General features: G+C 50.9%; 2 protein-coding genes across 2 annotated transcripts; both read right to left on the minus strand.

Moving 5' to 3' along the window:
* Positions 1-5883: 5883 nt before the first annotated feature.
* Positions 5884-25771, minus strand: LOC134424499 (hydrocephalus-inducing protein homolog; the record flags this gene model as incomplete). Its single annotated transcript, XM_063168317.1, has 23 exons — positions 25703-25771; positions 24484-24609; positions 24112-24231; positions 23843-23977; positions 23454-23653; positions 21524-21648; positions 20753-20954; positions 20159-20342; positions 19703-19802; positions 19094-19212; positions 17832-18055; positions 17034-17101; positions 16075-16310; positions 15236-15336; positions 13333-13468; positions 12722-12886; positions 11149-11349; positions 9150-9388; positions 8556-8811; positions 7421-7564; positions 7110-7253; positions 6309-6622; positions 5884-6124 (listed from the first exon to the last, which is right to left on the minus strand). Coding segments are annotated over exons 1-23 (3849 nt in total), but the record flags the coding sequence as incomplete, so codon positions are not given.
* A 6372-nt stretch (positions 25772-32143) lies between these two features.
* On the minus strand, positions 32144-57818 carry LOC134424500 (hydrocephalus-inducing protein homolog). Its single transcript, XM_063168318.1, has 27 exons — positions 57741-57818; positions 54623-54748; positions 54251-54370; positions 53982-54116; positions 53592-53791; positions 51667-51791; positions 50895-51096; positions 50301-50484; positions 49845-49944; positions 49236-49354; positions 47974-48197; positions 47170-47237; positions 46213-46448; positions 45290-45474; positions 43442-43577; positions 42831-42995; positions 41263-41415; positions 39264-39502; positions 38670-38925; positions 37535-37678; positions 37224-37367; positions 36423-36736; positions 35875-36238; positions 34748-34846; positions 33848-34057; positions 32461-32636; positions 32144-32171 (listed from the first exon to the last, which is right to left on the minus strand). The coding sequence occupies exons 1-27, from the start codon at positions 57816-57818 to the stop codon at positions 32144-32146; spliced, it is 4530 nt and encodes a 1509-aa protein (XP_063024388.1).
* Between the last annotated feature and the right edge of the window lie 3302 nt (positions 57819-61120).

The following is a 61120-nucleotide window of genomic DNA, read 5'->3' on the forward strand; positions in this document are numbered from 1 at the left end:
GTTCCAGTCTGTACACCTGCAGGTTTCTAGCCAAAGCTGCTCATGTCATATTAGACCTGCTTATATTTTATACTGCACTGACAATATGTAGATACTGTATTGGCAATAAGTTCAGTCCTAATGACCCACATGATCAGTGCCATACATCTCACACCTGACCAAGAGTGTTCTCTCTGAGCCTGCCACAATCCCCAGGGTTATCTGGGCCCAAGTACCCCAAGGTAACGTGGCTGCTCTCAGACTGTCATCCATGACCATGCTAAGGGTGTCACTGCCTTCATGACAGGGGTTTAGAGCATTAGCTCTCCAATTCCAGGGGCAAGGGACATGTGGGACTTCAAGTAGTGGTTAAGGGTGGCTATAAAAGCTCCAGGTGCTTCCCAGAGGGGGAAAGGATCCAGTTCTCTGTCCTGAAAAGCTTCACTGGGAGAAGAGGAAGACAGTGCAGGATCTCATGGAGTTTGCACCATGCCTGGGCAGGGCTCAGCCTTCACAGATTTCTTCCCATAAGAGATTCCTTTCTCTGCTTTATTGGTAAACAAGATGTGCCAATGCCAATCCTCGAGGTTCTTATGGCTCTGTAGGTTCTTCAAAGAGCTTCCCAGTTTCCCTTGGTCTTCTCAAGGTTTGTCTTCTGAAGAATATTTGGATGATTCTGTTTCTTTATCCTCAGCTGAAATCTCAAGGTTGGCAGTATCACTGGAGAAGAAACCACATCATTCCCATCATACAGGTGCAGAAATTGCCTTTTAAAAAAAAATATTTTTTCCCCTTAACCTCTGTATTCCAGAACAGGAGAGAAATGTTTTGTAGAATCATACACCAATAAAAAATGAGGGCTATCATGAATAAGGCCATTTGGAGATCACAAAGTTCACCAGTTCAGTTGCCCTTCTTGCCATTTACACAGCTAATGAAGAAGAGTTTGTTGGTTCTTGGCCCTTCACTGACTCTGAATATTCTGCTCACTTTCTAGGTATAAACACTTGAATACAAACATTTCTCTCAGTCACAAAAGAGAACACAGCACAAGCTCTCCAAATGCAGCAAGTGGCCCAGAAATCTGGCAATCTGATTGTGGCAGTGCCTATCTGAGAGCTCCAAGTATGGAGGATGGGCTGGCCACAAGCAAAGGCAGCTTTGGGAGGGAGCACAGCTGCCACTCCTCCAATTTCCCAAGTGGGAATAACCCTCCCACCTGTTCCACCAGACCCAGTGTGCTGCTGGGGGAGCCCCTCAGCTGAAGGGCCCTGGGGAGATGTTGGACACTAGCCTGTTGTTCAGGTGTGACAATCAGTGACCCATCAGTGACTCCATCAGTGACTCCGTCATCACAGATGGTCACAGATGATTCATCCTTTTCCTTTTCTTCTTCCTCTGGGTTTTTTCCTTCCTCTTGCAGTATCTCCTCTTCTGAAGGAAAGAATTATCCATAAATAGAAGACAAGGCACATTGCCAATCCCACTGAAGCTGAGAAGTCCCACTTCCCCAACAGTGGCCTGTCCCAGAAACAATGGATGCTGCTGCTACTCTCTGAATCCTCATGTTCATTCTCACTCACAGGGGATCATCTCATCCCCTGCAATGCCACGCACATCCAACCCTGCCAAAAGCCCTGCCAGCCTCTCTCACAGCTTTCCCAAGCTTTTCTGCCTGGCCATCATCTTTCCAGGACTACAACAATGTGCTGGCAAGATCCTGGGAAAAGGATCCTGGGAAAAAGCCTAAACGGACTCAACTGCTCAAAACTCAGGAAGCAGCCAGAGAGGCCAAAGTGTTGGTCTGGCAGCCCTGCAACTTCCAGGCTTGTGGAGATGGGTGTGAGCTGCCTGATGTGTGATGGCAGGGGAAACCAGGGGATCTTCCTGGGAGCCAACACAGTGCTCACCTTTCAGCTTCCTGGGCCGGTACTTGGTAACCCCAGGGAAGGTCCCCCTTCCCTTCAGGGTGATTTCTGCCGGTTCCAGATGAGCCACTTTGACCTGGAAAGTCTTGTGGAAGGCTCCCAGCTGTCCTGGCAGATAATAGACCTTCAACACTTGCTTCTGGCCAGGTGCAAGGGAACCCTGCAGGGACAGGAGAGGAGGAAGGGACTGCATCAGGGCTTTGCTGTGGGATGGCTCAGGGGACAGACAGGCTGAGGGGACAGGTTCTCATCCAGAAGAAACCATCAGACCACATCACTTTCTACCTTCCTTGTGCTCAAAACCCTGGGGTGCAGTGTGTGCTCTCGAGCTCTCGCAGGGCTGCAGCTCCAGCACAGCTTGGGGTTTCCCCCCACTTTTTTCCCTCTTTTCCCCCCACTTTTTTCCCTCTTTTCCCCCCCTTTTTTCCTTTAATTCTCTCCTGGGCTGCCTGACAGAGGGCCAGAGGCAATGACTTGTGCTACTCACTGTGGTGGGCACGACCACGGGCACTCCAGGCAGAGGCTTTGCTGCAGTGCCAGTGCTGCAGTTTGGCACCACGAAGGTGAATTCCATGACCCCGGTGTTGCGCAGGGTCACCTCTGCTTTGAGGACTTTGTTCAACCTCTGCAGAGAGGACAGAGCAGGGAGAAGTTACAGACACAGGCCTGATGCTGGCAACCTCCTGCCTCTTTGATGGCACTGAAAGCACACAGCCACAGTGCAACCACACAGCTACAGAGAGGTGGTAAAACCTTGGAAAGGCCAGAAAGAAATGAACCAGGGGACCAGGTCCTCTGCACTCTGAGGGGCCACCAACAGCCAGGAGAAACAGAGGAGGTGGCACTGAGATGTGTGAGATGAAGCCAAAAGCTTATGGAGTTAAAGAATGGAAGTTGTTGGTTCTGCATGTTGCTGTTTGTGGTTTGGATTTGTTCAGGTTGGTTTGTTGGGTGTTGCTGTGAGCTGGCAGAGGGACGGGGTTGACAACCTGACCTGACCAAAAGGAAAGAGGATGAGAGGGGAGGGGACAGAAAAGTTGTTGGTCAGAGAGAATGGAAGTTCCTGAGTGCCCCTCCAAGGGGAAAGGGGCCAGGGACTGTCCCAAAGGGGATACAAAGATTGCCCTTTTGTTGGAGATGTGTTTGCTCCTCTCCGGGGACAGGGAGACACACACCCACCTCGGCTGAATTATTACTAATGAACAGTTTTGTTTTGCTTTGACAACTTTGTCCCCATTGAATTGTATCTAAAAGTCAGTGCATTTCTGAGAGGCATTCCAGGAGAAAAGGCACCTGCATGCAAATATTGGCAAGAAACAGACAGGTGACAAGAGAGACACGCAGGACAACACAGGCAGTGCCAGCAGCTGGAGGTATCTGTGGACTTTAAAGTGAAAAGAAGTAAAGTGGTGATTATTGTGGGACATTGTTTTCAGGTACTGAAGTGACTGAAAGCCCAAGTTCCTCCCTGGATGATTTTGTGGATCAAGCCAGAGCATTTGACAAGAGCATCTCCTTGGAGCTCAAGGTTTAGGAGCAGATCAGTGGAGGGATATCCCAGGGACAGGTCCCTGTGGACATCTTCCCTGGGAGCCTTGTGCTCCCCAGGCGGCAGGGTCAGGTGCCTTGGAGAGGACAGTGTCCTGTCCCTCAGCCAGGGGAAGGGAGGGAGGGGTGGGGATGGCCATTCCAAACCAGCTGGCATGCTGGACTTTCTCTCACAGGTGGTGTTCCAAGCCCCAGAGCCGGCAGAGGGGCTGAGAGGGGGAGAGAGCCTGGGATGGAGGTGGCCACGATGGCAGCCAAGGAGCTGTGGCAGGAGCAGCCTGTGGTACCTGCAGCCCCCAGTCGATCTCCTGCAGGTCCAGCTGGTAGCTGGGGCACGAGGCCTCCCCGGTCAGCACCACCTCGTAGCTGGGGCCTCCCTGCACGTGGCACAGCGCCCGCACACGCGCCACCACGTTGGCGTGCCCAAAGAAGGTGAAGGTGACCTGCTCGCTCTCTCCCGGCTGCAGCTCACCCCACAGCGGCCGCACGTCAAAAACCTGCAGGGAGGGGAGGAGATGGTGAGAGTGGAAATGGATGCAGAAGAGCAGCTGTGTCCTGAAATAAAGCAGAGTCACAGCTGGAGGGGCCTATTCCCCAAACACAGCCAGAATCACCCTGATCTCACCCTGTGTCCGTGCCACTGACCAGTGGAGGGACCATGGGGAAAATCTTCTCCCATAATCACTTATCCATGAGTATAGACTACATTAGAGTCAACTGGAATGTCTCCTGGCAGCAAGAAATTCTCTCTGCTGCAGAACTTGTCTTTGGAAACACTTCTCACTGTCTTCAGAAAACCAGGAGACTTGGAGGTGGGAGCCCTTGGAGCTGGGGGAAGGCTCATGTGACTTCTGAGGCCTTTCTCCCTCTCTCTGACTTACGTGCTGTTCTCTCAAGCTGCTACAGCCAAAGTTCCTACAAAAATGTGCTGAAAACCACCTGATGAGGTAAATGGGAGCAATGCCCTCCCCAGGGGCTGCACAGGGAGCATCCTGGGGCAGCCCTACAAAACATCCCACATGGCCTCTCCAGTGAGCACTGGCTTCAGCAGGGCTTTGTGATGGACTGGGAGGGATGTGAGGCCCCTCTGTGAGCAGTGCTGAGGGCCACCAGTGGCACCGGGGCTACAGAACCACCTCCCACACTGGAAACATGGACGTGAGACAAATTCCCACTTACCTCCTGCATTCCCACCTTGGGGTGCTCCATCTCTGAGAACCAGCTCAGTCCCCTCATCCTCAGCGGCCTCTGAGACGCCCCAGGAGTGGATGACAGCCCCTGGAAAAAGCACCACGGGCTGCAGTGAGCTGGCTGCTCTGAGCAAGATCACGCTGCTGCTGCAGGCTCCAGCACCTCCCACACCAGGAGCAGCTGGAAAGGGGCCTGGGCACAAACCAAGGGTGACAATGTCCAGGCCATCAGTCGAGGGTGGGTCCAAGCCCAGCCACAGATCAGACCTGGGCTCCATCTGCACCTCCTACATCAAACCTGCCTGAGGGAACTGGGTGCCCCCAGCACTCAGGCAGGGAGGGTTGGAACTACATAATCTCTGAAAGTCCCTTCCAAGCCAAGCCATTCCAGGATTGCAGGATGGCCACCTGAATTTCCCTGGTTTACTTGTGCATACATAGCAACAATCAGGAAATAAAGATGATTTTGTGCTTCTATTTGAAAACATTCAGCCACACTGTTCATATAGGGCTTTGTTTCTCCTGATTCAGAAAAACTGTGCAGTGTAGAAACAACTGGTATTTGTGTGTGAGCAGGTACAACCCTTCTCCATAAACTTAATGCCAACACTGGGCTTTTGAGAAACTCTCTGCTTCCTTACATATTTTTTTTTTTTTTTACTGCATAATAATAAGTGACTTTTTATTGCTCCATAATAAGTGACTTTGCAAAGTCTTGCTCTGGAGCTGTCAATGCAATACTAGTTTTTGGGAGAAGGCAGAGATGTGAGTGCTCTAGCTGGGTTGGGAAGGGGCTACGTGGAGATCAGGACTCTTCATGGACTGACACACATGGGAAGCTGGAGGCCTTCTCATCATGATGCAGATAAAGACCTCATTTTACATTGTAAAGAAAATATGCCAAAAAGTCCCAAATTCAGCATAGGTGTGTAGGATCTGAGTGAGCTTCTCTGAGCAAAACTTTCCTATTTCTACCTCCCCAGACACCCCATGCCCAACTGCCACTTTCAGGGCACAGGACGGAAGGGCAGCAAAAAGGGAGGCTGGCACAAGTATGACTTTTTGGTGGCAAGTTGAGGAGGCAAAGCAAGTGGTAGGTGCACAAGAAAATCCACCTCTGATTCCAGGGAATGCTCTGCATCTGCTGGCTCCTGGTCAGAGTCCTCCTGAGCAGAATCCTCCTGATCAGAGTCCTCCTGAGCAGGATCTTCCTGGGCAGGACCCTCCTGGGCAGGACCCTCCTGGGCATGATCTTCCTGAGCAGAATCCTGCTCGTCAGAATCCTCCAGGGCAGAATCCTCCAGGAGAGAATCCTCCAGGGCAGAATCTTCCTGGGCAGAATCTTCCTGGGCAGAATCCTGCGTTGTTTCTGGGGTTTCAGTTGGCTCCTCCACACTTTCAGTCCTGGAGTATCTCCGTAGAAACACTCTCCTCTTGTTTAATGACCGTGGCTTGAATTTAGGTGGTGAAGGGATGAACCTGGAAAATAACATAACTGTGATGGTGGACCTGTAGTCGGGGAGAGAGGTGCCTGCAAGAGCAGCTCCTCACTGCACTGCAGCCCCTGGCTGGGTGCTGGTGTGCTGAGCTCAGTGACAGCCACTCAGAGCCAGGCTGGAGCAGCTCCATGCTCGCAGCAGCATGGGGATGATGATGCTCATACCTGATGGTGTTCACCTGGCTGTCTGTCAGGAATGACCAGTGGTAGTTGACAGGGAGTGGGCTGCAGTTGGTCATCTCCATCTTCAACTCTTGTTCAGTGTCATTTATGATGCAGCCAAAGTCCACGGCCTTGGTGGGGAGGTGGAGATTTGGGAAGCAGACTTCCCCCCGAAGAGGGATCTTCTCCACATGAGGATGCTCCATGAAGCTCACCCTGAGAACCTTCTTTACCACCCAGCTGATCAGACTGTTCTTATAAGCTGGGTTAAAGCAGATGCAGAGATGAAGTTCCTTCCCTACACCCACTCTCACAGGCTGCAAGGAGATGAGCAGTAATTAATCACCTGTGGGATGATGTCCCAAGGCCTGACAGCAGCAAACAGTAAATGCTCCAAGCGAGCCCAGCATGGGCTCCTCAGTTCATGGTTCATCTCTCTACAGCAGGGGTCTGACTGCAGGCACCACAGTCCAGCCCAGGATCGCTCAGGCTCCCGTTGCTGTGCTCAGCCCCAATCCAAGGGGGTGGCTGCTGGAGAGCTGGCATGCTTTCCAGGAGACACCTTTACTGCATGGCTTGCCTCAATCTGCTTTCCTGCTCCCCTCTCCTCACGTTTTAGAGCCAGCATGGATGTTACCAATTCAGATAAGATTTTGATTCCTTCAGCAGCTCTGCTGATTCAGCTCAGGCCAATCCACTGCTGACACTACAGAATGAGCTTCTCAACTTGAGGAGCTCCCAGCAGAAGTGCAGCACCACATCCCTCCTCCTCAAACCCCACTGCACAAGCCCACAGAGGCTCACCTTGCAATTTGCAGGGAGGGGCTTCCGGTTCACATTGCAGACCAGGAAGGGCTGCTCCAAGTCCAGCACCACGCTGAATGGCAGGGAGCTGGTGTTTTTTAATGTCAGCGGCTGGTACTGCAGTGTCAGGACATCACTGGGTTTCTACAGAAACAGGAGACAAGGGAAAACAACCTCAAGTGCCATAGACCTCCTTCCCCTTCTAATGCACTTCACACTTTTCAGCCCCAGAAGTGCATATATTTCTATTTACTTCCAGCCAAGTTAAGAGTTACACCTTTAAATGCCAGGATGCAATCTGGTGACTTTACCTTTTCCACACGGAAAGCGATGGCTCTGGGGGACATTTGCACTGCAGGGCAGATGAAGTTGCAGATGACATCTGTTTGCAGGATCTGTTTCTTTGCTGTCTCTTTCCCCACCACAGCGTGGCACAGCAGCCGCTCCTTCACCTCCTGCACACAAGATTCCCTTGTGTCCCAGTGTGTGCTGGCAGGCCCAACACCCCACACTGCCTTGCCACCCACCCATGGGCCCCATTCCTGTCACTTGTTATTAGGGACTGTAATTAGTCTCTGCTCTCCTCAATAGCTTTCTTTTCTTTCTGTGCTGCCACCTATGTATTCTAAATATCTGTGCCCAGGGCTCCTGGAGCCAGGGAATGCATACCAGACTTAGCTGGCAGCTTCTCTGCAGAGTTTCATTTCCCCTGGAAAGAAAGGTCCAGGTAGGAGAAGACTCCCAGACTCTGCTAAAATCTCCCCCTCTGAGCTGCTCTCCAGGGGTGCTGCAGAACCTGGCTGTCCCTGGGACACCAGGGGTGGCTGAGACACTGGGGCAAGCAGTGATAGAAAAGTTGACCAAAGTCAAACTGTCAATTCTGACGATGTCTGGGAACAGTTTCCTGCCTGGATGGACATTGCACTGATCATCAGAGCTGGCACACTGTGTTTTCCCCCTCCAGGACTCATAGCAAGAGCAGCCCTGTGCCCACATTTGTCTTCAGAGGAAAAGCAATGCTGCTCCCAGACGCTCCTGCCATTCCCAGGGCATTTGTTTTACTGCCTGGGTAAAGGGTTTTTCCCTCAGAAAAAGCACTTGACAGTAGTTTAATTTGCTTCCTGCCTGGGCTTCTAGCCTAAGTGCAACTTCTTTTCTCTGCTCTCCCTTTCTGCCTCAGCACATGACACAGGTAAGCCCTGTTTGCCCAAAGGAGCAGTACTTCCTTCAGTCTGTATTTTGGGATCAGCAAGTTGGGTTTATGGTAGCTAGGGAAACACAAAAGAGCCTTGGCAACTGATGGTGGCCAGCAAGGAAAGCAACTGGCTTTGAAACAGTTTCTTGAAGTCACTTGCTCCTTGTGCCAGGCCAGTGTCAAGGGGCTGCAGAAGAAGCTGCAGTGGAGGGGATCTGATGGGGAAGGCTCAGCCCTGGGCAGGGCCTCACCTGGACAGTGCTGGAGCAGCCTTCCAGCACCATGTCCACAGTCTGGCCCGGCCTCAGGTCCACCTGCGCTGGGCACAGCTTGAACACGGGGCTGCCAGGCCTGGGCATGGGGGGAGCCCCTTTGCCCGGGGGGCCCGCGGGGGCCGGGGCCCGCGCGCTGCGGCGGAAGGTGCGGAACCCTTCCGTGCTCCAGTAGAGCCGCTGCGTGCGGCGGCCTCTGTTCGTCAGCTGGAAGTGGTAAAAGCAGCGACTGAAGCTGCAAGAGAAGAGAGATGGAAAATGTCACGGGAGCTGTTATTTCCCTGGCATCACTCAGCTTCAGCTTCACCCCGATGGCATTCCCTGACTGCGCACTCTGCAATAAAACCTCTGCCCAAAAGGCTGCCCATGCTCAAAGCTTCAGCCCTGCCAGGTCTTCCAGCTTTTCCATTTCTGTGGCTTTCCAGGATATTTGACATATTTCTCAATGAATTCCTGTGGTTTCATGGAAACAGAGCTGGGACCTTGAGTACTGAAGATCTAGCCTGAAGGGCTATGGAAAAATTGTTCCTTGCTGAACACACAGGAGATGTGGAAGTTTCTAGAGTCTCCTACCTGAAGCAGGACTTCAAGTCGAGCTTCGGAACAAGAGGTTTGTCCGAGACAACTGTGGTGCCAATGCCCACAGCCTGGAGAGGGATGATGGTCACAGGGTTGTTCTCAATGAACACCTTCAGCTTCTCCTGGAATTTCACTGTGTCATTCAGGTTAGCTATGACAGCCACGGACACCTCAGAACTGGGGGGGACCACTCCTTTACTGGGCTCAATCCTCCAGCAGGAACGTTCCACAGCCTGTAGGAAAAGCCAAACACAAAATTAGATGGAAGCCATGGACCCTGCTCTGCTGTGAGGTGCAGAAAACGGGAAGGCTAAAGAGATGAGTATAAAAACCATAAACGTTTAATTTCCCTAAATGTAAGCTATGGTGTCCAGCACAGCAACTCCCCAAGAGCTTATACAACCTGTATTTTACCTTCCTTTAACAGACTCGGGTCATTAGCCCTGCTTTGCTCAACCCAAGGGAAGCTCCTCCTCAGGAGAAGGTAATTCCCCCTGCTGGCTCTCTTTGGAGCCCTTGCCAAGGGAAGCTGTTTACTCCCTGCTGGCTTCCTGGCAGCGGAGCTGGGTGTGCACAAAGGCTCATGGCTGGAGGAAGGCAGGACTGCTCAAATCCCAGCCCAGCAGGCACACAGCTGGAGGACACTGCTGAGAGCCTGAAGGATAACTCTGCAAAGCCAGCTGAGCAAAATCCCAAATCTCCTTTCCCAAGGGGCCATCAGTGCTTCTCAACACCCCCTGAAGGACTGAAGCCCTCACTCCCCACCAATCATCAGCTGTAGAGAGGTGCCCCAGGGTCCTCTGCTTTGGAAAAGTCACCTCTAAATGCTTAGAGCAGAGCAGGAAAGCAGGAAGCAGAAAGAAAACTGGACAACATGTGCTCTGTGGGCATGGCCCACTCTTCCCAAGAACTCTTGTCATCTGCTTTCTCATGGACTTCATGGACTGAGCAAGGGAGCTGGAAGGTGCCCAAAGGAGGGGGAAAGGCCTTGCACCAGCACAGCTGTACAGACACAGCTCTGCAGGTCTGGCCCTGGCAGGAGCATGTGAAAGCCAACCTTTACACACCATGAGCACCCAGCCAAGGTGCACTGCTCCCTGCAGAGGCTGGAAGCAGAACTCCATTGTGGAGTCAGGAAAAACTGCCCTGCCAGTCCTCCACTTTGGGATAACATTTATCCCCCAAACAGCTGGAAAAGCAGCAAGAGGAAAATTCACGCCCCTCCTCCTTGGCCCAGGAGGCTGAGCCTGAACTCTCACACAACACCTGATGATTTATCCACAAATACAAACAAGTCCACTTGATCAGGGTTGGCTTTAACCAGCTCCAGAAGTTGAACCCACCCAATATACAGAAGATCTCTTTTCAAAGCTTTTTTCAAGCTGTAGCTCCAGCCCTGTGGCTTGTCCCCCTCTGTAACCTCCAGGAATGAAACAACCTTCCTCTGCAGGTGATCTCCAGAGCCATTCTGCAATGCTACAGAGACCACAGGCTCTGGGGGTGCACAGCCCTCACAGGTGCATTTGTTTGCAACAGCACCACTGGTTTGACCCACAGGAGTTGTGAAATTTGCCTCCCCATGAGCAGTTTGAGGGCAGATCTCACACCCTGCTTTCTGCCATTAACACAAGTCTGGCACAAACAAATGCAGATGGAATGGGGAGTCCATGGGGAAATCCATGCCCTCTTAGGAGCAAAGGGCCACAGCTTCTCTTGATCTCAGAGCTCCGAAAACAGGACTTGCACAGCTAAGTATCTTCCATAAAATAAAGAGAGAACTTGCAAACATGATCCAGACTCATTTCTGCTCCAATCTCTCTGCAAACTATTTCACAGAGGCGTGCCTGAGATCCTGGCTCCTCTTGCTTGCCCTTGGATGGAATATCTTGCTTCCACTCACACAGAACAGTACAGAAACGTTGCATACAAAAACAAGTCAAGGGCTGCTGGTAACCAGCACCTGTCCCTGGAAAACAGCCCCACAGACACTTACCATCTCCACCTGGAAGGCTGCAGGAATCTTACACTGATTGGCGAGGTGGAGAGTTTTGGAACAATCCTCTAGGACTGGGATAGAGCCGAAGTTTATCTCCCTGGGATGGACATAGACAACGGGGCCCTGGCCAACGCACTCTAAACGGATTTCCTGTTCCAGGAAGAAGGTAGCAAAGGTCAAAAGACGCAACAAAGGCAGCTTTAAAAACACAGCCAGCTCCAAGAGCATTCCTAGACTGGGGACAATGATGGCCCTTGGAAGTTGTCAGTGGTGCAGACTGAAACAGAAGGCCTGGAGCAAGTGTGGGGTCTGCAGTGATCCCACCTGAAAGCCACAAGCTCCCATTATCAGAGCACAAAGCACTGCTGTTTGCCATGCTTGCTTCTTTACACCTCTTCCACATGGCTCTTTCCTTTACCTCCTGCCTGCTTCATTCAAATGCTCCACCTTGGCCCAAAGCACCTTCCCAGCCTTTGCTGCTGCACAGCCATCCTTGAACACTAAGTTCTTTACAATTCAAAAAGCTGCTCTGGTGAAAAGAGCACGAGCCAGAAGCAAGGCAGGCTCTTCAGAGTGGAGATGAGGCAAGTTAGCTGCCATCAGTTTGTGCTGATGTGTAATCTTCATATATATGAGTAAGGGGCATCAATTAGTAGTTGCATCATTCAAGCAGTATTTTTTCCTTAAAAAAAAGTCTGAACTGACTTAATGGTCGGAAACTCAAAAGGATTGTTCTTGCAGAAATGGCACAGATGATGGGACAAGGAACATGGAATTCTTTGCTAAACTATGTCCACATGCTGCAGCACTGCTGCCTTTGTGGGGTGCTCATGGCACAAAGCAGACTATGGAGGGATGAAGAGCATCCATGTCTGGCAGACTGGGCCTGTATTTTGTAGCCACTTGCTGTTATGATATGTGCCTCTTTTAGGAGCTCTTTTAGAATCTTCTTTACAGTCCTTGGAATCTTCTTCAGAATCTTCAGAGTCCTCTTTTAGGAGGCTTTGGTTCAGGAAATTGCTTGCCTTATCCATTTCCAAACTTGGTGGAAAGAACAAGCAAAGCCTGTGCTCCAGATGCAAGTTGTGTGGACATTCATTTTGTTTTGGGTGGGCTTTTCTTGAGGAGATATGATGGGTATTTCTCAGACCTGAGGGACCTGGCTTTCAGAGAAGCCTCAGTCCAGCTCTGCACAAAACATTCCTTTAGCAAACAGTGCTTGCTTTAGCAGGATTCAGGGATGTGATGCTGAACAGCTGTAATGAAGCAGCACTTGTGTTCATCTGATAACATGGCAGAGTATGAGACCCAGGGACTGGTTTGTGTTTCAGCCTGGGCTTGTTATCCCATCTCCCAGATTTGTAACTCTATGCTGGGTCAGGCACTCAGATTGCCACCTGTGAGGCTTCCACTCTTCCTCTTTCCTAGGCACGAGCTGCTGCTTGTGCCACCAGTCCCTTCTGTCCTTGTCCACACCAGCCATAAATCACAAGCTCCTGGAAGAATCCCTGTGCAGTTTACACCCCACTGGGAGGAGTTGCTCAAGGCACACGAGTCCCCTTGCTCTCACCAGTGGGGATCCTGGTCTCCCCAACACGGCCAGCTTGGCAGTGATGCTGCACTGTCCCAGCAACTGGGCCTGGAGTGTAATTGGGATCTGCACCGAGCTGTGAGCCTCGATAATCCCAGAGGGTGCAAGGCTGGAGTACCACGCAGCAGCCTCCTCCTTGTGTTCCTGGCAGGGACAGAATCAAAGGCATCTTCAGAACGGAGGAAACTTTAAACTCCTTAACCTCTACCACAAGAGCAACTCCCACACGCTTGTAAAAATTCTCAGGAGAAAGCAAGAAAGCAAAAACCAAGATGCAAGGTGTAGGTGCTCAGCATCCCCAGGGGTCCAAAAGTTGCTGCATCAGAGACACCCACTTGGGTGCTGACAGCTTCCTTGCATCGGATTTTCACTGCCCTCGAAGCTCTGCCACGTGAAAACAAGTCAAGGACTAGACTCTAAACATCTTCCTCAAGATGTTAAACTTCTTCCTAAAGTTTGTATTTAGGTTCCTGTTCTCAGAAAACCTTTAGCTTTGAATAGAAACCAGCAAGGTCTTATCCAAACCCTTTTATTCCCCTAATAACTCCCCCAGTAAAATCTGAGGGGAGGAGATGGATGCAAGGCCAAACCTGAGGGAGAAGACAGTAGCACCCTGGGAAGTCACTGTCATTCACCAGGGTCACCTTCTCATCATAGAGCACCTTCAAGCAGCAGTGCCCCAGTTCCACGACAGGGTTGAGCACTCGCAGAGTAGGAACGATGCACCTGGGCGAAGAAATGACCCCAGGGGAATGAGAGACACTGGGAGCATGGAGAACTTTTGTCCTCCAAGAGCATGCAATGGAGGATATCTGCAAATCTAACAGAGTAGAGTAGTAGAGCAGTCCTACAGTAGTCCAGAGCTGTCTTAGCAGTGTTGCCCCTTCTCTGCCCAAGGACACTTGCAAGGACTCCCGTAACAGTGCCAGTGGTCCCTGAGCTCTGGGGGAGCCTTTCCAGCGAGGACCAGTGCCCACCAAGGCTCAAGGAACACAAGACTCCAGTGTATCAGTGAAAATGACTCCCTTTTCTCCTCCAGCACTGTTGTCCTGCCTGAAAAGTGAATCCTCTCTTCCAGCAGTGAAGGGCACAAGGCCCACAGTGCAGGTGATCAACTTCTTCCAGTTCCTAGAACTCCCTCAATTCTTTCCCCCATGGGTCTCTACACTGACTGTCCCCATTTGTGCTTGCTTTACAAAATGGCAGCCCAGGCACTGACTGGATGGCTCTGCCTGGGAGAGGGAACAGCACCAGGGAACTGCATCCCTCTTGGCACTAAACTGACACCCACAGCAGCACAGCAGGATGGAATTCTGCTGCAGCAAGAATGACTTTTGGTCTCAGCTCTGAGAACATGACTCAACAGAGCCAGAGGGAAGCAGCGAAAGCTGAGCTGACCTTCTGACCGGTCCGGCCTTTTGTCTCTGCCCGGTCACGCACAGCATCCTATGCCTTGGGACAGCCCGTGCTCCAAAGGATGAGTGCACTCTTCATATTTTTCGGTCTTCAGTGTTGTTCATTATTTCTTATCTACAAAATTTTCTTCCAGCCCGACAGAGGTCTGACCAGCAAGGCAGCCAAGGGCACACTGACCTCCCACTGGGCGGTCGTCTATTTTTATACTAAAAACTACGTACAATATATTTACCTTTACTTTCCAATACCTTTTACCCATACTAACAAGTGCACATTCAACATGAACCAATCCCAAAGTGCCAACATCACCACAGAAGATGGACGACAAGAAGAAGAAAGAAGAAGGGCAAGACACGCCCCGATTCCTCCATCTTGTCTCCTACAACCTCCCTGCACCAAAATCCTAAAACCTGTATTTCCACCCTGTGAATAATTAATTCTTACACCACTTATCCCCAAGTGATTCTCTTGTCCTCATACACATCCCCTGCAGGGTCAAAATCCAACCACCAAGCACTTCTGGCAACATTCCAGGATTTCCGAGCCCCCCAAGGGTTATCTCGGCAACTCTGGACATCAGGAGTGATATGCTGAGTTCCCACAACCTTCCACATCAAGGACTACAGTCCTCTTTGTAAGACCTTTTGCTCTCCCCACTCCTGCCTGGAGCCTCTTCCCCACTGCACACGCACTGCTGAAGGGACCCAGACCCCAGCTCTCAGCAGGCTGCTCACTGTGTTCCAAACCACTGCTGCAGGGTGGTCACAAGCAGCATAAGTTCACCACTTGCAGGAAGAAGGGCAGGCAAGCCTTTGGAAATTTGTTCCAGCTCAAGCACCAAAGCCCAGGCCAACAATTCATGTTATTCCTGCTCCCTTTAGAAAAAGGGCTAGGGCCATGGCTGGCTGTGAGCAGGGGGGTATCTCACTAAGGGCTGCTTTCCTGGCACTGTTCTCATGTCTAGATGGGCAGATGCAGCTCATGAAGCAGCACTTCTCCTTTGGAGCTGCAGCCAGGCAGTGTGCTGGTGCTGGATGCACGAGCAAAGACAAGCAGGTGCAGGAAAGGTGTTGGTACCTGGCTGTGAGGGGCAGTGCAAACACCTTCCTGCCAACATCTTCCACGTCCAGCACCAGCTCCAGATTGTAGTCCCCAACAGTGTTGGGACACAGAGTGACCTGGCAGAAAAGAAATGAAGTGCAGCAAGTATTTGCTAACTCCCAAAATTCTCATTACCCATGTGTGCTGTCCTCCAACTCCTGTTCCATGGTAGACAAAGGGAGGATTTGCTTTAATTTTTCTGCTGGTCCCTAAGTAGAGCAACAGTCTTTGAGAGTAAAAAAAGCCCTCTGGCAATATGAGATTTGCTAAAGGGACTAATTTTTCACCTGACTACAATGACATAAATGCAGAAGAAGTCTGTTGTCTCCAATGGAACAAGTCCAGCCTTACAGCGGGAAGCTGAGGGCAGAGTGTGGCCCAGCACATGCTGGGCAGTTTGTGGCTGCAGAGTATTTTCTGTCCCCACTGAAGATTCCTGCAGTGAATACAACTCATCTGCTGCCCAGGAGATGAGAAACAAGACCAGGAAGAGAAGAAAACTGCTTTCCACAATGATATCTCTCTCTTTAACAGCAACTTGCTGTTTTCATCCTTCCTCTGCCCACTTGCAATCAAATAAATTGTTCTCAAAAACACAAGAATGGCTTCAGGACTTGACCATACGGTATTGATCTCAGTGTATGATTTTGGAAACAAAACAGTGCTCCTGAGGAACATCCCAGGTAAGCCAGCTAGCAGAGGCCTCCCAGCAGTGCAGATCTCTCACTCCCAGGATGCTCCAAGCTGGCACCAGAGCTGAAGCCCTCCCACACTGCAGTGAAGCCTCAGCCCCAGCAGCTGGACTCTTCCCATACCTTGATATCCTGGGATCCCAGGGCACGGACGGTCCCGCTGTGGGGGTTTATGGTAAATTCCTGTAATCTCCTCAGAACTCGAACTTCCTTCCTCCACAACTGGCTGCTGGGTTTGCCTATCTGAGTAGTGCTGCTAACACTGGGCACTCCCAAGCCATCCCCAGGAATGTAGAGGGAGAAGCCCATGGGTGTCAGGGAGGTGTTAAACAGGCAACACTTCAAGGTGTGAGGAAAACCTAAGAAAATGACACAAATCCCCATTTAGGCATCAATACCTCGTGATTGCTGGTGTGAATATCCTGCTGGTAGTATAAAACTGTGCTTGGATTTTACTTCTTTGTTATCTGAACTACAGCTCATTGCAGTGGATCTACAGCTTGGCTGGCCAGCTATGTGTGGAGCAGACATCTCCCAGCCTGCTTACCAAGAGTCATTTAAACCCAGATGGGGAGGAAAAACCAACTGCAGGCACAGCCCAGGGCTTCTCCATGCCCATCAACAGTGACTGCAGCAGGGAGGCAGGAGAGGCACAAAAAGGACGTCACGCTCTCAAATGCCACTGAGGTAACACATGCAGACAACATTCAGCAGCACAGTTTAAAGAAACAAAGATTAAAGAGCTGCCCCCAGCTGAAGAAACCTTAGGAATGAAATCAGATTAAGCAGGATGAATCTGCTATTACAGAACCATATTCCTGCCCGGTGCCTTTCTTTATTGTGCCACTTACTAAAAGGGAAACAAGAAGTGGCCAAACAGTGATGCTGACTTTTTATTCCTTTGGTCCTGTTTGATCTCATGATCAAACAAAAGGGTACCTGAGGCACCAGCAGCCCTGAATGAACACCCTGAAGAGGCTGTGGTGGAGGAACACGAGTGACGAATGCTCTTATGTTCAAGGGCTCCATTTCAGCACCACAGCAAGCTCTGACACTGCGGTGCCAGCCCAGGGCACACTCACCAAAGGCGATGTCACCGAAGTGCAGGGCGGGCACATCAAAATGGAAAGTGGGTCCCATCACAGAGCCCCTGCAGGGACAAAGGCAGGGAGGCAGTGCCTCTGTTAAAGGGAATCACAAAGGGTTTGGGTGTCCTTAGGGAAAGGGTGGATAAATGCTGCTGTCAGAGCCACCCTGGGTTTCAAATCAGCCCAGCACCCTGTGCTCAGCACAGCACCCACGGGGGCAGGAGGCAGCCAAAGCAAAGTGCTCAGCAGCTGACAGGTGCCCCAGTCCTTGGCACAGTTGCTGCTGCACAGCTCCTGACTCCCACATCAGCCCTTTGCTGGCTGTGCAAAGGAGGCACCAGAGCCCTCTGTGCACAGGAGCTGGGAGCACAGCTTGTCCCCACAGCATGGCTGGGAGAGGGGAGCTGAGGCTGCTGCTGCCCATCTGGCAGGGATTATTCACAGGAGTTTTTACAAACACTGCTGCTGCTGCAGAATCACCCAGGCTGGCCCATCTCCAAGCCCTGGGGGCCTTGCTGGGTGTTCAGGTGGGACATCCCAGAGCAGCTGCTGCCCAAAGCTGATCCATCCCACTGTCTGCAACAGCCTAAGCAGGAGACATCCCTGCAGGGAGGAGTCATTGCAGCTCCTGGGTACCCACACAGGGCAGCAGGCACCCCACACTAAAGGGGTGCCAGAGCCACCTCAGGCAACACCTTTTTTCTCTGCTACACCACAAAATGAGGCAGATGGAAGATGATTACCCAGAGACAGCTACAGATGTGCCCAACAAGCTCCCAAAGCCCTCCTCACCTGACAGTGAAGATCACAGGCTTAGGGGATTCAGCCACATGGAAATAGAATTGTTCCTCAAACTCCCCCCGGATGGTGGGACAGAAGGAGACCCGGATGGCCTGGAGCTTCTCTGGTGCCACGATGCCCTCCTGGGGCAGGAAGGTGAAGCAGGAGCCCATGGCTGTGGTTGGAGGGATGAGTTTGAAGGGAGCCTCAATAGGCCCCTTGTTGATCAGGTATGCCTGCAGCAGCAGAAAGGCAAAGTGGAAATACATGAGGAATGTTCCTTTCCTACAGAAGTCTGAGTCACTTTCAAATTAAACTATTAACAGCAGTAAAAGACAGAAGATGCCTTGTGCTGCTGCATGGCAGAAGCCAAAAATACAACATTGAAATACAGCTTTGTATAGCTTTGGGGTTTTCATGCAAAGCAGTGATAACTTCATCTAACCAGAGGCACTCTGGCGTTTTCCCACTGGCAGAGACAGTCCAGTTTGACCTGCAGCACAGAGGGGCTGCTCAGCATCACCCAGTTCATTCACACCTGGCCCTTAGAGCAGCACTGGGCATCACAGCATTACCAGTGACATCACCACAGAGATTTCAAACGTGTCCAACCCCACCGTGGGCAGGGCACGTTCAGCTTCCATTGCAGCCCAACCTGTTTACAGCAGGAGTGGGAGAAACCAGAAGCAAAGATGTAGGAAGTTCCTTTGCCTCCTTCCCAGAAACACTTTGCTCTTTCTAGAGCCAGAGGTACATCATGGCTGAGGTGTGGTGAGGGGCTGGTCAGCAAGGGAAAGCACTGCCAAGGGCTTTGACCAGCGCTGAGCCAGGAGGGTGGATGGTTTTCCTCTGACTCCCACGAATATGCAGGAGGGACATGGCTGAAAACTGTTTGCAATGGACTCGAACTCAAATGCAGCCAGTTTGTTCCAGCTGCTTTTGGACAGCCTGAGCACAAAGGTGATTTGTGTCTGGGACTGGAACAAAAGCCTCTGAACATGCAGCTTTTTGACCCAGTGTTGGTTTCATGTGTCAAGTGGTTTTGCAGGAAGCCTCCCAGCTGATCTCCAAAGAAGGCTGCCCAAAAGCAGGGCCTGGGGTCTCACGAACAACAGACACACCTTTCTGACCCCATCCAAAAGATCCAGATTCCAAGAAATCCCCCCAAAATTGACCAGCATCACAACTACCCAAGTTGCCAGGAATTCCACAGGTCCACAAGGCTCACTGCTACCCTAGGAGCCAGCAGGACCCACCCCAATCTCTCTGCTTACCTCATATCTGTGGGTTACTCTGACAAAAACCTCCCCGATGTTGAGTTCCTCAAAGTGGAAATGGACCTGGGGCCCGAGGCCTTCCCCCATGAGGAGCAGGGGCAGCCTGTTCTCACGGCCTGGGGAGAGATTTCTATTTCAGTACAGGAATTCCTTCTGCTCTCCTGCGTTTTCCAGGCTGCCTTAGTGCTAGTCCCTGACTCTGTGCTGCATGGGACCAGCTCCTGATGTCCCAGGAGCAGATATGGACCCTTCCCTTCCCTCAGGAGATGCAGTACATCCACAGACACCATCCTTTCTTCTACCCCTGTGCTGAGTGTGGAACTTTAGGAAATGCCAGAAATTTTGTTCTTCCTCCTTCTGGGTGCACCTCAGAGTGTTTTCCCCAAGGGAGGAGGAGCCGACTAAATACAGGCAGCATTCAGAACAGCTGAGAGGGAAAAAATCAAAATAGAGGAGATGCCCTGGAAGCTGCAGGGACAGTGGGCATGTGCCAGCAGGGCCCTGCTGAGCACAGACCCTCCCCAGCCATGGCACAGGAGCCCAGTGACCTGGGGGAGTGTTTGCAGCTGCCTTCACTGCAGAGAGGGGCAGGGGAAGGAGCCGTACCTGAGATGTCACAGTAAACTGTTCGCTCATAGACCTGGGCTGCCTGGGGCGTGAAGAACACGCTGATTTCAGCCGAGCACTTCGGCATGATCTCACCCTCCTAAAGCAGAAGGACACAGCAAAACCTTTATCTTCAGACACCACAATTCTTGTTTTCAACCACAGTCCTGTAAGCTGTTATCTAGAGCATCAGTGACAAGCAAGGAGTGAGTAACACTCATCAATAACACTGAGAACAGAGTTTGGAAGCTTTAGTCAGGCTCCTGCTGCCTGCCAGGAGCCCACAGGGCAGAAATGCTTTTTGCAACCAGCTCTCTGACCTCACCAGAATCCCGATGACTTCTCTCCTGGCACACAAAGCCAGCTGAGGCAGGGATCAGTCAAGTGACCTTAGTCAGGGATGAGGAGGAAGAGGAAGGAGAGAAGCAGGAAGGGAGGTTCTCAGCCATCATTTACCTTAGGCACAAGGGAGAAAATGTCATCGTCTAACAGCATGGGATCTCCTCTGATCTTTGCTACCTCACTCTGGAAGGTGTGGTTGAGAAGAGCAAGGCGTTCTCGGCAAGTGATGTCCACTTCACGCTCCTTCAGAAAACTATACAACTTGTGCCTTTGCTGCTGGTATATCCTGTGATACTGCCTGCAGGCATAGGAAAGACAAACCCAGCAGGTTGTTTAATAAGCCACGTGTTTGCAGAGAGAAGTGGAAGTGCAGGAGCAGCTCCACAGCAAAGGGCTGACCCTGAGCCATGGGGTCCCAAATGGATCAGAGGGTCACTTGTTCACTCCCCACTTGCAAGCTCAGGAGAGCTTTCCAAAGGCAGCAGCCCTCAACAGAGCCTTCTGGCTCAAAGCCTCTGCCACAGCTGAGGGAGAATCCATCAGCCACCTCAGGCAGCTTTTCCTGGCACACAACTGCTTGGGGGAGGCAGGAGAGATGGGCTGGTTTACTTACCCAAAGCCATTCAAAAGCACCAGTACCTCTTGAAGCCATTTGTTAGTTTTACCCTTGGGCAAGGAATGTCTCTGAAATGGATCTTTCAAACCCACCTCTGCCTCAGCTGTTCCTCCTGTTCCTCAGTATCCACAGCCTTCCACTGGAAGCGGGCTGTGATGTCGCTGCGGTTGTGGATGAGCACAGTTGCGCTGTTTGACATGGTGATGTACGTCTTCTCCAGGGTCACAGTATTCCTGTCCAGCCTGATGTGAGCATCCACAGCTCTGGCATGAAGGCTTGTGTGGGTGTCTTCACCTGGAACAAAGCACAGGGGAGTCTTTGCTCACCTCACTGGCTGATGGAAGCACAAGGAACAGAGCACACCACAGGCAGCAGAAGAAAGTGTCACAGCTTTTAGCTGAACGAGCAGTTCCATGGATCAGTCCATGGATCACAAGCTGAGAGCTGCATGTGCACAGCATGACGCCGTCCTGACAACCTGCCAGCATTTCACCCTCTAGAACAGACCCCTACCAAGCTCCCTCATTTCCAGAGCTTTCAAAGCTTCATTATTCCCAGCCAGCTCCTGGGATTCATCTGGGCTCAGACTTCAAGCTCACCATTCCTGTTGCAGGTGAGCATTTCCCAGGCGAGATGCAAACAACAAATACCAGACATGCTCTCTAGAAATGGCATTTACAAGGAGCTCTACGAGGATCAAGATGACAAACTGCATGACTACAAACTAGATGGCTAGAACATGAACCCCATGAAAAGTATCATCATCTCCCTCTTGAAACCCACGGCCACACCAGCCTTTCTGCTTAGAGCAGGCTCTGCTCTGAGGGATGCACAGAGTGCCCTGAGCACTGCCCAGCACTCACCTGTGTCGTAGTGCACAACAAGGGACCTGCAATGGTCACCAGTCTTCAGTGGCCGAAATTCCACTGCCACCTCCACGGCGTCACCAACATCCAGAGTTCCCATGGCCGGAGTGACAGAGAAAGGGCTGCAACACAGAGACAGTAGGACTCTTGGTGGAGATTTGGGGATGTTAACCCTCTTGCAGTCCAGTTCTGCTCACTTGTGCAAGCAAAGAGCAAACCAACCACAGTCAGCAGAAGACAGAACAGACAGGGTCAGAAACAGCCACTGACTCTAGTGTGAGGAGATCCAGCCCTCACAAGATCCTGTGGGATGAAATGACCTCATCTCCCCCATACTCTGTATCCAGCTCTCTGCAATGAGGCTCAAGGGTCATTTGCATCTTGCTTACTCTCATCAGATATCAGCTCCCCTTACTGACAGAGCTGGGCAAAAGTCATGGCCATGGATACCAAGGACAAAGTACTCCTAACATAATTCACAAACAGAGCTGACCAGTGAGCAAAGCTGGCAATTTTGTGACCAAGTCTCTCAAAGCACCATTCACCTGCACTTTTGGTAGATGCTGTGTGCAAGGAGGCTGCAATCTGTTTCAAGTCCCATGGTACAGTTATCTGCTACAGCCAAACATTCTTTTGTCCACTGGTGTCTTAACTGCCATTATTAAATGATTTGATTTTGGGAGAATTGATCTCATTAAAAGTTGTCTCCCACACCAAGGGAGACAAAAAAAATAGGGCTAATTGAATTGCTCATGTGTCCACTAACACTTATTGCAGGAAGAAACTCAAATATCATCTAATCTTAACATCTATTACTTTTAAGTGATGGTCAGTTAATTCTGACGTCAAGCAGCATTAGCTATTCTAATAAATTCAGTCTGTTAGGTTACAGCAGCTCCATCTCTGTGCTGAAAAATTCTGTCCAGAGTCAGCAGCTCACAAGCTCCATCTTTGCCTCTGTCACTACATCTAGGCTCTATTTCATCTACTTCAAGATTTAATTCCTAAAGTTCAGAAACTCTTTAAATCCCTATCAAGCAGGATCCAACATGCTCTGTAGCACTCAACAGAACTGCTGGCAAGCACATTGTAAAAGGATACCAGACTTTATTGGGGATTTGTTTTGGTGGTGACAAAACAAGATCTGGAAATCCCAGAGAAAAACCGTGCATGGATTTACAAGTTCCTGCCTACATGTTTGCACAGTCCAAAGCAGCAGCCTGTTTGAGCAGCATCTGAGGAGCCTGGATTGGAGCTGCCAATAGCCCTGGCAGGCTTTGGTGGAAGCTCCTCTTGGACCCTCACGTTTCACAGCAGAAAAGTCAATTTGCCTTTTGACCTCTGTTTTGCCAGAGAAAAAAACATCAAGGCCACTCAGCTGCCTGAGGTTAGACAGCAGGTCTGTGCTGCATTCCTGACCTCAGCTCCTACACCAAGACCTCTGGGATCTCATAACCCTCAACACACCACCAGCCAACTGAACTGGTTTCCTTGCAGATACGGTGTCAAAAATGCATTACCCTCTCCAGTTCAGCCAACAGGAGAAACAGTGATTGTCTTCTCATGTTGGGCATTTGATGCGGGGACCACTGGAAAGCCACGTGCCTGTGGCCTCCCAGAGAATGGGTTTATTTGGCTGGCAGTGGTGAGTAAGCATTTCAGAAGCTGCTTGTGCTCAGGAGGGTGCAAGCCAGCTACCAACATGTTCCAGCACCCTCCAGGAAATCTGAGACAGAGAAAGCTCAAAGGCTGCATCCTGCTTAAACCATGAGAAGCAACGGCAAACGCCACACGTCCTGCTCACTTCCAGCCAGGGCTGCGGGGCAGCAGCTCTGATGCTCTGGTTCCTTTTGCTTCTCTTTCCCAACTCTGCCATCACCCAAAGGTGACAGATATCCTTTGTACAAGGACAGATGAGCTGCCTCACCTCTGGGTGCTCAGCTCGTAACAAGCAGGCCGGTTTCCAACATTGTGAACCAGCAGGGTCTTCTGGGTCGTGTACTTGACCGGACAGGTGGAGAAGTCCAGCTGGTCAGGGAAGTCCAGGATGGCTCGGCCACCGATGGCCCAAATTGGCACAATGAACTCTTCATTTTCAGTGGTGCAGAGGAGCTGGTGGAAATAATCCTGTGGCAAAAGAAACTGTCTCAGCACAGAGCCTTTATCTCCATCTTTAGCATGGGCAAAGAGTATCTCCCAGTTCTAGATCCTCTGAAACCAAACAGGTCCTCAAAAGCCAGGCCAGATGCCCTGAGTCCAGCCTTGCAGGTCCACTTTCCACTGCAAACAGCAACCTCTTGGGCCCTCCAGACTCACCTTTCTCTGCCCAGGGGTGAAGAGGATGCGGACAGTGGTGTAGAGGCCCGGTGGCACCTTGCGGCACACGTCATTGGGGCCCACCAGCTGGAAATAAGGTGAGCTCTTCAAGGTGACCTTCAACAAGTGAGGAACCTGCAGGAGAGACATGGAATGATGGTTTTGCCACTTGGGATGGCACAGGTGGACATGCCCTGGTGCCATCCTTAACCACCCTTCTCTGCTCTCCTCTTCCAGCACAGCGTTGAACCTCCAGTCCCAGCACTCACCTTGTCCCTGTTCCTCAGAACCAGCGGCACTTCACAGACCTCACCGGGGCTGTAGTTCTGAAACACCACCTCTGGTGGGCAAGGCTGAAACGAGCGCTGCTCTGGGGCAGCTGCTGAGAACTGCAGGGAGAGGCCAGAGAGAGCAGAGACAGGTTCAGCTGCTGGGAGGAAGATTCTGCTCTGATCCCCAGTGAAGTGCAGACTCTGGGTGAGCACATCAGCCCAGCCCACGCTGGGCAAACAGTGGCTCCTCCACCTCTGCCCTGGGCTGACCAAAAGCTCCTGGACCAGGCTGAGCAGGCTCAAGCCAAGCTGCTCTTTTGGCATCCTCCTCCATTATCGCATCAAACAGCAAGGGCAGGGAAAGGCTACCTTGTGATGGGAGGTCCCAGGCTTGTCTTGAGGCTGGACAATGGGAGGCAGACTCAGCTTCTTAGCTCTGGCCAGCCTCTGCTTGGTGTTGAGAGACATCTCCTTCTGGAAGGCAGAGGGAGTCAGCTGGAAGGCAAAAAACCAGCAAGAGTCTCAGAAATGCCCTTGCTCATGGAGGCTTTTCTTGTTCACTTACTACTGATGAATGATTTGTGATCACAGCCACTAGCACAGTTCTGGAAGCCCTGGAAGTTTGCTGCTGAAATACTCAGCACCAATAAATGACTAACACAGAGTGCAATACACATACTCCAGCCACATGGCTGTGTCCCATGAGTCTCTCTGTGATTTGATGGGACATGGTTGGGGATTTCTGCTCTTTGGGCATTTGTTTCCTTTTTCATTGGATTGAGGCAGTGACCTTTCAGAGAGTGGGGAGGAGCTCTCAGAACTGCCCAAACTCCATCCCTGCACAACACTCAAAACTCACAGCCAGCAGATAGCACTGCTGGCTGAGTCCAAGGGAAGCAAGCAGGAAAAGCTGTACCAAGAGTGAGGTGCACAGGAATGTGTCCAAGTTTTAGCTCTCTCTGTCAATTAGCATTGGTTTTCTCTGTGTGGGCTGACAGAGCCCTGGACAGAAGAAAACAGAGGGATCTCCTTGGCAGAGCCTCAGCAGTGGGGCATCTTCAGCCAAGTGAGCTGCAGACAGCAAGGGCCCTTTGTGGCCCTGGCTCCATCCAGTGCTGCCTGCAGGGCTGCATCTGTGCCCACCCAGGAGCTGGGAGGGAACAGCTGCCTTGGGAGCTCTTCCAGCTGGGACCAGCCGTGGCTCTCAAGGCTTTGGGCAGAGTTTGAGCCTTCCCCCTCACGTGCCCGGGTGCCCAAGGGCAGGATGGTCAGAGCAGCACAGGTGAGTGCCCAGCCTGACAGAAGGAATGGCTGTGGCAAAGGGGAAGGAAAGAAGCCCATGCTGAGGGCTTCAGCTGTACATTGGTTTCCCTTGGCTCTGCTGGCACAGCCAGGCAGGGCGCTGGGCTGTCCCTGACACATCCCACAGTGTTCCCTACTGCACCAGGACAGCCCCAGCAACAGGAGCACGGCACAAAGGGCTGGGGAGGGGCTCTGCAGCTTCAGAGCACTGCTGGACAGCAGGGGCAGGGAGAGCAGGGAGAGCAGGGCAGTTTCCAGCCTTAACACAGCCCCAGGGGCTACTCACAGAATCAGCCTTCAGTCTTTCCCTGAGCAAAATACGAGGTGTTGGTGTCTTTGGCACTCCAGAAGCCATTGAGAAGAGGTGATGTCACAGAGGAGTGACAGCGCCTCAACAGAACTGGAAGGAACAACAATGGAACTCTGAAAATCCAGAACCCAATTCATGGCAGACTCAAGGGATATACTGGTGCTAAAGGTTTTATATGATTTGAAAGCAGCTAAGTGCTCATTAGGCATAAGCAGCTAGTGTTGTTAAGCCTCTAGTTGGACTTTATTGCAACTATATGGGTACCTTATTCCATTCAAAGATGAATTGCACTGAAACCTGGAGCTAAAATGCTGACTATTAATAATAGTTTGAACAGACAAAGCTGTAGCTCAAATATTACTTAAAACCAGCATGAGTAGACCTCCTCTTTTTTGGCTAAACACCCCCTGCTCTCTCAGCTGCTCCTCACAGGACTTGTGAGAGACTGGAATGTTATGGTTAATGGCTTAAGTATTGCTATAAAGGACTTTTTGCCCATTGTGACAAAACTATATAAAGAAGCTGAGACCCTCAAGCCCACCATTCCCTGAAAATGCCTCCTGACTGGAACTTGGCACTGGGAGTTAAGCTGCCTAAGGGAACCTGAGACAAGATAAAGGTGACACTATTGTCCTGTTAGCTCAGGTCTGGGGAGAAGTGAACAAGGCTGAGGGAGAAAAATATATCCCCACTAAAGTCAAATCCAGCAGCTGTCCTGAAAATCAGCTCTCTCTGCCTTCAGGCTGGGGAAGTCATAGCCACAGACTCGTCTGCTGAGGCCAGGTTGGCACACAAACCTCCCATCAACAGAGGGGGAAGGAGGAAATTTTGGGGGTGAGGCACAGCCTCTGGTAAGGGGCAGAGGACACCCATCCTCCCTCAGACAAACTGGCTCAGCTCTAAAACCCCCCAGCCCCAGAAGGCCACATCCAGGGGACATTCCCATGAGGGGCAGCTGAGGGGGTGTCATAACCCAGCAAAGACCTCCAAAGTGCCCCCAGAGCCATTCCTGAGGCCTTGCACCAGATGACTGCATGGCATGCAGAGAAACACAACAGAGCTGAAAATCCACAACCCAATTCATGGCAGACTCAAAGGACATACTGGTGCTAAAGATTTTATATTATTTGAGAGTAGTAAGAGACAGAGCCAAACTTGCCCCACCCCAGGGAGGTACCTGGGCAGTCCCACCTTGCCCAAATCTGCATTAATCCATTGGAGTCTCACATTTTGCGAGACCTCACCACAGAGAAGACCAGAAGAGGACTGAATGTGATGGGATGGGATCCATGGAATGGTGATATTTTCTACTAAATCTGTCTCTATCCCTCTATTCCCTCCTTCCCAGCCCCTTCCCTCCCCCTCTTCTTTTTCTATTTCTTTCTCCCTCTCTCTTCCTCACATTTACTGTTCCATAAAATCCAAACTATTGACTTTGACACATGGTCTCGGTTTGCACCTTAATCCAGGGGCATCTCCTTAATAATTTTAATAACCAGATCATAACAACCCACTGAAACTTGAACAGAACTCATTCACCTATAAGTAGTTTAAATAAATACTATAGGAAAAAAATGTATAGACAAGTATATTTAGGAAATGTTGCGTTTCTTCAGTGAGAAAAAAACACCATCTGCAGACCATGTATTGTTCATCCCCTCAGCTGTCCATGCCACCGAACTGAAGACTGGCATTATCCCATCCTGTATTTCCCTTTGGCATTCTCTTTCAGAGCACAGATGTGACAAAACCAGAAAGTACAACTTGAGTCAATCTTTACCTTCAAACGAAATTCAGGACTCTCTGGCAGAAACCAATGTTCTGCGAGTTTAGGCGTCCCTCGCAGAGCAGTGTTTTGCGAGTTCTCGCTCACAGACAGCACTGTTGTGCGAACAACTCCGCTGGCAGTGGCCGAGTGCCGCCGGTGAGCGCGCCGGGTGCGAATGAGCATCGGGGCGGCTGCGGGCGCTGAGGCCGCGGCGCCGTCACAGACGCTGAGGGCCCGGGCGCGGTTACCGGGCAACCGCGGCACCGAGCCTGGGGCCGGGCCGGGCCGCGCTGCTGGGCGCAGGGCATTGGCACTTTGGCTGCTGACTTGGCTTTAGTGCCTCCTGCAGAGTCCTTCTGTATTTATGGAAGTTTAAAATGTGGTGATAAAGGCACCTTTGGCAGGTCTATACCCTGCTCTTTGTATAGCACTAGGATGCTATCCCGGCTGGAGCCCCAGCAGGGGCTGAGGGAGCTGGGAAGGGGCTGAGCCTGGAGCAAAGGAGGCTCAGGGGGCCCTTGTGGCTCTGCACAACTCCCTGCCAGGAGGGGACAGCCGGGGGGCCGGGCTGTGCTCCCAGGAACAGGGACAGGAGCAGAGGGAACGGCCTCAGGCTGGGCCCAGGGTGGGCAGCAGCAGGAATTTGCCCATGGAAAGGCTGCTCAGGCCTTGGCAGGGGCTGCCCAGGGAGCTTTGCAGTGCCCATCCCTGCAGGTGTCCCGGGAAGGGCTGGAGGTGGCACTCAGGGCTCTGGGCTGGGGACAAGGTGGGCATTGGGCACAGCTGGGACTCCATGGGCTGGCAGGGATTTCCCAACTCCAATGATTTTGGGTTTCTGTGATAGCAGAGACTTCAGTGACTGTGTGAAACTGATAAGGCCTTAGGAATTTCATGAACTGGATTCCACGGACTGAATTCCATGTGCTGAATTCCATGCCCAGCTGCTGTTGGAATGGAAAGGGCTCTCTAGGTGTGCATCTTATGGGTTTCTGTAACACATCCAACCCGTTGGCCTCTGCACTGAGGCTGTCCCAGACCCTTGTGGTCTATCCCAATTCTCATGGATCTCATTTATTCGCTTAAAAGGATCTTGGAAAAGCTTTTGTGTTGGCAGTTAAGCTCTGGGAGAGCCTCAAAGTGAGGAATATCATTAAATCTTTCTAGCTACAAGTTTCTGGAGAGCTTTGTTCCCACTCCCTGTAACTCAGTGTAGCCAAGACTTCATTTAGAAGTTTTACAGACCTCCTGTGTGTCTCCAATTGGTCAGTAGCTTTTTTGCCAATTACTCTATTGATTAGAAAAAGGTATTTTACTTGTCTATCAAATCTCTTTATTCTTAAATTGTTTGTGTATTTTCTTCCCTGATTCTCATGGGATGGATCTAGTGTTTATGCAGGTGTGGTTGTTTTTCACTCAGAAATAGATTGTTGTCTTAACAAACCATTCATACCAGGATTGTTTTCACATGGGAACTTGCTAAGTGCTAGCTGCACTTAGAAGAAATGATAGGCCAGCCATGGATCTAACAGAGCAGGACTGATTTTATGAGGCCTTTCTTTAATAATTTTTCTACTTGATTGCAACACAGTGAATCAAAATGTTAGGAAAATTAATCCACAAACACCAGAGGTTTATGTCCAAAAAAGAGACAGAGGCTTTATTTGGCTTTATTTGAATAAAGGGAGAGGCCATGGGGCATTCCCCTGGGATCTCTCCAATTTTTGGAGGACTCAGCCTCCCTTTTCATCCCAATTTCCAGCCACATTTCCCTTCTCTCTTTCCCCCTTGACTGAGGTATATGAGAGGTACAGACTTCCCAAAACACCTGATACCAAAGATTTCCCTCTAAGGTATAACCCTCCCTTTTCATTTTTAATTCTTATGGAATTTAGGGGTTTTTCTTCCCTATTGTTTCTTTCATTTTCAATGTCTAATTTCATTTATCAGCAAACCTAAAGTTTATTTGTAAAAGCAAATATCTTTTCCCATTCATCAATCAGTGGAATCCTTCCCATTGTTTCTTTTATCTCCCAGTGCTGGTTTTATCTACCAGCAGACCCACAGGTAGTTTGTAAAGACAAATCTGCCATTCCTCTCAAAATCAGTTACCATGATAGCACAATCTGCCCAGTGTGTGATCACAGCTAGAATCCCCATTGCTTGGCACAGCTGGCACGTGTGCAGTTAGTTGGGAGCCAGAGAGCTGCAAAAAGGGGTGCTGCTGGGGGTGCTCCTCTTGTTCAACTCAGCAGCAAAGTGGCACAAGTTAGAGCAGTGATTTTCACTTTAGAATACCTTTGCCTTTGGGAGTGCACCTCACAGAGGCTGCTCTTCTGGAGTCTGAAATGCCATGATGGATGGGAAAGCATCCAGAAGGCAGAGGAAGAGCATCAGGCCGAGCCCTGCAGGGTTCCCTTGCATGTGGCAAGGAGCAAGGGCTGAAAGGCTCCTGCCACCCTCCCCTGTGCCACCTGAGCTCCTTGCATGCCCCAGCAGCTTCCTGGTGCCTCTGGCTGCAGATCCAGCTGAGACCCAGCCATGTCCAGAGATAAAATCCTGAAGCAGCTCCACGGGTGCTGTGTTGCTTTGTCCCTGTGAGTTCTGCAGTTCCAGTCTGTAAACCTGCAGGTTTCTAGCCAAAGCTGCTCATGTCATATTAGACCTGCTTATATTTCATACTGCACTGACAATATGTAGATACTGTATTGGCAATAAGTTCAGTCCTAATGACCCACATGATCAGTGCCATACATCTCACACCTGACCAAGAGTGTTCTCTCTGAGCCTGCCACAATCCCCAGGGTTATCTGGGCCCAAGTACCCCAAGGTAACGTGGCTGCTCTCAGACTGTCATCCATGACCATGCTAAGGGTGTCACTGCCTTCATGACAGGGGTTTAGAGCATTAGCTCTCCAATTCCAGGGGCAAGGGACACGTGGGACTTCAAGTAGTGGTTAAGGGTGGCTATAAAAGCTCCAGGTGCTTCCCAGAGGGGGAAAGGATCCAGTTCTCTGTCCCGAAAAGCTTCACTGGGAGAAGAGGAAGACAGTGCAGGATCTCATGGAGTTTGCACCATGCCTGGGCAGGGCTCAGCCTTCACAGATTTCTTCCCATAGGAGATTCCTTTCTCTGCTTTATTGGTAAACAAGATGTGCCAATGCCAATCCTCGAGGTTCTTATGGCTCTGTAGGTTCTTCAAAGAGCTTCCCAGTTTCCCTTGGTCTTCTCAAGGTTTGTCTTCTGAAGAATATTTGGATGATTCCGTTTCTTTATCCTCAGCTGAAATCTCAAGGTTGGCAGTATCACTGGAGAAGAAACCACATCATTCCCATCATACAGGTGCAGAAATTGCCTTTTAAAAAAAAAAAGGCAATTTTTTCCCCTTAACCTCTGTATTCCAGAACAGGAGAGAAATGTTTTGTAGAATCATACACCAATAAAAAATGAGGGCTATCATGAATAAGGCCATTTGGAGATCACAAAGTTCACCAGTTCAGTTGCCCTTCTTGCCATTTACACAGCTAATGAAGAAGAGTTTGTTGGTTCTTGGCCCTTGACTGACTCTGAATATTCTGCTCACTTTCTAGGTATAAACACTTGAATACAAATATTTCTCTCAGTCACAAAAGAGAACACAGCACAAGCTCTCCAAATGCAGCAAGTGGCCCAGAAATCTGGCAATCTGATTGTGGCAGTACCTATCTGAGAGCTCCAAGTATGGAGGATGGGCTGGCCACAAGCAAAGGCAGCTTTGGGAGGGAGCACAGCTGCCACTCCTCCAATTTCCCAAGTGGGAATAACCCTCCCACCTGTTCCACCAGACCCAGTGTGCTGCTGGGGGAGCCCCTCAGCTGAAGGGGCCTGGGGAGATGTTGGACACTAGCCTGTTGTTCAGGTGTGACAATCAGTGACCCATCAGTGACCCATCAGTGACTCCATCATCACAGATGGTCACAGATGATTCATCCTTTTCCTTTTCTTCCTCCTCTGGGTTTTTTCCTTCCTCTTGCAGTATCTCCTCTTCTGAAGAAAAGAATTATCCATAAATAGAAGACAAGGCACATTGCCAATCCCATTGAGGCTGAGAAGTCCCACTTCCCCAACAGTGGCCTGTCCCAGAAACAATGGATGCTGCTGCTCCTCTCTGAATCCCCATGTTCATTCTCACTCACAGGGGATCATCTCATCCCCTGCAATGCCACGCACATCCAACCCTGCCAAAAGCCCTGCCAGCCTCTCTCACAGCTTTCCCAAGCTTTTCTGCCTGGCCATCATCTTTCCAGGACTACAACAATGTGCTGGCAAGATCCTGGGAAAAGGATCCTGGGAAAAAGCCTAACTGGACTCAACTGCTCAAAACTCAGGAAGCAGCCAGAGAGGCCAAAGTGTTGGTCTGGCAGCCCTGCAACTTCCAGGCTTGTGGAGATGGGTGTGAGCTGCCTGATGTGTGATGGCAGGGGAAACCAGGGGATCTTCCTGGGAGCCAACACAGTGCTCACCTTTCAGCTTCCTGGGCCGGTACTTGGTAACCCCAGGGAAGGTCCCCTTTCCCTTCAGGGTGATTTCTGCCGGTTCCAGATGAGCCACTTTGACCTGGAAAGTCTTGTGGAAGGCTCCCAGCTGTCCTGGCAGATAATAGACCTTCAGCACTAGCTTCTGGCCAGGTGCAAGGGAACCCTGCAGGGACAGGAGAGGAGGAAGGGACTGCATCAGGGCTTTGCTGTGGGATGGCTCAGGGGACAGACAGGCTGAGGGGACAGGTTCTCATGCAGAAGAAACCATCAGACCACATCACTTTCTACCTTCCTTGTGCTCAAAACCCTGGGGTGCAGTGTGTGCTCCCGAGCTCTCGCAGGGCTGCAGCCCCAGCACAGCTGGGGGGTTTCCCCCCACTTTTTTCCCTCTTTCCCCCCCTTTTTTCCCTCTTTTGCCCCCCTTTTTTTCGTTTAATTCTCTCCTGGGCTGCCTGACAGAGGGCCAGAGGCAATGACTTGTGCTACTCACTGTGGTGGGCACGACCACGGGCACTCCAGGCAGAGGCTTTGCTGCAGTGCCAGTGCTGCAGTTTGGCACCACGAAGGTGAATTCCATGACCCCGGTGTTGCGCAGGGTCACCTCTGCTTTGAGGACTTTGTTAAACCTCTGCAGAGAGGACAGAGCAGGGAGAAGTTACAGACACAGGCCTGATGCTGGCAACCTCCTGCCTCTTTCATGGCACTGAAAGCACACAGCCACAGTGCAACCACACAGCTACAGAGAGGTGGTAAAACCTTGGAAAGGCCAGAAAGAAATGAACCAGGGGACCAGGTCCTCTGCACTCTGAGGGGCCACCAACAGCCAGGAGAAACAGAGGAGGTGGCACTGAGATGTGTGAGATGAAGCCAAAAGCTTATGGAGTTAAAGAATGGAAGTTGTTTGTTCTGCATGTTGCTGTTTGTGGTTTGGATTTGTTCAGGTTGGTTTGTTGGGTGTTGCTGTGAGCTGGCAGAGGGACGGGGTTGACAACCTGACCTGACCAAAAGGAAAGAGGATGAGAGGGGAAGGGACAGAAAAGTTGGTGGTCAGAGAGAATGGAAGTTCCTGAGTGCCCCTCCAAGGGGAAAGGGGCCAGGGACTGTCCCAAAGGGGATACAAAGATTGCCCTTTTGTTGGAGATGTGTTTGCTCGTCTCCAGGGGCAGGGAGACACACAGCCAGCTCGGCTGAATTGTTACTAATGAACAGTTTTGTTTTGCTTTGACAACTTTGTCCCCATTGAATTGTATCTAAAAGTCAGTGCATTTCTGAGAGGCATTCCAGGAGAAAAGGCACCTGCATGCAAATATTGGCAAGAAACAGACAGGTGACAAGAGAGACACACAGGACAACACAGGCAGTGCCAGCAGCTGGAAGTATCTGTGGACATTAAAGTGTAAAGAAGTAAAGTGGTGATTATTGTGGGACATTGTTTTCAGGTACTGAAGTGACTGAAAGCCCAAGTTCCTCCCTTTGTTGATTTTGTGGATCAAGCCAGAGCATTTGACAAGAGCATCTCCTTGGAGCTCAAGCTTTAGGAGCAGATCAGTGGAGGGATATCCCAGGGACAGGTCCCTGTGGACATCTTCCCTGGGAGCCTTGTGCTCCCCAGGCGGCAGGGTCAGGTGCCTTGGAGAGGACAGTGTCCTGTCCCTCAGCCAGGGGAGGGGAGGGAGGGGTGGGGATGGCCATTCCAAACCAGCTGGCATGCTGGACTGTCTCTCACAGGTTGTGTTCCAAGCCCCAGAGCCAGCAGAGGGGCCGAGAGGGGGAGAGAGCCTGGGACGGGGGTGGCCACGATGGCAGCCAAGGAGCTGTGGCAGGAGCAGCCTGTGGTACCTGCAGCCCCCAGTCGATCTCCTGCAGGTCCAGCTGGTAGCTGGGGCACGAGGCCTCCCCGGTCAGCACCACCTCGTAGCTGGGGCCTCCCTGCACGTGGCACAGCGCCCGCACACGCGCCACCACGTTGGCGTGCCCAAAGAAGGTGAAGGTGACCTGCTCGCTCTCTCCCGGCTGCAGCTCACCCCACAGCGGCCGCACGTCAAAAACCTGCAGGGAGGGGAGGAGAGATGGAGATGGTGAGAGTGGAAACGGATGCAGAAGAGCAGCTGTGTCCTGAAATAAAGCAGAGTCACAGCTGGAGGGGCCTATTCCCCAAACACAGCCAGAATCACCCTGATCTCATCCTGTGTCCGTGCCACTGACCAGTGGAGGGACCATGGGGAAAATCTTCTCCCATAATCACTTATCCATGAGAATAGACTACATTAGAGTCAACTGGAATGTCTCCTGGCAGCAAGAAATTCTCTCTACTGCAGAACTTGTCTTTGGAAACACTTCTCACTGTCTTCAGAAAACCAGGAGACTTGGAGGTGGGAGCCCTTGGAGCTGGGGGAAGGCTCATCTGACTTCTGAGGCCTTTCTCCCTCTCTCTGACTTACGTGCTGTTCTCTCAAGCTGCTACAGCCAAAGTTCCTACAAAAATGTGCTGAAAACCACCTGATGAGGTAAATGGGAGCAATGCCCTCCACAGGGGCTGCACAGGGAGCATCCTGGGGCAGCCCTACAAAACATCCCACATGGCCTCTCCAGTGAGCACTGGCTTCAGCAGAGCTTTGTGATGGACTGGGAGGGATGTGAGGCCCCTCTGTGAGCAGTGCTGAGGGCCACCAGTGGCACGGGGGCTACAGAACCACCTCCCACACTGGAAACATGGACGTGAGACAAATTCCCACTTACCTCCTGCATTCCCAGCTTGGGGTGCTCCATCTCTGAGAACCAGCTCAGTCCCCTCACCCTCAGCGGCCTCTGAGACGCCCCAGGAGTGGATGACAGCCCCTGGAAAAAGCACCACGGGCTGCAGTGAGCTGGCTGCTCTGAGCAAGATCACGCTGCTGCTGCAGGCTCCAGCACCTCCCACACCAGGAGCAGCTGGAAAGGGGCCTGGGCACAAACCAAGGGTGACAATGTCCAGGCCATCAGTCGAGGGTGGGTCCAAGCCCAGCCACAGATCAGACCTGGGCTCCATCTGCACCTCCTACATCAAACCTGCCTGAGGGAACTGGGTGCCCCCAGCACACAGGCAGGGAGGGTTGGAACTACATAATCTCTGAAAGCCCCTTCCAAGCCAAGCCATTCCAGGATTCCAGGATGGCCACCTGAATTTCCCTGGTTTACTTGTGCATACATAGCAACAATCAGGAAATAAAGATGGTTTTGTGCTTCTATTTGAAAACATTCAGCCACACTGTTCATATAGGGCTTTGTTTCTCCTGATTCAGAAAAACTGTGCAGTGTAGAAACAACTGATATTTGTGTGTGAGCAGGTACAACCCTTCTCCATAAACTTAATGCCAACACTGGGCTTTTGAGAAGCTCTCTGCTTCCTTACATCTTTTTTTTTTTTTTTTTTTAACTGCATAATAATAAGTGACTTTTTATTGCTCCATAATAAGTGACTTTGCAAAGTCTTGCTCTGGAGCTGTCACTGCAATACTAGTTTTTGGGAGAAGGCAGAGATGTGAGTGCTCTAGCTGGGTTGGGAAGGGGCTACTTGGAGATCAGGACTCTTCATGGACTGACATGGGAAGCTGGAGGCCTTCTCATCATGATGCAGATAAAGACCTCATTTTACATTGTAAAGAAAATATGCCAAAAAGTCCCAAACTCAGCATAGGTGTGTAGGATCTGAGTGAGCTTCTCTGAGCAAAACTTTCCTATTTCTGCCTCCCCAGACACCCCATGCCCAACTGCCACTTTCAGGGCACAGGACGGAAGGGCAGCAAAAAGGGAGGTTGGCATGAGTATGACTTTTTGGTGGCAAGTTGAGGAGGCAAAGCAAGTGGTAGGTGCACAAGAAAATCCACCTCTGATTCCAGGGAATGCTGTGCATCTGCTGGCTCCTGGTCAGAGTCCTCCTGAGCAGAATCCTCCTGGTCAGAGTCCTCCTGAGCAGAATCCTCCAGGGCAGCATCCTCCAGGGCAGCATCCTCCTGGGCATGATCTTCCTGAGCAGAATCCTGCTCGTCAGAATTCTCCAGGGCAGAATCCTCCAGGACAGAATCCTCCAGGGCAGAATCTTCCTGGGCAGAATCTTCCTGGGCAGAATCCTGCGTTGTTTCTGGGGTTTCAATTGGCTCCTCCACACTTTCAGTCCTGGAGTATCTCCGTAGAAACACTCTCCTCTTGTTTAATGACCGTGGCTTGAATTTAGGTGGTGAAGGGATGAACCTGGAAAATAACATAACTGTGATGGTGGACCTGTAGTGGGGGAGAGAGGTGCCTGCAAGAGCAGCTCCTCACTGCACTGCAGCCCCTGGCTGGGTGCTGGTGTGCTGGGCTCAGTGACAGCCACTCAGAGCCAGGCTGGAGCAGCTCCATGCTCGCAGCAGCATGGGGATGATGATGCTCATACCTGATGGTGTTCACCTGGCTGTCTGTCAGGAATGACCAGTGGTAGTTGACAGGGAGTGGGCTGCAGTTGGTCATCTCCATCTTCAACTCTTGTTCAGTGTCATTTATGATGCAGCCAAAGTCCACGGCCTTGGTGGGGAGGTGGAGATTTGGGAAGCAGACTTCCCCCCGAAGAGGGATCTTCTCCACATGAGGATGCTCCATGAAGCTCACCCTGAGAACCTTCTTTACCACCCAGCTGATCAGACTGTTCTTATAAGCTGGGTTAAAGCAGATGCAGAGATGAAGTTCCTTCCCTACACCCACTGGCAAAGGCTGCAAGGAGATGAGCAGTAATTAATCACCTGTGGGATGATGTCCCAAGGCCTGACAGCAGCAAACAGTAAATGCTCCAAGCGAGCCCAGCATGGGCTCCTCAGTTCATGGTTCATCTCTCTACAGCAGGGGTCTGACTGCAGGCACCACAGTCCAGCCCAGGATCCCTCAGGCTCCCGTTGCTGTGCTCAGCCCCAATCCAAGGGGGTGGCTGCTGGAGAGCTGGCATGCTTTCCAGGAGACACCTTTACTGCATGGCTTGCCTCAATCTGCTTTCCTGCTCCCCTCTCCTCACGTTTTAGAGCCAGCATGGATGTTACCAATTCAGATAAGATTTTGATTCCTTCAGCAGCTCTGCTGATTCAGCTCAGGCCAATCCACTGCTGACACTACAGAATGAGCTTCTCAACTTGAGGAGCTCCCAGCAGAAGTGCAGCACCACATCCCTCCTCCTCAAACCCCACTGCACAAGCCCACAGAGGCTCACCTTGCAATTTGCAGGGAGGGGCTTCCGGTTGACATTGCAGACCAGGAAGGGCTGCTCCAAGTCCAGCACCACGCTGAATGGCAGGGAGCTGGTGTTTTTTAAGGTCAGCGGCTGGTACTGCAGTGTCAGGACATCACTGGGTTTCTACAGAAACAGGAGACAAGGGAAAACAACCTCAAGTGCCATAGACCTCCTTCCCCTTCTAATGCACTTCACACTTTTCAGCCCCAGAAGTGCATATATTTCTATTTACTTCCAGCCAAGTTAAGAGTTACACCTTTAAATGCCAGGATGCAATCTGGTGACTTTACCTTTTCCACACGGAAAGCGATGGCTCTGGGGGACATTTGCACTGCAGGGCAGATGAAGTTGCAGATGACATCTGTTTGCAGGATCTGTTTCTTTGCTGTCTCTTTCCCCACCACAGCGTGGCACAGCAGCCGCTCCTTCACCTCCTGCACACAAGATTCCCTTGTGTCCCCGTGTGTGCTGGCAGGCCCAACACCCCACACTGCCTTGCCACCCACCCATGGGCCCCATTCCTGTCACTCGTTATTAGGGACTGTAATTAGTCTCTGCTCTCCTCAATAGCTTTCTTTTCTTTCTGTGCTGCCACCTATGTATTCTAAATATCTGTGCCCAGGGCTCCTGGAGCCAGGGAATGCATACCAGACTTAGCTGGCAGCTTCTCTGCAGAGTTTCATTTCCCCTGGAAAGAAAGGTCCAGGTAGGAGAACACTCCCAGACTCTGCTAAAATCTCCCCCCCTGAACTGCTCTCCAGGGGTGCTGCAGAACCTGGCTGTCCCTGGGACACCAGGGGTGGCTGAGACACTGGGGCAAGCAGTGATAGAAAAGTTGACCAAAGTCAAACTGTCAATTCTGACGATGTCTGGGAACAGTTTCCTGCCTGGATGGACATTGCACAGATCATTGGAGCTGGCACACTGTGTTTTCCCCCTCCAGGACTCATAGCAAGAGCAGCCCTGTGCCCACGTTTGTCTTCAGAGGAAAAGCAATGCTGCTCCCAGACCCTCCTGCCATTCCCAGGGCATTTGTTTTACTGCCTGGGTAAAGGGTTTTTCCCTCAGAAAAAGCACTTGACAGTAGTTTAATTTGCTTCCTGCCTGGGCTTCTAGCCTAAGTGCAACTTCTTTTCTCTGCTCTCCCTTTCTGCCTCAGCACATGACACAGGTAAGCCCTGTTTGCCCAAAGGAGCAGTACTTCCTTCAGTCTGTATTTTGGGATCAGCAAGTTGGGTTTATGGTAGCTAGGGAAACACAAAAGAGCCTTAGCAACTGATGGTGGCCAGCAAGGAAAGCAACTGGCTTTGAAACAGTTTCTTGAAGTCACTTGCTCCTTGTGCCAGGCCAGTGTCAAGGGGCTGCAGAAGAAGCTGCAGTGGAGGGGATCTGATGGGGAGGGCTCAGCCCTGGGCAGGGCCTCACCTGGACAGTGCTGGAGCAGCCTTCCAGCACCATGTCCACAGTCTGGCCCGGCCTCAGGTCCACCTGCGCTGGGCACAGCTTGAACACGGGGCTGCCAGGCCTGGGCATGGGGGGAGCCCCTTTGCCCGGGGGGCCCGCGGGGGCCGGGGCCCGAGCGCTGCGGCGGAAGGTGCGGAACCCTTCCGTGCTCCAGTAGAGCCGCTGCGTGCGGCGGCCTCTGTTCGTCAGCTGGAAGTGGTAAAAGCAGCGACTGAAGCTGCAAGAGAAGAGAGATGGAAAATGTCACGGGAGCTGTTATTTCCCTGGCATCACTCAGCTTCAGCTTCACCCCAATGGCATTCCCTGACTGCGCACTCTGCAATAAAACCTCTGCCCAAAATGCTGCCCAGGCTCAAAGCTTCAGCCCTGCCAGGTCTTCCGGCTTTTCCATTTCTGTGGCTTTCCAGGATATTTGACATATTTCTCAATGAATTCCTGTGGTTTCATGGAAACAGAGCTGGGACCTTGAGTACTGAAGATCTAGCCTGAAGGGCTATGGAAAAATTGTTCCTTGCTGAACACACAGGAGATGTGGAAGTTTCTAGAGTCTCCTACCTGAAGCAGGACTTCAAGTCGAGCTTCGGAACAAGAGGTTTGTCCGAGACAACTGTGGTGCCAATGCCCACAGCCTGGAGAGGGATGATGGTCACAGGGTTGTTCTCAATGAACACCTTCAGCTTCTCCTGGAATTTCACTGTGTCATTCAGGTTAGCTATGACAGCCACGGACACCTCAGAACTGGGGGGGACCACTCCTTTACTGGGCTCAATCCTCCAGCAGGAACGTTCCACAGCCTGTAGGAAAAGCCAAACACTAAGTTAGATGGAAGCCATGGACCCTGCTCTGCTGTGAGGTGCAGAAAACGGGAAGGCTAAAGAGATGAGTATAAAAACCATAAACGTTTAATTTCCCTAAATGTAAGCTATGGTGTCCAGCACAGCAACTCCCCAAGAGCTTATACAACCTGTATTTTACCTTCCTTTGACAGACTCGGGTCATTAGCCCTGTTTTGCTCAACCCAAGGGAAGCTCCTCCTCAGGAGAAGGTAATTCCCCCTGCTGGCTCTCTTTGGAGCCCTTGCCAAGGGAAGCTGTTTACTCCCTGCTGGCTTCCTGGCAGCGGAGCTGGGTGTGCACAAAGGCTCATGGCTGGAGGAAGGCAGGACTGCTCAAATCCCAGCCCAGCAGCCACACAGCTGGAGGACACTGCTGAGAGCCTGAAGGATAACTCTGCAAAGCCAGCTGAGCAAAATCCCAAATCTCCTTTCCCAAGGGGCCATCAGTGCTTCTCAACACCCCCTGAAGGACTGAAGCCCTCACTCCCCACCAATCATCAGCTGTAGAGAGGTGCCCCAGGGCCCTCTGCTTTGGAAAAGTCACCTCTAAATGCTTATAGCAGAGCAGGAAAGCAGGAAGCAGAAAGAAAACTGGACAACATGTGCTCTGTGGGCATGGCCCACTCTTCCCAAGAACTCTTGTCATCTGCTTTCTCATGGACTTCATGGACTGAGCAAGGGAGCTGGAAGGTGCCCAAAGGAGGGGGAAAGGCCTTGCACCAGCACAGCTGTACAGACACAGCTCTGCAGGTCTGGCCCTGGCAGGAGCATGTGAAAGCCAACCTTTACACACCATGAGCACCCAGCCAAGGTGCACTGCTCCCTGCAGAGGCTGGAAGCAGAAGTCCATTGTGGAGTCAGGAAAAACTGCCCTGCCAGTCCTCCACTTTGGGATAACATTTATCCCCCAAACAGCTGCAAAAGCAGCAAGAGGAAAATTCACGCCCCTCCTCCTTGGCCCAGGAGGCTGAGCCTGAACTCTCACACAACACCTGATGATTTATCCACAAATACAAACAAGTCCACTTGATCAGGGTTGGCTTTAACCAGCTCCAGAAGTTGAACCCACCCAATATACAGAAGATCTCTTTTCAAAGCTTTTTTCAAGCTGTAGCTCCAGCCCTGTGGCTTGTCCCCCTCTGTAACCTCCAGGAATGAAACAACCTTCCTCTGCAGGTGATCTCCAGAGCCATTCTGCAATGCTACAGAGACCACAGGCTCTGGGGGTGCACAGCCCTCACAGGTGCATTTGTTTGCAACAGCACCACTGGTTTGACCCACAGGAGTTGTGAAACTTGCCTCCCCATGAGCAGTTTGAGGGCAGATCTCACACCCTGCTTTCTGCCATTAACACAAGTCTGGCACAAACAAATGCAGATGGAATGGGGAGTCCATGGGGAAATCCATGCCCTCTTAGGAGCAAAGGGCCACAGCTTCTCTTGATCTCAGAGCTCCAAAAACAGGACTTGCACAGCTAAGTATCTTCCATAAAATAAAGAGAGAACTTGCAAACATGATCCAGACTCATTTCTGCTCCAATCTCTCTGCAAACTATTTCACAGAGGCGTGCCTGAGATCCTGGCTCCTCTTGCTTGCCCTTGGATGGAATATCTTGCTTCCACTCACACAGAACAGTACAGAAACGTTGCATACAAAAACAAGTCAAGGGCTGCTGGTAACCAGCACCTGTCCCTGGAAAACAGCCCCACAGTCACTTACCATCTCCACCTGGAAGGCTGCAGGAATCTTACACTGATTGGCGAGGTGGAGAGTTTTGGAACAATCCTCTAGGACTGGGATAGAGCCGAAGTTTATCTCCCTGGGATGGACATAGACAACGGGGCCCTGGCCAACGCACTCTAAACGGATTTCCTGTTCCAGGAAGAAGGTAGCAAAGGTCAAAAGATGCAACAAAGGCAGCTTTAAAAACACAGCCAGCTCCAAGAGCATTCCTAGACTGGGGACAATGATGGCCCTTGGAAGTTGTCAGTGGTGCAGACTGAAACAGAAGGCCTGGAGCAAGTGTGGGGTCTGCAGTGATCCCACCTGAAAGCCACAAGCTCCCATTATCAGAGCACAAAGCACTGCTGTTTGCCATGCTTGCTTCTTTACACCTCTTCCACATGGCTCTTTCCTTTACCTCCTGCCTGCTTCATTCAAATGCTCCACCTTGGCCCAAAGCACCTTCCCAGCCTTTGCTGCTGCACAGCCATCCTTGAAGACTCTTTACAATTCAAAAAGCTGCACTGGTGAAAAGAGCACGAGCCAGAAGCAAGGCAGGCTCTTCAGAGTGGAGATGAGGCAAGTTAGCTGCCTTCAGTTTGTGCTGATGTGTAATCTTCATATATATGAGTAAGGGGCATCAATTAGTAGTTGCATCATTCAAGCAGTATTTTTTCCTTAAAAAAAAGTCTCAACTGACTTAATAGTCTGAAACTCAAAAGGATTCTTCTTGCAGAGGTAGCACAGATGATGGGACAAGGAACATGGAATTCTTGGCTAAACTATGTCCACATGCTGCAGCACTGCTGCCTTTGTGGGGTGCTCATGGCACAAAGCAGACTATGGAGGGATGAAGAGCATCCATGCCTGGCAGACTGGGCCTGTATTTTGTAGCCACTTGCTGTTATGATATATGTCTCTCTTAGGAGCTCTTTTAGAATCTTCTTTACAGTCCTTGGAATCTTCTTCAGAATCTTCAGAGTCCTCTTTTAGGAGGCTTTGGTTCAGGAAATTGCTTGCCTTATCCATTTCCAAACTTGGTGGAAAGAACAAGCAAAGCCTGTGCTCCAGATGCAAGTTGTGTGGACATTCATTTTGTTTTGGGTGGGCTTTTCTTGAGGAGATATGATGGGTATTTCTCAGACCTGAGGGACCTGGCTTTCAGAGAAGCCTCAGTCCAGCTGTGCACAAAACATTCCTTTAGCAAACAGTGCTTGCTTTAGCAGGATTCAGGGATGTGATGCTGAACAGCTGTAATGAAGCAGCCCTTGTGTTCATCTGATAACATGGCAGAGTATGAGACCCAGGGACTGGTTTGGGTTTCAGCCTGGGCTTGTTATCCCATCTCCCAGATTTGTAACTCTATGCTGGGTCAGGCACTCAGATTGCCACCTGTGAAGCTTCCACTCTTCCTCTTTCCTAGGCACGAGCTGCTGCTTGTGCCACCAGTCCCTTCTGTCCTTGTCCACACCAGCCATAAATCACAAGCTCCTGGAAGAATCCCTGTGCAGTTTACACCCCACTGGGAGGAGTTGCTCAAGGCACACAAGTCCCCTTGCTCTCACCAGTGGGGATCCTGGTCTCCCAAACACGGCCAGCTTGGCAGTGATGCTGCACTGTCCCAGCAACTGGGCCTGGAGTGTAATTGGGATCTGCACCGAGCTGTGAGCCTCGATAATCCCCGAGGGTGCAAGGCTGGAGTACCACGCAGCAGCCTCCTCCTTGTGTTCCTGGCAGGGACAGAATCAAAGGCATCTTCAGAACTGAGGAAACTTTAAACTCCTTAACCTCTACCACAAGAGCAACTCCCACACGCTTGTAAAAATTCTCAGGAGAAAGCAAGAAAGCAAAAACCAAGATGCAAGGTGTAGGTGCTCAGCATCCCCAGGGGTCCAAAAGTTGCTGCATCAGAGACACCCACTTGGGTGCTGACAGCTTCCTTGCATCGGATTTTCACTGCCCTCGAAGCTCTGCCACGTGAAAACAAGTCAAGGACTAGACTCTAAACATCTTCCTCAAGATGTTAAACTTCTTCCTAAAGTTTGTATTTAGGTTCCTGTTCTCAGAAAACCTTTAGCTTTGAATAGAAACCAGCAAGGTCTTATCCAAACCCTTTTATTCCCCTAATAACCCCCCCAGTAAAATCTGAGGGGAGGAGATGGATGCAAGGCCAAACCTGAGGGAGAAGACAGTAGCAGCCTGGGAAGTCACTGTCATTCACCAGGGTCACCTTCTCATCATAGAGCACCTTCAGGCAGCAGTGCCCCAGTTCCACGACAGGGTTGAGCACTCGCAGAGTAGGAACGATGCACCTGGGCAAAGAAATGACCCCAGGGGAATGAAGAGACACTGGGAACATGGAGAACTTTTGTCCTCCAAGAGCATGCAATGGAGGATATCTGAAAATCTAACAGATTAGAGTAGTAGAGCAGTCCTACAGTAGTCCAGAGCTGTCTCAGCAGTGTTGCCCCTTCTCTGCCCAAGGACACTTGCAAGGACTCCCGTAACAGTGCCAGTGGTCCCTGAGCTCTGGGGGAGCCTTTCCAGTGAGGACCAGTGAGGACCAGTGAGGACCAGTGCCCACCAAGGCTCAAGGAACACAAGACTCCAGTGTATCAGTGAAAATGACTCCCTTTTCTCCTCCAGCACGGTTGTCCTGCCTGAAAACTGAATCATCTCTTCCAGCAGTGAAGGGCACAAGGCCCACAGTGCAGGTGATCAACTTCTTCCAGTTCCTAGAACTCCCTCAATTCTTTCCCCCATGGATCTCTACACTGACTGTCCCCATTTGTGCTTGCTTTACAAAATGGCAGCCCAGGCACTGACTGGATGGCTCTGCCTGGGAGAGGGAACAGCACCAGGGAACTGCATCCCTCTTGGCACTAAACTGACACCCACAGCAGCACAGCAGGATGGAATTCTGCTGCAGCAAGAATGACTTTTGGTCTCAGCTCTGAGAACATGACTCAACAGAGCCAGAGGGAAGCAGCGAAAGCTGAGCTGACCTTCTGACCGGTCCGGCCTTTTGTCTCTGCCCGGTCACGCACAGCATCCTATGCCTTGGGACAGCCCGTGCTCCAAAGGATGAGTGCACTCTTCATATTTTTCGGTCTTCAGTATTGTTCATTATTTCTTATCTACAAAATTTTTTTCCAGCCCGACAGAGGTCTGACCAGCAAGGCAGCCAAGGGCACACTGACCTCCCACTGGGCGGTCGTCTATTTTTATACTAAAAACTACGTACAATATATTTACCTTTACTTTCCAATACCTTTTACCCATACTAACAAGTGCACATTCAACATGAACCAATCCCAAAGTGCCAACATCACCCCAGAAGATGGACGACAAGAAGAAGAAAGAAGAAGGGCAAGACACGCCCCGATTCCTCCATCTTGTCTCCTACAAGCCCCCTGCACCAAAATCCTAAAACCTGTATTTCCACCCTGTGAATAATTAATTCTTACACCACTTATCCCCAAGTGATTCTCTTGTCCTCACACAGGTGGCACATCCCCTGCAGGGTCAAAATCCAACCACCAAGCACTTCTGGCAACATTCCAGGATTTCCGAGCCCCCCAAGGGTTATCTCGGCAACTCTGGACATCAGGAGTGATATGCTGAGTTCCCACAACCTTCCACATCAAGGACTACAGTCCTCTTTGTAAGACCTTTTGCTCTCCCCACTCCTGCCTGGAGCCTCTTCCCCACTGCACATGCACTGCTGAAGGGACCCAGACCCCAGCTCTCAGCAGGCTGCTCACTGTGTTCCAAACCACTGCTGCAGGGTGGTCACAAGCAGCATAAGTTCACCACTTGCAGGAAGAAGGGCAGGCAAGCCTTTGGAAATTTGTTCCAGCTCAAGCACCAAAGCCCGGACCAACAATTCATGTTATTCCTGCTCCCTTTAGAAAAAGGGCTAGGGCCATGGCTGGCTGTGAACAGGGGTGGTATCTCACTAAGGGCTGCTTTCCTGGCACTGTTCTCATGTCTAGATGGGCAGATGCAGCTCATGAAGCAGCACTTCTCCTTTGGAGCTGCAGCCAGGCAGTGTGCTGGTGCTGGATGCCCGAGCAAAGACAAGCAGGTGCAGGAAAGGTGTTGGTACCTGGCTGTGAGGGGCAGTGCAAACACCTTCCTGCCAACATCTTCCACGTCCAGCACCAGCTCCAGATTGTAGTCCCCAACAGTGTTGGGACACAGGGTGACCTGGCAGAAAAGAAATGAAGTGCAGCAAGTATTTCCTAACTCCCAAAATTCTCATTACCCATGTGTGCTGTCCTCCAACTCCTGTTCCATGGTAGACAAAGGGAGGATTTGCTTTAATTTTTCTGCTGGTCCCTAAGTAGAGCAACAGTCTTTGAGAGTAAAAAAAGCCCTCTGTCAATATGAGATTTGCTAAAGGGACTAATTTTTCACCTGACTACAATGACATAAATGCAGAAGAAGTCTGTTGTCTCCAATGGAACAAGTCCAGCCTTACAGCGGGAAGCTGAGGGCAGAGTGTGGCCCAGCACATGCTGGGCAGTTTGTGGCTGCAGAGTATTTTCTGTCCCCACTGAAGATTCCTGCAGTGAATACAACTCATCTGCTGCCCAGGAGATGAGAAACAAGACCAGGAAGAGAAGAAAACTGCTTTCCACGATGATATCTCTCTCTTTAACAGCAACTTGCTGTTTTCATCCTTCCTCTGCCCACTTGCAATCAAAGAAATTGTTCTCAAAAACACAAGAATGGCTTCAGGACTTGACCATACGGTATTGATCTCAGTGTATGATTTTGGAAACAAAACAGTGCTCCTGAGGAACATCCCAGGTAAGCCAGCTAGCAGAGGCCTCCCAGCAGTGCAGATCTCTCACTCCCAGGATGCTCCAAGCTGGCACCAGAGCTAAAGCCCTCCCACACTGCAGTGAAGCCTCAGCCCCAGCAGCTGGACTCTTCCCATACCTTGATATCCTGGGATCCCAGGGCACGGACGGTCCCGCTGTGGGGGTTTATGGTAAATTCCTGTAATCTCCTCAGAACTCGAACTTCCTTCCTCCACAACTGGCTGCTGGGTTTGCCTATCTGAGTAGTGCTGCTAACACTGGGCACTCCCAAGCCATCCCCAGGAATGTACAGGGAGAAGCCCATGGGTGTCAGGGAGGTGTTAAACAGGCAACACTTCAAGGTGTGAGGAAAACCTAAGAAAATGACACAAATCCCCATTTAGGCATCAATACCTCGTGATTGCTGGTGTGAATATCCTGCTGGTAGGATAAAACTGTGCTTGGATTTTACTTCTTTGTTATCTGAACTACAGCTCATTGCAGTGGATCTACAGCTTGGCTGGCCAGCTATGTGTGGAGCAGACATCTCCCAGCCTGCTTACCAAGAGTCATTTAAACCAAGATGGGGAGGAAAAACCAACTGCAGGCACAGCCCAGGGCTTCTCCATGCCCATCAACAGTGACTGCAGCAGGGAGGCAGGAGAGGCACAAAAAGGACGTCACGCTCTCAAATGCCACTGAGGTAACACATGCAGACAACATTCAGCAGCACAGTTTAAAGAAACAAAGATTAAAGAGCTGCCCCCAGCTGAAGAAACCTTAGGAATGAAATCAGATTAAGCAGGATGAATCTGCTATTACAGAACCATATTCCTGCCCGGTGCCTTTCTTTATTGTGCCACTTACTAAAAGGGAAACAAGAAGTGGCCAAACAGTGATGCTGACTTTTTATTCCTTTGGTCCTGTTTGATCTCATGATGGCAAAAGGGTACCTGAGGCACCAGCAGCCCTGAATGAACACCCTGAAGAGGCTGTGGTGGAGGAACACGAGTGATGAATGCTCTTATGTTCAAGGGCTCCATTTCAGCACCACAGCAAGCTCTGACACTGTGGTGCCAGCCCAGGGCACACTCACCAAAGGCGATGTCACCGAAGTGCAGGGCGGGCACATCAAAATGGAAAGTGGGTCCTATCACAGAGCCCCTGCAGGGACAAAGGCAGGGAGGCAGTGCCTCTGTTAAAGGGAATCACAAAGGGTTTGGGTGTCCTTAGGGAAAGGGTGGATAAATGCTGCTGTCAGAGCCACCCTGGGTTTCAAATCAGCCCAGCACCCTGTGCTCAGCACAGCACCCACGGGGGCAGGAGGCAGCCAAAGCAAAGTGCTCAGCAGCTGACAGATGTCCTAGTCCTTGGCACAGTTCCTGCTGCACAGTTCCTGACTCCCACATCAGCCCTTTGCTGGCTGTGCAAAGGAGGCACCAGAGCCCTCTGTGCACAGGAGCTGGGAGCACAGCTTGTCCCCACAGCATGGCTGGGAGAGGGGAGCTGAGGCTGCTGCTGCCCATCTGGCAGGGATTATTCACAGGAGTTTTTACAAACACTGCTGCTGCTGCAGAATGACCCAGGCTGGCCCATCTCCAAGCCCTGGGGGCCTTGCTGGGTGTTCAGGTGGGACATCCCAGAGCAGCTGCTGCCCAAAGCTGATCCATCCCACTGCCTGCAACAGCCTAAGCAGGAGACATCCCTGCAGGGAGGAGTCATTGCAGCTCCTGGGTACCCACACAGGGCAGCAGGCACCCCACACTAAAGGGATGCCCGAGCCAGAGCCACCTCAGGCAACACCTTTTTTCTCTGCTCCACCACAAAATGAGGCAGATGGAAGATGATCACCCAGAGACAGCTAGAGATGTGCCCAACAAGCTCCCAAAGCCCTCCTCACCTGACAGTGAAGATCACAGGCTTAGGGGATTCAGCCACATGGAAATAGAATTGTTCCTCAAACTCCCCCCGGATGGTGGGACAGAAGGAGACCCGGATGGCCTGGAGCTTCTCTGGTGCCACGATGCCCTCCTGGGGCAGGAAGGTGAAGCAGGAGCCCATGGCTGTGGTTGGAGGGATGAGTTTGAAGGGAGCCTCAATAGGCCCCTTGTTGATCAGGTATGCCTGCAGCAGCAGAAAGGCAAAGTGGAAATACATGAGGAATGTTCCTTTCCTACAGAAGTCTGAGTCACTTTCAAATTAAACTATTAACACCAGTAACAGACAGAAGATGCCTTGTGCTGCTGCATGGCAGAAGCCAAAAATACAACATTGAAATACAGCTTTGTGTAGCTTTGGGGTTTTCATGCAAAGCAGTGATAACTTCATCTAACCAGAGGCACTCTGGGGTTTTCCCACTGGCAGAGACAGTCCAGTTTGACCTGCAGCACAGAGGGGCTGCTCAGCATCACCCAGTTCATTCACACCTGGCCCTTAGAGCAGCACTGGGCATCACAGCATTACCAGTGACATCACCACAGAGATTTCAAACGTGTCCAACCCCACCGTGGGCAGGGCACGTTCAGCTTCCATTGCAGCCCAACCTGTTTACAGCAGGAGTGGGAGAAACCAGAAGCAAAGATGTAGGAAGTTCCTTTGCCTCCTTCCCAGAAACACTTTGCTCTTTCTAGAGCCAGAGGTACATCATGGCTGAGGAGTGGTGAGGGGCTGGTCAGCAAGGGAAAGCACTGCCAAGGGCTTTGACCAGCGCTGAGCCAGGAGGGTGGATGGTTTTCCTCTGACTCCCACGAATATGCAGGAGGGACATGGCTGAAAACTGTTTGCAATGGACTTGAACTCAAATGCAGCCAGTTTGTTCCAGCTGCTTTTGGACAGCCTGAGCACAAAGGTGATTTGTGTCTGGGACTGGAACAAAAGCCTCTGAACATGCAGCTTTTTGACCCAGTGTTGGTTTCATGTGTCAAGTGGTTTTGCAGGAAGCCTCCCAGCTGATCTCCAAAGAAGGCTGCCCAAAAGCAGGGCCTGGGGTCTCACAAACAACAGACACACCTTTCTGACCCCATCCAAAAGATCCAGATTCCAAGAAATCCCCCCAAAATTGACAAGCATCACAACTACCCAAGTTGCCAGGAATTCCACAGGTCCACAAGGCTCACTGCTACCCTAGGAGCCAGCAGGACCCACCCCAATCCTGCTGCTTACCTCATATCTGTGGGTTACTCTGACAAAAACCTCCCCGATGTTGAGTTCCTCAAAGTGGAAATGGACCCGGGGCCCGAGGCCTTCCCCCATGAGGAGCAGGGGCAGCCTGTTCTCACGGCCTGGGGAGAGATTTCTATTTCAGTACAGGAATTCCTTCTGCTCTCCTGTGTTTTCCAGGCTGCCTTAGTGCTAGTCCCTGACTCTGTGCTGCATGGGACCAGCTCCTGATGTCCCAGGAGCAGATATGAACCCTTCCCTTCCCTCAGGAGATGCAGTACATCCACAGACATCATCCTTTCTTCTACCCCTGTGCTGAGTGTGGAACTTTAGGAAATGCCAGAAATTTTGTTCTTCCTCCTTCTGGGTGCACCTCAGAGTGTTTTCCCCAAGGGAGGAGGAGCCGACTAAATACAGGCAGCATTCAGAACAGCTGAGAGGGAAAAAATCAAAATAGAGGAGATGCCCTGGAAGCTGCAGGGACAGTGGGCATGTGCCAGCAGGGCCCTGCTGAGCACAGACCCTCCCCAGCCATGGCACAGGAGCCCAGTGACCTGGGGGAGTGTTTGCAGCTGCCTTCACTGCAGAGAGGGGCAGGGGAAGGAGCCGTACCTGAGACGTCACAGTAAACCGTTCGCTCATAGACCTGGGCTGCCTGGGGCGTGAAGAACACGCTGATTTCAGCCGAGCACTTCGGCATGATCTCACCCTCCTAAAGCAGAAGGACACAGCAAAACCTTTATCTTCAGACACCGCAATTCTTGTTTTCAACCACAGTCCTGTAAGCTGTTATCTAGAGCATCAGTGACAAGCAAGGAGTGAGTAACACTCATCAATAACACTGAGAACAGAGTTTGGAAGCTTTAGTCAGGCTCCTGCTGCCTGCCAGGAGCCCACAGGGCAGAAATGCTTTTTGCAACCAGCTCTCTGACCTCACCAGAATCCCGATGACTTCTCTCCTGGCACACAAAGCCAGCTGAGGCAGGGATCAGTCAAGTGACCTTAGTCAGGGATGAGGAGGAAGAGGAAGGAGAGAAGCAGGAAGGGAGGTTCTCAGCCATCATTTACCTTTGGCACAAGGGAGAAAATGTCATCGTCTAACAGCATGGGATCTCCTCTGATCTTTGATACCTCACTCTGGAAGGTGTGGTTGAGAAGAGCAAGGCGTTCTCGGCAAGTGATGTCCACTTCACGCTCCTTCAGAAAACTATACAACTTGTGCCTTTGCTGCTGGTATATCCTGTGATACTGCCTGCAGGCATAGGAAAGACAAACCCAGCAGGTTGTTTAATAAGCCACGTCTTTGCAGAGAGAAGTGGAAGTGCAGGAGCAGCTCCACAGCAAAGGGCTGACCCTGAGCCATGGGGTCCCAAATGGATCAGAGGGTCACTTGTTCACTCCACACTTGCAAGCTCAGGAGAGCTTTCCAAAGGCAGCAGCCCTCAACAGAACCTTCTGGCTCAAAGCCTCTGCCACAGCTGAGGGAGAATCCATCAGCCACCTCAGGCAGCTTTTCCTGGCACACAACTGCTTGGGGGAGGCAGGAGAGATGGGCTGGTTTACTTACCCAAAGCCATTCAAAAGCACCAGTACCTCTTGAAGCCATTTGTTAGTTTTACCCTTGGGCAAGGAATGTCTCTGAAATGGATCTTTCAAACCCACCTCTGCCTCAGCTGTTCCTCCTGTTCCTCAGTATCCACAGCCTTCCACTGGAAGCGGGCTGTGATGTCGCTGCGGTTGTGGATGAGCACAGTTGCGCTGTTTGACATGGTGATGTACGTCTTCTCCAGGGTCACAGTATTCCTGTCCAGCCCGATGTGGGCATCCACAGCTCTGGCATGAAGGCTTGTGTGGGTGTCTTCACCTGGAACAAAGCACAGGGGAGTCTTTGCTCGCCTCACTGGCTGATGGAAGCACAAGGAACAGAGCACACCACAGGCAGCAGAAGAAAGTGTCACAGCTTTTAGCTGAACGAGCAGTTCCATGGATCAGTCCATGGATCACAAGCTGAGAGCTGCATGTGCACAGCATGACGCCGTCCTGACAACCTGCCAGCATTTCACCCTCTAGAACAGACCCCTACCAAGGCTCCCTCATTTCCAGAGCATTCAAAGCTTCATTATTCCCAGCCAGCTCCTGGGATTCATCTGGGCTCAGACTTCAAGCTCACCATTCCTGTTGCAGGTGAGCATTTCCCAGGCGAGATGCAAACAACAAATACCAGACATGCTCTCTAGAAATGGCATTTACAAGGAGCTCTACAAGGATCAAGATGACAAACTGCATGACTACAAACCAGATGACTAGAACATGAACCCCATGAAAAGTATCATCATCTCCCTCTTGAAACCCACGGCCACACCAGCCTTTCTGCTTAGAGCAGGCTCTGCTCTGAGGGATGCACAGAGTGCCCTGAGCACTGCCCAGCACTCACCTGTGTCGTAGTGCACAACAAGGGACCTGCAATGGTCACCAGTCTTCAGTGGCCGAAATTCCACTGCCACCTCCACGGCGTCACCAACATCCAGAGTTCCCATGGCCGGAGTGACAGAGAAAGGGCTGCAACACAGAGACAGTAGGACTCTTGGTGGAGATTTGGGGACCCTCTTGCAGTCCAGTTCTGCTCACTTGTGCAAGCAAAGAGCAAACCAACCACAGTCAGCAGAAGACAGAACAAACAGGGTCAGAAACAGCCACTGACTCTAGTGTGAGGAGATCCAGCCCTCACAAGATCCTGTGGGATGAAATGACCTCATCTCCCCCATACTCTGTATCCAGCTCTCTGCAATGAGGCTCAAGGGTCATTTGCATCTTGCTTACTCTCATCAGATATCAGCTCCCCTTACTGACAGAGCTGGGCAAAAGTTATGGCCATGGATACCAAGGACCAAGTACTCCTAACATAATTCACAAACAGAGCTGACCAGTGAGCAAAGCTGGCAATTTTGTGACCAAGTCTCTCAAAGCACCATTCACCTGCACTTTTGGTAGATGCTGTGTGCAAGGAGGCTGCAATCTGTTTCAAGTCCCATGGTACAGTTATCTGCTACAGCCAAACATTCTTTTGTCCACTGGTGTCTTAACTGCCATTATTAAATGATTTGATTTTGGGAGAATTGATCTCATTAAAAGTTGCCTCCCACATCAAGGGAGACAAAAAAAATAGGGCTAATTGAATTGCCTCATGTGTCCACTAACACTTATTGCAGGAAGAAACTCAAATATCATCTAATCTTAATATCTATTACTTTTAAGTGATGGTCAGTTAATTCTGACGTCAAGCAGCATTAACTATTCTAATAAATTCAGTCTGTTAGGTTACAGCAGCTCCATCTCTGTGCTGAAAAATTCTGTCCAGAGTCAGCAGCTCACAAGCTCCATCTTTGCCTCTGTCACTACATCTAGGCTCTATTTCATCTACTTCAAGATTTAATTCCTGAAGTTCAGAAACTCTTTAAATCCCTATCAAGTAGGATCCAACATGCTCTGTAGCACTCAACAGAACTGCTGGCAAGCACATTGTAAAAGGATACCAGACTTTATTGGGGATTTATTTTGGTGGTGACAAAACAAGATCTGGAAATCCCAGAGAAAAACCGTGCATGGATTTACAAGTTCCTGCCTACATGTTTGCACAGTCCAAAGCAGCAGCCTGTTTGAGCAGCATCTGAGGAGCCTGGATTGGAGCTGCCAATAGCTCTGGCAGGCTTTGGTGGAAGCTCCTCTTGGACCCTCATGTTTCACAGCAGAAAAGTCAATTTGCCTTTTGACCTCTGTTTTGCCAGAGAAAAAAACATCAAGGCCACTCAGCTGCCTGAGGTTAGACAGCAGGTCTGTGCTGCATTCCTGACCTCAGCTCCTACACCAAGACCTCTGGGATCTCATAACCCTCAACACACCACCAGCCAACTGAACTGGTTTCCTTGCAGATATGGTGTCAAAAATGCATTACCCTCTCCAGTTCAGCCAACAGGAGAAACAGTGATTGTCTTCTCATATTGGGCATCTGATGCGGGGACCACTGGAAAGCCACGTGCCTGTGGCCTCCTAGAGAATGGGTCTATTTGGCTGGCAGTGGTGAGTAAGCATTTCAGAAGCTGCTTGTGCTCAGGAGGGTGCAAGCCAGCTACCAACATGTTCCAGCACCCTCCAGGAAATCTGAGACAGAGAAAGCTCAAAGACTGCATCCTGCTTAAACCATGAGAAGCAACGGCAAACGCCACACGTCCTGCTCACTTCCAGCCAGGGCTGCAGGGCAGCAGCTCTGATGCTCTGGTTCCTTTTGCTGCTCTTTCCCAACTCTGCCATCACCCAAAGGTGACAGATATCCTTTGTACAAGGACAGATGAGCTGCCTCACCTCTGGGTGCTCAGCTCGTAACAAGCAGGCCGGTTTCCAACATTGTGAACCAGCAGGGTCTTCTGGGTCGTGTACTTGACCGGACAGGTGGAGAAGTCCAGCTGGTCAGGGAAGTCCAGGATGGCTCGGCCACCGATGGCCCAAATTGGCACAATGAACTCTTCATTTTCAGTGGTGCAGAGGAGCTGGTGGAAATAATCCTGTGGCAAAAGAAACTGTCTCAGCACAGAGCCTTTATCTCCATCTTTAGCATGGGCAAAGAGTATCTCCCAGTTCTAGATCCTCTGAAACCAGAACAGGTCCTCAAAAGCCAGGCCAGATGCCCTGAATCCAGCCTTGCAGGTCCACTTTCCACTGCAAACAGCAACCTCTTGGGCCCTCCAGACTCACCTTTCTCTGCCCAGGGGTGAAGAGGATGCGGACAGTGGTGTAGAGGCCTGGTGGCACCTTGCGGCACACGTCATTGGGGCCCACCAGCTGGAAATAAGGTGAGCTCTTCAAGGTGACCTTCACCAAGTGAGGAACCTGCAGGACAGACATGGAATGATGGTTTTGCCACTTGTGATGGCACAGGTGGACATGCCCTGGTGCTATCCTTAACCACCCTTCTCTGCTCTCCTCTTCCAGCACAGCGTTGAACCTCCAGTCCCAGCACTCACCTTGTCCCTGTTCCTCAGAACCAGCGGCACTTCACAGACCTCACCGGGGCTGTAGTTCTGAAACACCACCTCTGGTGGGCAAGGCTGAAACGAGCGCTGCTCTGGGGCAGCTGCTGAGAACTGCAGGGAGAGGCCAGAGAGAGCAGAGACAGGTTCAGCTGCTGGGAGGAAGATTCTGCTCTGATCCCCAGTGAAGTGCAGACTCTGGGTGAGCACATCAGCCCAGCCCACGCTGGGCAAACAGTGGCTCCTCCACCTCTGCCCTGGGCTGACCAAAAGCTCCTGGACCAGGCTGAGCAGGCTCAAGCCAAGCTGCTCTTTTGGCATCCTCCTCAATTATCGCATCAAACAGCAAGGGCAGGGAAAGGCTACCTTGTGATGGGAGGTCCCAGGCTTGTCTTGAGGCTGGACAATGGGAGGCAGACTCAGCTTCTTAGCTGTGGCCAGCCTCTGCTTGGTGTTGAGAGACATCTCCTTCTGGAAGGCAGAGGGAGTCAGCTGGAAGGCAAAAAACCAGCAAGAGTCTCAGAAATGCCCTTGCTCATGGAGGCTTTTCTTGTTCACTTACTACTGATGAATGATTTGTGATCACAGCCACTAGCACAGTTCTGGAAGCCCTGGAAGTTTGCTGCTGAAATACTCAGCACCAATAAATGACTAACACAGAGTGGAACACACATACTCCAGCCACATGGCTGTGTCCCATGAGTCTCTGTGATTTGATGGGACATGGTTGGGGATTTCTGCTCTTTGGGCATTTGTTTCCTCTTACATTTCATTGGATTGAGGCAGTGACCTTTTCAGAGAGTGGGGAGGAGCTCTCAGAACTGCCCAAACTCCATCCCCGCACAACACTCTAAACTCACAGCCAGCAGATAGCACTGCTGGCTGAGTCCAAGGGAAGCAAGCAAGAAAAGCTGTACCAAGAGTGAGGTGCACAGGAATGTGTCCAAGTTTTAGCTCTCTCTGTCAATTAGCATTGGTTTTCTCTGTGTGGGCTGACAGAGCCCTGGACAGAAGAAAACAGAGGGATCTCCTTGGCAGAGCCTCAGCAGTGGGGCATCTTCAGCCAAGTGAGCTGCAGACAGCAAGGGCCCTTTGTGGCCCTGGCTCCATCCAGTGCTGCCTGCAGGGCTGCATCTGTGCCCACCCAGGAGCTGGGAGGGAACAGCTGCCTTGGGAGCTCTTCCAGCTGGGACCAGCCGTGGCTCTCAAGGCTTTGGGCAGAGTTTGAGCTTTCCCCCTCACGTGCCCGGGTGCCCAAGGGCAGGATGGTCAGAGCAGCACAGGTGAGTGCCCAGACTGACAGAAGGAATGGCTGTGGCAAAGGGGAAGGAAAGAAGCCCATGCTGAGGGCTTCAGCTGTACATTGGTTTCCCTTGGCTCTGCTGGCACAGCCAGGCAGGGTGCTGGGCTGTCCCTGACACATCCCACAGTGTTCCCTACTGCACCAGGACAGCCCCAGCAACAGGAGCACGGCACAAAGGGCTGGGGAGGGGCTCTGCAGCTTCAGAGCACTGCTGGACAGCAGGGGCAGGGAGAGCAGGGAGAGCAGGGCAGTTTCCAGCCTTAACACAGCCCCAGGGGCTACTCACAGAATCAGCCTTCAGTCTTTCCCTGAGCAAAATACGAGGTGTTGGAGGTGTTGGTGTCTTTGGCACTCCAGAAGCCATTGAGAAGAGGTGATGTCACAGAGGAGTGACAGCGCCTCAACAGAACTGGAAGGAACAACAAGGGAACTCTGAAAATCCAGAACCCAATTCATGGCAGACTCAAGGGATATACTGGTGCTAAAGATTTTATATGATTTGAAAGCAGCTAAGTGCTCATTAGGCATAAGCAGCTAGTGTTGTTAAGCCTCTAGTTGGACTTTATTGCAACTATATGGGTACCTTATTCCATTCAAAGATGAATTGCACTGAAACCTGGAGCTAAAATGCTGACTATTAATAATAGTTTGAACAGACAAAGCTGTAGCTCAAATATTACTTAAAACCAGCATGAGTAGACCTCCTCTTTTTTGGCTAAACACCCCCTGCTCTCTCAGCTGCTCCTCACAGGACTTGTGAGAGACTGGAATGTTATGGTTAATGGCTTAAGTATTGCTATAAAGGACTTTTTGCCCATTGTGACAAAACTATATAAAGAAGCTGAGACCCTCAAGCGCACCATTCCCTGAAAATGCCTCCTGACTGGAACTTGGCACTGGGAGTTAAGCTGCCTAAGGGAACCTGAGACAAGATAAAGGTGACACTATTGTCCTGTTAGCTCAGGTCTGGGGAGAAGTAAACAAGGCTGAGGGAGAAAAATATATCCCCACTAAAGTCAAATCCAGCAGCTGTCCTGAAAATCAGCTCTCTCTGCCTTCAGGCTGGGGAAGTCATAGCCACAGACTCGTCTGCTGAGGCCAGGTTGGCACACAAACCTCCCATCAACAGAGGGGGAAGGAGGAAATTTTGGGGGTGAGGCACAGCCTCTGGTAAGGGGCAGAGGACGCCCATCCTCCCTCAGACAAACTGGCTCAGCTCTAAAACCCCCCAGCCCCAGAAGGCCACATCCAGGGGACATTCCCATGAGGGGCAGCTGAGGGGGTGTCATAACCCAGCAAAGACCTCCAAAGTGCCCCCAGAGCCATTCCTGAGGCCTTGCACCAGATGACTGCATGGCATGCAGAGAAACACAACAGATCTGGAAATCCACAACCCAATTCATGGCAGACTCAAAGGACATACTGGTGCTAAAGATTTTATATTATTTGAGAGTAGTAAGAGACAGAGCCAAACTTGCCCCACCCCAGGGAGGTACCTGGGCAGTCCCACCTCGCCCAAATCTGCATTAATCCATTGGAGTCTCACATTTTGCGAGACCTCACCACAGAGACCAGAAGAGGACTGAATGTGATGGGATGGGATCCATGGAATGGTGATATTTTCTACTAAATCTGTCTCTGTCACTCTATTCCCTCCTTCCCAGCCCCTTCCCTCCCCATCTTCTTTTTCTATTTCTTTCTCCCTCTCTCTTCCTCACATTTACTGTTCCATAAAATCCAAACTATTGACTTTGACACATGGTCTTGGTTTGCACCTTAATCCAGGGGCATCTCCTTAATAATTTTAATAACCAGATCATAACAACCCACTGAAACTTGAACAGAACTCATTCACCTATAAGTAGTTTAAATACATACTATAGGAAAAAATGTATAGACAAGTATATTTAGGAAATGTTGCATATCTTCGGTGAGAAAAAAACACCATCAGCAGACCATGTATTGTTCATCCCCTCAGCTGTCCATGCCACCGAACTGAAGACTGGCATTATCCCATCCTGTATTTCCCTTTGGCATTCTCTTTCAGATGTGACAAAACCAGAAAGTACAACTTGAGTCAATCTTTACCTTCAAACGAAATTCAGGACTCTCTGGCAGAAACCAATGTTCTGCGAGTTTAGGCGTCCCTCGCAGAGCAGTGTTTTGCGAGTTCTCGCTCACAGACAGCACTGTTGTGCGAACAACTCCGCTGGCAGTGGCCGAGTGCCGCCGGTGAGCGCGCCGGGTGCGAATGAGCATCGGGGCGGCTGCGGGCGCTGAGGCCGCGGCGCCGTCACAGACGCTGAGGGCCCGGGCGCGGTTACCGGGCAACCGCGGCACCGAGCCTGGGGCCGGGCCGGGCCGCGCTGCTGGGCGCAGGGCATTGGCACTTTGGCTGCTGACTTGGCTTTAGTGCCTCCTGCAGAGTCCTTCTGTATTTATGGCAGTTTAAAATGTGGTGATAAAGGCACCTTTGGCAGGTCTATACCCTGCTCTTTGTATAGCACTAGGATGCTGTCCTGGCTGGAGCCCCATCAGGGCCTGAGGGAGCTGGGCAGGGGCTGAGCCTGGAGCAAAGGAGGCTCAGGGGGCCCTTGTGGCTCTGCACAACTCCCTGCCAGGAGGGGACAGCCGGGGGGCCGGGCTGTGCTCGCAGGAACAGGGACAGGAGCAGAGGGAACGGCCTCAGGCTGGGCTCAGGGTGGGCAGCAGCAGGAATTTGCCCATGGAAAGGCTGCTCAGGCCTTGGCAGGGGCTGCCCAGGGAGCTTTGCAGTGCCCATCCCTGCAGGTGTCCCAGGAAGGGCTGGAGGTGGCACTCAGGGCTCTGGGCTGGGGACAAGGTGGGCATTGGGCACAGCTGGGACTCCATGGGCTGGCAGGGATTTCCCAACTCCAATGATTTTGGGTTTCTGTGATAGCAGAGACTTCAGTGACTGTGTGAAACTGATAAGGCCTTAGGAATTTCATGAACTGGATTCCATGGACTGAATTCCATGTGCTGAATTCCATGCCCAGCTGCTGTTGGAATGGAAAGGGCTCTCTAGGTGTGCATCTTATGGGTTTCTGTAACACATCCAACCCGTTGGCCTCTGCACTGAGGCTGTCCCAGACCCTTGTGGTCTATCCCAATTCTCATGGATCTCATTTATTTGCTTAAAGGGATCATGGAAACGCTTTTGTGTTGGCAGTTAAGCTCTGGAAGAGCCTCAAAGTGAGGAATATCATTAAATCTTTCTAGCTACAAGTTTCTGGAGAGCTTTGTTCCCACTCCCTGTAACTCAGTGTAGCCAAGACTTCATTTAGAAGTTTTACAGACCTCGTGTGTGCCTCCAATTGGTCAGTAGCTTTTTTGCCAATTACTCTATTGATTAGAAAAAGGTATTTTACTTGTCTATCAAATCTCTTTATTCTTAAATTGTTTGTGTATTTTCTTCCCTGATTCTCATGGGATGGATCTAGTGTTTATGCAGGTGTGGTTGTTTTTCACTCAGAAATAGATTGTTATCTTAACAAACCATTCATACCAGGATTGTCTTCACATGGGAACTTGCTAAGTGCTAGCTGCACTTAGAAGAAATGATAGGCCAGCCATGGATCTAACATAGAGCAGGACTGATTTTATGAGGCCTTTCTTTAATAATTTTTCTACTTGATTGCAACACAGTGAATCAAAATGTTAGGAAAATTAATCCACAAACACCAGAGGTTTATGTCCAAAAAGGAGACAGAGGCTTTATTTGGCTTTATTTGAATAAAGGGAGAGGCCATGGGGCATTCCCCTGGGATCTCTCCAATTTTTAGAGGACTCAGCCTCCCTTTTCATCCCAATTTCCAGCCACATTTCCCTTCTCTCTTTCCCCCTTGACTGAGGTATATGAGAGGTACAGACTTCCCAAAACACCTGATACCAGAGATTTCCCTCTAAGGTATAACCCTCCCTTTTCATTTTTAATTCTTATGGAATTTAGGGGTTTTTCTTCCCTATTGTTTCTTTCATTTTCAATGTCGAATTTCATTTATCAGCAAACCTAAAGTTTATTTGTAAAAGCAAATATCTTTTCCCATTCATCAATCAGTGGAATCCTTCCCTTTGTTTCTTTTATCTCCCAGTGCTGGTTTTATCTACCAGCAGACCCACAGGTAGTTTGTAAAGACAAATCTGCCATTCCTCTCAAAATCAGTTACCATGATAGCACAATCTGCCCAGTGTGTGATCACAGCTAGAATCCCCATTGCTTGGCACAGCTGGCACGTGTGCAGTTAGTTGGGAGCCAGAGAGCTGCAAAAAGGGGTGCTGCTGGGGGTGCTCCTCTTGTTCAACTCAGCAGCAAAGTGGCACAAGTTAGAGCAGAGATTTTCACTTTAGAATACCTTTGCCTTTGGGAGTGCACCTCACAGAGGCTGCTCTTCTGGAGTCTGAAATGCCATGATGGATGGGAAAGCATCCAGAAGGCAGAGGAAGAGCATCAGGCCGAGCCCTGCAGGGTTCCCTTGCATGTGGCAAGGAGCAAGGGCTGAAAGGCTCCTGCCACCCTCCCCTGTGCCACCTGAGCTCCTTGCATGCCCCAGCAGCTTCCTGGTGCCTCTGGCTGCAGATCCAGCTAAGACCCAGCCATGTCCAGAGATAAAATCCTGAAGCAGCTCCACGGGTGCTGTGTTGCTTTGTCCCTGTGAGTTCTGCAGTTCCAGTCTGTACACCTGCAGGTTTCTAGCCAAAGCGGCTCATGTCATATTAGACCTGCTTATATTTTATACTGCACTGACAATATGTAGATACTGTATTGGCAATAAGTTCAGTCCTAATGACCCACATGATCAGTGCCATACATCTCACAGCTGACCAAGAGTGTTCTCTCTGAGCCTGCCACAATCCCCAGGGTTATCTGGGCCCAAGTACCCCAAGGTAACGTGGCTGCTCTCAGACTGTCATCCATGACCATCCTAAGGGTGTCACTGCCTTCATGACAGGGGTTTAGAGCATTAGCTCTCCAATTCCAGGGGCAAGGGACAGGTGGGACTTCAAGTAGTGGTTAAGGGTGGCTATAAAAGCTCCAGGTGCTTCCCAGAGGGGGAAAGGATCCAGTTCTCTGTCCTGAAAAGCTTCACTGGGAGAAGAGGAAGACAGTGCAGGATCTCATGGAGTTTGCACCATGCCTGGGCAGGGCTCAGCCTTCACAGATTTCTTCCCATAAGAGATTCCTTTCTCTGCTTTATTGGTAAACAAGATGTGCAAATGCCAATCCTCGAGGTTCTTATGGCTCTGTAGGTTCTTCAAAGAGCTTCCCAGTTTCCCTTGGTCTTCTCAAGGTTTGTCTTCTGAAGAATATTTGGATGATTCCGTTTCTTTATCCTCAGCTGAAATCTCAAGGTTGGCAGTATCACTGGAGAAAAAACCACATCATTCCCATCATACAGGTGCAGAAATTGCCTTTTAAAAAAAAAAATATTTTTTCCCCTTAACCTCTGTATTCCAGAACAGGAGAGAAATGTTTTGTAGAATCATACACCAGTAAAAAAATGAGGGCTATCATGAATAAGGCCATTTGGAGATCACAAAGT

The sequence above is a fragment of the Melospiza melodia genome, chromosome 13 (assembly GCF_035770615.1).
Source record: "Melospiza melodia melodia isolate bMelMel2 chromosome 13, bMelMel2.pri, whole genome shotgun sequence".
Lineage (NCBI taxonomy): Eukaryota > Metazoa > Chordata > Aves > Passeriformes > Passerellidae > Melospiza > Melospiza melodia.

Excerpts from the sequence above, each read along its gene's own strand:
- LOC134424500 (XM_063168318.1), bottom strand. The coding sequence starts at position 57,818 with ATGCTCATTCGCACCCGGCGCGCTCACCGGCGGCACTCGGCCACTGCC. Across the intron at positions 53,792-53,981 it reads TCACCCCTGGGCAGAGAAAG|GATTATTTCCACCAGCTCCT; the intron begins GTGAGTCTGGAG and ends CTTTTGCCACAG. Across the intron at positions 48,198-49,235 it reads GAGTAACCCACAGATATGAG|GCATACCTGATCAACAAGGG; the intron begins GTAAGCAGCAGG and ends CTGCTGCTGCAG.